Source organism: Hibiscus syriacus, unplaced genomic scaffold, assembly GCF_006381635.1.
Source record: "Hibiscus syriacus cultivar Baekdansim isolate YM2019G1 unplaced genomic scaffold, ASM638163v2 tig00110505_pilon, whole genome shotgun sequence".
In the NCBI taxonomy this organism is placed as follows: Eukaryota; Viridiplantae; Streptophyta; class Magnoliopsida; order Malvales; family Malvaceae; genus Hibiscus; species Hibiscus syriacus.
Genome location: NW_024062765.1, coordinates 18,663 through 86,091, shown reverse-complemented (window position 1 = coordinate 86,091; position 67,429 = coordinate 18,663). Strand labels below are relative to the sequence as shown.

Sequence of the window (67,429 nt, the reverse complement as noted above, 5' to 3'; positions counted from 1 at the left end):
AGCTGTTTTAACATCTAGCTGCTCTAGATGTAAGTCCAATGTAGCACACATTGCCAAAACTACTCGAACTGTTGTTAGTCGAACCACAGGAGAAAATATTTCATTAAAATCAATACCTTCTTTTTGAGCATATCCTTTGACCACCAGTCTTGTACGATACCTCTCAACTTGATCGTCACCAATTGGCTTCCTTCCTTGTGGTAGTGGCACAATGTCCCATGTATTATTTTTATGAAGGGCTTCAATTTCCTCTTGCATCGCCATCATCCATAGTGAAGCATCTGAGCTGTTTATTGCCTCCTGGTATGTTGATGACTCACCGTCCTCTGTTAAAAGGCAGTATGCAATATTACCTTCTATAACATAATCTGAGTGCCAATTAGGACGTCTTCTCACACGATCTGATTGACGAGTTGTTGGAGCTTCAGAACTCTCTGGTTCTTGTTCATCATGTACTGGTTCTGCTTCAGAAGAATCTCCTTGTTCAAACTGCTTTTCCACATATATCTGTGTAGTCTCTGACTTTTCAGAGCTACCATCTTCTTCTTTTCTTTGTAGCTTATCTTCTACAAAGATAACATCCATGCTAATGATCACTTTGTGAGCAGTGGGATCCCACAAGAGTTACCCCTTTACACTATCAGCATACCCCAAGAATTTGCATTTCCTGGATTTTTGATCAAACTTTGAGATTTCTTGGGAGTTGTACATCACATACACAATACTTCCAAATACATGGAGGTTTGAATAATCAACTGGTTTACCAGTCCCCATCTCCATTGGTGTCTTCAGCTCTATTGCAGTTGATGGAGCTCGATTCACCAAAAAACAGGCGATATTAACTGCTTCTGCCCAGAATGATTTTTCTAGGCCTGCATCCCTCAACATTGCTCTTGTTCTTTCTAACAAGGTTCTGTTCATCCGCTCTGCCACTCCATTTTGTTGAGGAGTGTTTGCCACTGTGAACTGTCTTTTGATGCATTCTTTCCTGCAAAAGTCATCAGATTCTTCGCTTGTGTATTCTCCTCCATTATCTGTTTTGAAACACTTGATCTTATTTCCAGAATCAAGTTCCACCCGCGTTTGAAGATTTTAAAAGTTGAAAATACATCTGACTTCTTCTTAATAGGATACACCCAACATCTCCTAGAGTAGTCATCAATAAATGAGACAAAGTATTTTGCTCCACCTAGGGATGTAACTGGTGCTTGCCATACGTCATAATGAACCAATTCTAGAACATTTTTGCCTCTAGAATTTGACGTGTTGAATTTCAACCGGTGCTACTTACTTGTTATGCAATGCTCACACAAAGTAAGTGATACATTTGTTAAGCCTCGAAGTAGCTTTTGCTCCACAAGAACTTTCATTCCTTGTTCTGACATGTGTCCAAGTTTCTGATGCCATAGCATTGCAGAATCTGAACTACATAAGGTAATAGAGGCTTCTGCTTCTAGCAAAGTCTCTCCCTTCAGCATGTACAAGTTTGTGCTATCTTTTCGCCTTTCAGCACCACAAACGCTCCACGGAACACCTTCATAATTCCTTTCCGTGTTTTAATCTTGCTTGCATTATTATCCAATAATCCGTAGGATAATAAATTTTTCTTCAGGCCTTTCACGTGTCGCACATCTCGAACAACTTTAATTGTTCCATCATACATCTTCAATTTGATGGTTCCTACACCAACGATCTCTAAGGCATGATCATTGCAACTATACACAGATCCTCCTGAGACAGGTTCATAATGATGGAACCATTCTCTTCTTGAGGTCATGTGATATGTTGCTCCCGAATCAATGAGCCATATATCTGCATATCTTTTTCTACCTTCCACGGTGGTTGACGCTTCACAGTATAGAGCATCTCCATAATCTGAAGTGTTTGTGATATTGCCTTGTGGATTGTAGTTTTTATTTAGACTCCAACAATCCTTCTTCAAGTGACCCTTCTTTCCACAGTTAGCACTTTAAATTCTTCTTGCTTCTCGACTTCGATTTACCATGTTTGTGACTGCTGCTTTGGCCACGTTCTGTTGATCTCCCTCTCATCGTTGTCAACGCTTCTGCTTGTTGCAGATTTACTTGTTTGTCTTACTTGTTCTTGCGCCGATTTTCTTCTTGTAGAATAGCAGCTACAACGTCATCGAAGACTAGACTGGTGACATTACTGTTTGTTAAGTTGATGATGAGTTGATCATACAAATCTGATAGACTTTGAAGTAGAAGTCATCACGTTCTTGTTCTCCTATTTTACAGCTTAAGGATGTAACTGAGAAAATAAAGTGTTAATTGTATTTAAGTGCTCCGTCACTGAAGTAGATTCTGGCATCCGGAGAGTGTACAATTTCCTCTTAAGGAAAATTTTATTGTGCAACGATGTGGCCTCATACAATTTGGTGAGATGATCTCATATCTCCTTAACTGTCTTCTTCTCCTCGATGCTTGAGAATACTTCATATGCTAATGTCAGATGAAAGTTTGCCAGATGAAAGTTTGCCATAACATTCCCGTCCATTTCGATCAATTTGTTGTCATATGTGAAATCTATCGGCCTTTCACTGATAGCTGCTAGACAATTGTCTTTCCTCAGGATGACCTTCATCTTGAATTTCCACAATGAGAAATTTCTCCCATTGAATTTTTCAATATCAAATTTCGTTGCCATAGCTTCTATTACGGATAGCTCCCACTATTCACTATCGTGAATAGTTCTCTGGAACCTTCAAAGAATGGGTAATAACTTCCTACTTTCTTATGTTGGAGGATCCACCTTTTGGTGGCAACCACAAAGACAATAAGCAGACATTACACACTCAAATCTGGCTTGGATACCAATTGTTGCGGAAGACGGCTATCGGATAGAGCAAAATCACAACTAATAATTTGAGAAAATAAAAATGAAGATAAAAGAGACACAAAATTTACATGGAAAACCCCTAAATAATATAGGGTAAAAATCAGGGGCAACGGTAGAAGAATTTCACTATGAGAAAATAGGAATTACAACTTCTCTCGATCTACTAAGGAGAAAACAATGATAATTCTCTCTTGATAAAAAGGAGAAAACAACTCTCAAGAAACTCTCTAAATTCTCTCTTGTATTGGAAGAAAGCTAGAATGCTTTAGGATGATTTTGAAGCTAAATGAACTAGTGTATTTATAGTTGAAGCTTAAGGACTAATTTGTAAATACCCTAAATTACAAGAACTAGAATTGACATTTACCCATTACATATTTTCAATAAAATCTGCACCGAATTTAACTTAACAAATGCGGTGCCCCTTTTTCTGACTTTTCAACACGTATAATCATGATGGTTCTCATTCATTAAACATTTCACTTGTTCTTATGGATACATTTTCCGGTTTGAGTTTTCGAAATCTGATCCAACAAAAAGAATGAAAGAGAGAATATGATTCTTTTGATAGTGACGGGGCGACAATAATAGTGGCAATAGGCGGCAGCTAGATTTTATGTTTGAGATAAAATGAAATTTGTTTGGGAATTGCATGAGTCGGGTCGATTCAAGGGTAGATTCTGACATCAAATTTTAGGACATGTTCGGGTGGGTGGAATGATACAATCACCTGGGATGGGTCGAGGTCGGTCCTTTCTCAAGTTGGGGTTGGAGTAATAAAAAATTGACTCATCTCATCCCGTGTTCATCTATATTCCATCATTTTTAAATCGCAAAAGAGAATCTCGTAAAAGATTGTTACTTAAGTGCAATATTTGATTTTATTAAAGAAGTCTTCAGACCATGATAATAAAGTCTAGTTTACAAGAACAAAAACTTATATAGTATAGAAATACAATTTTCTAAATTTTTGTTTTTAAAATATTTTAATTCTTTTCTAATTTTTTTTAAAATATGTTTTTTAAATTTTTTTATTAATTTCAATAAACTTTTATAAATATTCTTTTTTTTGTTAGAAATCAAACTTGATTTCTAAATATTAAAAAGTTATTAAGGTGATCCACACAAATATTATAAAATTGCAGCAATGATGAAGTTACAATATGCTTAATTATTAAGCAAAGTTCGGCAGAATGTTGTAGCATAGTTGAAAAGTCAAAATAAGGAAGAATTTTGGCAAGGCAAACAAAGTTTGCTTTGATATAAACATGTTCACGTGAAGGATTGAAAAGGCAACAATTATAATACTTAATTATTAAGGAATTATATGGCGGTAGAATGAAAGCAATCTTGAAGCTTCATGAGGTGGTTAAATTGCCTATAAAAAGGCCTTGATAGTTTTAGTTTATGTATGAGAAGGAATATGAGAAAAAACTTAGAAAAGCTAGAATGAGAAATAGCTTAGCAAAGCTATTAGAGAGTGAAAAAGCTTAGAAAAGCTATGAGAGAAAAGGTAAAGCTTAGCAAAGCTTAGAATAGCGAGGTTGTGTTTGTGAATAAGTCGCAGCTAGTATTGTAGTGTTGTAATATTGTAATATTGAGGTAGTGTCGTTGTAATATATTTTGCCTCGTATCAATAACAGTGCGAGTTATATAAATCACTGAATGCCCATCTACGCTTTCAACAAGTGGCATCAGAGCTTGGTTCGAGTTCAACGTGGTGGAGAAAATGACCAACATGATTCAACCTCAAATCCCGAGATTGACAAAGACGAATTATGGAAATTGAAGCATTCAAATGAAGGCGTTACTAGGCTCCCAAGATTGTTGGGATATCATCGAGGATGGTTACACCGAGCCTGAAAATGCAGCAGGAGAAGCAGACCTGGCAAATGAAGAAAAGAAAGTATTGAAGGAATCCCGGAAAAAAGATAAAAGAACGTTGTTCTTTATTTTTCAAGGAGTAGACGAATCTACCTTTGAAAAAATTTCTGATGCGAAGACCGCAAAACAAGCGTGAGAGATTTTGCAAAAATCTCTCCAAGTGCAGAAAAAGCAAAGAATAATACATAGCCGCTGCAACGTGCACTTGCCAGGAAATGAAGAATCGATTGGAGAAGACAAGTAGAGAAAAGCTCGAATGAAAAAATAAATTTTGAGGGGAGTGTTAGAAATCAAACTTTATTTCTAAATATTGAAAAGTTATTAAGGTGATCCCACACAAATATTATAAAATTGCAGCAATGATGAAGTTACAATATGCTTAATTATTAAGCAAAGTTCAAGGCGGCAGAATGTTGTAGCATAGTTGAAAAGTCAAAATATGAATGAGTTGGCAAGCTTGACAATTAAGGAAGAATTTTGGCAAGGCAAGCAAAGTTTGCTTTGATATAAACATGTCTACGTGAAGGATTGAAAAGGCAGCATCTATAATACTTAATTATTAAGGAATTATAAGGCGGTAGAATGGAAGCAATCTTGAAGCTTCATGAGGCGGTTAAATTGCCTATAAAAAGTCCTTGATAGTTTTAGTTTATATATGAGAAGGAATATGAGAAAAGGCTTAGAAAAGCCAGAATGAGAAATAGCTTAGCAAAGCTATTAGAGAATGAAAAAGCTTAGCAAAGCAAGGACGAGAAATAACTTAAAAAACCTATGAGAGAAGGTGAAGCTTAGAATAGTGAGGTTGCGTTTGTAAATAAGCCGCAACTAGTATTGTAGTGTTGTAATAATGTAATATTGAGGTAGTGTCGTTGTAACATATTTTGTCTCGTATCAATAATAGTTCGAGTTATATAAATCATCGAGTGTCCATCTACGCTTTCAATTTTAGGAGTATAAAGAATCATATCAATATGTATGTTTTTTTTAAAAAAATTCCGACCATTATGAATGTTTTGTCTTACCTATTATTTGTTGCTGGCTTGGTGCGACTGGCATGCTGGGATTTATATATTTCTAAAATCCAATTAAAAAAGCTCATTTTTTGTTTTATGAATAATTAAATCGAAAAAAATATTTTTTAAATTGGTCTCTAAATTTTTAAATGTTCAAATTTCATCTCTAAACTATGATTATCATTCTAACTTAGTCCTTAAACTTTTAAATATTTTATTTTCATCCCCAAATTATATCCTTTGTTCTAAATTGGTCCCCAAACTTTTTCAACAATTCAATTTCATCCTAAACTATATGAATATACTAATCACATCCCTGTTAATTAAATTGTTAGGCCAAGCTATACTATTATATGTTTGGGGGGAAAATTAGGTTAAACTACGGTTAAAATTAATTACATATTTGGATGAATTTGGAGATGAAATTAAAAGATTTAGAAGTTTGGGGACCAATTTAGAATGAGTCATAGTTTAAGGATGAAATTGGAATGTTCAAAAGTTTAAGGAATAATTTAAAATGAGTACAATAGTTTGGGGATGAAATTAGAGTATTTAAAAGTTTAAGGTCCAATTTGAAATGAGGGTCATAATTTAGGGAAATATGATACAATTAACTCTTTTATTTTAATCATTGAATTGATGATTATGACTCGGTCTTGATCTGGGCATTCTGTTAACATCCAAAAGTCAATAAGGTTACTTTCTATTAACAACTCGTGGCAGAAGATTTCAGATTTCTGCTTACACTTGAGGATTATTCAGGTTACCTGAATATAAACAGACACACACGTGCATAACTTCCCCTAAACAAATTAACTTCAATGGTGTTCTTCACTCTCTTCCTTCTACCAATCCTTCTCCTCCTCTATTTCATTGTTCGACCCCGCCCCGTCAACATACCTTTTAAAGATCGTCATGTTTTCATAACAGGCAGCTCAATGGGCATCGGTCTAGCCATAGCCAAACAAGCTGCATCGGAGGGAGCACGTATTTCCCTTTTGGCTCGCTCCTCGACCAGCTCGAAAAAGTCAAGCAATCAATTCATCAAGCGTATAAGTCGAGGTCTGAACCTTTTCCGCCGATGTCCGTGACTACGGTTCTGTGGAGCGTGCAATAAACGAGGCCGGGCCCATCGATGTTCTAGTAGTTAACCGTGGGGTGTATTATATTGAGGAGCTTGAGAAACAAGGCATAGATGTGGTGAAGATGATGATAGACGTGAATCTGATGGGCAGTTTCAATGTCATCAAAGCTGCTTTGCTGTTGATGAAGGATAGGAAAGACAAGGGGCCTGCCTCCATTGCTCTTATGTCTTCACAGGCTGGTCAGGTTTAATATTAATGAAATTTGATATTAGCGTTAAATGATTCCTTTTTAGCCATCTGACAAATATATATTACTATATTAGTAGCTATCTTAAGACATAAGTGATATATTTAATGACAAGTAATAAATATAGGCTGGTATATATGTTTTTGCGGCTTATTCAGCCACCAATTTGGGCTTCGAGGATTAGCAGAACTCAGAAGCATTGTAGCATGAAGTTCTCGCGAATAATATCCATGTCTCTGTAATATTTCCCCCCTGTACTGAAACTCCAGGTATTGAACGAGGTATGAATTTCTCTGTTTTAGTATAAATAAAGAAGTAAACAATGAAAAGGAAAGCTTACGTTATTATTGATTGTTTATATTGTAATGTTTGAAGAAAGGAAGACACAGCCGGAATAACCAAAACCATATTGGGCTCAGCGGGCGCTGCTGGAATGAAAGCTGAAGAAGTCGCAAAGATAACAATACAAGGCATTAAATCCGAAATTTTTAGCATCCCCTGCAAGCTTGATGGGCGAGCAGTTGCTATAGCTACTGCCGATTTATCCCCTGACATCTTTCTTCATGGCATCCATTGAAGTGGTTTTTGCTGGTCTATTTCGCTTTGTAGCTCTGCTTTTAGGATGGAACAATATAGGATTATAGAAAGAGAAAATAATCCCAGTGACCAAAACTCAGATAATATACGATTTTGACCAATTTTTTTTTGGATTTGCGAAAATGACTAACAAAATCGCAATGCGATCTCTAATTCGCATTGCGATCTCCACTATCGCAAATTCGCGTTGCATTTCGCGTTGCGATTTTCTACAGTTTTCGTTATGATTTTCCAAATTCGTTGCAAAATTCGTTGTGATAGTTAAAAAAAAGATTTTGTTTCTTAAGAATTTTCTCTAAAAAGATAGTATCCGCGCGGACGTGTCGAAGACACGTATTACCACGACCACGACCACGACCCGACCCGAGACGAGACGATACGAGACGGACGGTGGCGGCGGCGCGCGAGAGTCCCCCTTGTTCTCTATCACTCAACAAGGAAGTGGGAAAGCCAAACCTTAAATACCATTCCAAATAGTATTTCCAATACTATGTGGATTTGAGCATTACCAACACTTGTTCCCAATACTATGTGGGATTGAACCTTAAATAGTGATATTATTTTTGAATGTTTTGCTTAAAATTGCAATAATCGCGATTGATTGTAGATTGACTTTTAATTATGACATATTTAATCGTATAATACTAATACAATTGGTTGCTGATTCAGTTGTTTTAAGGTGCATGATTGTTAATTGTTTCATGAATAATCACATTGTATTGGAAACAAGTGATAGAGAACAAGGGAGACTCTCGCGCGCCGCCGCCGCCGTCCGTCTCGTCTCGTCTCGGGTCGGGTCGGGTCGTGGTCGTGGTAATACGTTTCTTCGACACGTCCGCGCGGATACTATTTTTTTAGAGAAAATTCTTAAGAAACAAAATCTTTTTTTTAACTATCACAACGAATTTGGAAAATCGCAACGACAACTGTAGACTATCGCAACAACAACTGTAGACTATCGCAACGAATTTGGAAAATCGCAACGAATTTGGAAAATCGCAACGACAACTGTAGACTATCGCAACGCGAAATGCAACACGAATTTGCGATAGTGGAGATCGCAATGCGAATTAGAGATCGCATTGCGATTTTGTTGGTCATTTTCGTAAATCCAAAAAAAATTGGTCAAAATCGTATATTATCTAAGATTTTTGGTCACTGAAATTATTTTCTCTTATAGAAAAGACAGATTTCACGGAAGAAGCTGTAAGTATATATGTCTATCTGTATGTACGTATTAAATTTATGCAAAGCATTGTGATCAAGTAAGCTTTAATGATGTGATGATAAAAGAGTTCATGTTGTTTCTCAACTTCAATATGATTTCAGGAGTCTTGAAGTGTGCGGTGACCGATTTGTGTCAACTGTGAAGAGTGATAGATTTTTTTTTTCAAAACAGAAAGAGATAATTTTATTAAAAACAAAAATATTCAAATTACAATAAAAGTTTATAACCACAAATGTAAATTAAAATCTAAAATAAGAACATTTTTCTATAATCATTTGCACCAATAACAAGTCACTTAAGATGACATAAAAATCATATAAGGAAAATGTTAAAACTTAATTAAATAAACTTGAATAAAAGATAAACATGAATATATCTGATTGCATCGGTAAACAAATCGAAAAAGGATATCAAACTATTGAAATACTACCGACAAACCACTAATCAGAATTAAAAAACGTGAGAAAACTATCCACAAACACAAATTGTGTATTCAAATCCAATCCGAGAGTTCAAAGCAGAGAATATCAGCATGATAATAAATTAGCGTCATCTTGATCAATCATAGCGATGACAAATTTAACCCTGAGAAAAATGATAAATGAAAATAACGACAAAATGATCGAAAACGTGTCATAAAGGTAAAAAAATGTCTCACAAATACAAAGTTATTAAAAATTAAAAAAAAAGATATGATATAATAAAATAAATATCGACAGTGTGACCAATACTAATATTAATATCATCGTTTGTTATAAACATGATGAAGAAAAAAGATTAACAGTGATATAAGAAAAAAGAAAAAAAGAGTAATAGATATCTTTATTTTATGTTGCTAAAAGTCAACTAATAAGTTGGCCAAACTTTCAGTGCCAACTTGCTGTCAAATTGTTCAATGAATTTTTCGGTGTAATGGTCAAAAGTTGCAACCAAATTGTTCAAAAATTAGTAAAATCTCAAATTTAGTCATTGTACTTTAAGGTATTTGCAAGATTAATCCTTAAGCTTCAACTATAAATATCCTAACCCATTTAGCTTCAAATACATCCCAAATCATTCTAGCTTTCTCCCAATATTAGAGAATTTAGAGAGTTTTCTTAAGAGTTGTTTTCTCATTTTTATCAAGAGAGAATTGTTATTGTTTTCTCCTTGTTAGATCGAGAGAAGTTGTAATTCATATTTTCTTATAGTGAAATTCTTTTACAGTTGTCTGTGGTTTTTACCCTATATTGTTTAGGGGTTTTCCACGTAAAATTTATGTCTTCTTTATTTTTATTTTCTCATATTATCAGTTGCGATTTTGCTCTATCCGATAGTTGTATTCCGCAACAATTGGTATCAAATCCAGATTTGAGTGTGTAATATCTGCTTATTGTCTTTGTGGTTGCCACAAAAAGGTGGATCCTCCAACATAAGAAAGTAAGAAGGTATTATCCATTCTTTGAAGGTTCTAGAGAACTATTCACAATAGTGAAAGAGTGAGAGTTATCCGTAATAGAAGCTATATCAACAAAATTTGATATTGAAAAGTTCATTGAGAGAAATTTCTCATTGTGGAAATTAAAGATAAAGGTCATCCTGAGGAACGATGATTGTCTAGCAGCTATTAGTAAAAGGCCGGTAGATTTCATAGATGACAACAAATGGATCGAAATGGACGGGAATGTTATGACAAACTTTCATCTAGCATTAGCAGATAAAGTATTGTCAAGCATCGAGGATACTAAGACATCTAAGGAGATATGTGATCATCTCACCAAATTGTACGAGGCCACATCGTTGCACAATAAAATTTTCCTTAAGAGGAAATTGTATACTCTCCAGATGCCAGAATCTACTTCAGTGACGGAGCACTTAAATACGCTGAACACTTTATTTTCTCAGCTTACATCCTTAAGATGTATAATAGGAGAACAAGAACGTGCTGAACTTCTACTTCAAAGTCTACCTGATTCGTATGATCAACTCATTATCAACTTGACAAACAATAATGTCACTAATCTAGTCTTCGATGATGTTGTAGCTGCAGTTCTACAAGAAGAAAATCAACACAAGAATAAGGAAGACATACAAGTAAATCTGTAACAAGAAGAATCGTTGACAACGATGAGAGGGAGATCAACAGAACGTGGCCAAAGCAACAGTCACAAACATGGTAGATCGAAGTCGAGAAGCAAGAAGAATTTAAAGTGTTGTGGAAAGAAGGGTCACTTGAAGAAGGATTGTTGGAGTCTAAATAAAAACTCCAATCCACAAGTAGTACCGCAAACACTTCAGATGATGGAGATGCTCTATGCTGTGAAGCGTTCAACCACCATGGAAGGTAGAAAAAGATTTGCAGATATATGGCTCATTGATTCGGGAGCAACATATCACATGACCTCAAGAAGAGAATGGTTACATCATTATGAACCTGTCTCAGGAGGATCTGTGTATAGTTGCAATGATCATGCCTTAGAGATCGTTAGCGTGGGAACCATCAAATTGAAGATGTATGATGGAACAATTAAAATTGTTCGAGATGTGCGACACGTGAAAGGCTGAAGAAAAATTTATTGTCCTACGGATTGTTGGATAATAATGCAACAAAGATTGAAACAAGGAAAGAAATCATGAAGATGTTCCGTGGAGCGCTTGTGGTGATGAAAGACGAAAAGATAACAGCAAACTTGTACGTGCTGAAAGGAGAGACTTTGCTAGAAGCAGAAGCCTCTGTTGCCTTATGTAGTTCAGATTCTGCAATGCTATGGCATCAGAAACTTGGACCCATGTCAGAACAAGGAATTAAAGTCATTGTGGAGAAAAAAGCTACTTCCAGGCTTAACAAATGTATCACTTACTTTGTGTGAGCATTGTATAATAAGTAAGCAACACCGGTTGAAATTCAACACATCAAGTTCTAGAGGCAAAAGTGTTCTAGAATTGGTTCACTCTGACGTATGGAAAGCACCAGTTACATCCCTAGGCGGAGCAAAATACTTTGTCTCATTTATTAATGACTACTCTAGGAGATGTTGGAGGTACCCTATTAAGAAGAAGTCAGACGTGTTTTCCACTTTCAAAAACTTCAAAGCGCGAGTGGAACTTGATTATGGAAATAAGATCAAGTGTTTCAAAACAGATAATGGAGGAGAATACACAAGTGAAGAATTTGATGACTTTTGCAGGAAAGAAGGCATTCTAAAGATAGTTCACAGTGGCGAACACTCCTCAACAAAATGGAGTGACAGAGCGGATTAACAGAACCATGTTAGAAAGAACAAGAGCAATGTTGAGGGATGCAGACCTAGAAAAATCATTTTGGGCAGAACCAATTTCTACCCCTCTTCCTATTAACTTAAAATTATCCTCCAGTATGAGTCATAGCAATGAAGAAGAGATGATGGAGATGTCTAGAGTGCCGCATGCATCGGTAGGGAAGATTAATATTCGCTATGATATGCACAATACCAGACATTACATAAGCAGTGGGAGTGGTTAGTCAGTACATGGTGAATCCAGGCAAAGAGCATTGGAATACAATAATGAGGATCCTGAGATACATTAAAGGGACCTCAAATGTTGCATTATGTTACGGAGGATCAAACTTACTTATCAATGGGTATGTCGATTCTGACTATACAGGGGATTTGGATAAAAGCAATTCTACTACATGATATATGTTCAAAGTTGCTAGTGGAGCTGTAAGCTGGGTTTCAAAATTACAGTCAGTTGTGGCTACATCCACAACAAAGGCAGAATATGTAGCAGCTACACAAGCTAGTAAAGAAGCAATTTGGTTGAATATGCTATTGGAGGAGCTTGGACACAATCAAGAGTATGTCTCTCTATTTTGTGATAGTCACAGCGCCTTGCATCTAGCAAGGAATCCAACATTTCATTCAAGAACAAAGCACATACGAGTTCAATACTATTTCATTCGTGAAAATGTGGAAGAAGGGACATTAGATATGCAGAAGATCCATACCAAAGACAACATAACAAATTTCATGACGAAGGCAATCAATGCTGATAAATTTACCTGGTGTCGATCCTCTTGTGGCCTGTCAGAAACATAAGCAACATGAAGGTACAAGGTAGAAAGAATGGTTTGAAGATATGATTATTCCAATCAAATCTTCAAGTGGGAGATTGTTAAAAGTCAAGCAACAAGTTGGTCAAACTTTCGGTGCCAACTTGTGCCAAATTGTTGAATGAATTTTTCGGTGCAATGGTCAAAAGTTGCAACTAAATGATTGAAAAAATGGTAAAATCTCAAATTTAGTCATTGTACTTTAGGATATTTACAAGATTAGTCCTTAAACTTCAACTAAATACCTAACCCATTTAGCTTCAAATCCATCCCAAATCATTCTAGCTTTCTCCCAATATTAGAGAATTTAAAGAGTTTTCTTGAGAGTTGTTTTCTCCTTTTTATCAAGAGATAATTGTTATTGTTTTCTCCTTGTTAGATCAAGAGAATTGTAATTCCTATTTTCTCATAGTGAATTTCTCCTACCGTTGCCTGTGATTTTTACACTATATATTTAGGGTTTTCCACGTAAAATTTGTGTATTCTTTATTTCATTTTTATTTTCTCAAATTATCAGTTGCGATTTTGCTCTATTCGATATTCGTATTTCACAACATATGTATTATCATTGTTACTATTTTTTACATTATCAATCTGTTACGACTTTCATTATTATGTTACGTAATCCCATAGCAGGGATTTAAGAAAAAATGATCCCACAAGGCCAAAATCTCTCAATTTCTCCTGTCAATTTCTTCAAAATACGACCCTATTTTGGATGAGCTAAGTGTTGTTGGTTGCCTCACATCCATTGCTGAATTTAATGTGGTAACATATTACTGTTACTGTGTAAGAGTTGAAGGGAAAAATGCCAAGATAATGCAGAATGGGAAAAAATCCCATTCTAACGTGGTTCCAACTTTATTTTCTCATCTACGGCATTTTCTACAGTACACGCCTAAAGATCCAGATATCTCGCCGTCTTTAGTTGAAATAGGGGTGTTGCTGCATGTTAGTAATTTTTATTTGTTTAAGGTGTTTTAATGGCAGAGATGGAGAAAAGAATAGAGGCGCCAAAGAGCATGCAAAACGATAGAGCCAGAGGTGTTTTTACAGTGAGGGAATAGAAAGAGGCTAAGAAAGACCCTCAAAAGGTATCTCATAAATCCAGTGTTGTAATTCGCAGAAGACTCACTTCTACCAATTACAATCATGGTCTCACCAGGTATGAATATAAATCATGATTTTTCTTGGCTCCTTATGATGGTTTGAAAAAAAAACATGAAATTTTATTTGTTTTCAGGCATTTTCACTCTTTTCTTTTCTGGATTTTGTTTACCCTTTTCTTGATTTTTGAGAAGTTGGTGGGTTGAATTTTGTTTTTTCTCTACCTAAATCAGCTGGAGATGGTTACGTTTTTCCCCCAGAAGCCATCTGCCAGCAATTATGGATTTTCCAAGAAAATGACTAAATGATTTTGTGACTGTTGTTTTTTTTCTCTCAGCAGCCAAATACGGTGTTAAGAAATTTCCCATGTAAAACTTCTATAATGAAAACAAGCAAGGAGACTCAACTTTTATGAAGGAGAAAGCAACGAAAAGAAACCCAAGAAGACGCCTAGAATTCCCGGCCACCTCCACATGCAGCAGCAACCCTATTTCAACTAAAGACATCGAGTAATCTCCATGGATTATGCATGTAAAATTTTAGCCTGAAGACGCCGAGATATCCCGGGATCTTTAAGTTTGTACTGTAGAAAATTCCCTAGATGGAGAAATAATGTTGGAACCACGTTAGAATGGGAATTTGTTTTCCATTCTGCATTATCCTGGCATTTTTGCCAGAGTTGAAGTTCATCTATTATTGTAAATAAGATAAATAAATTTAAAGTTATTTAAATTCAATTCAATAAATTCGATCAATATTAAATTCAAGTAATTTAATTTAAGTTCAAAATTAACTTAAGTTTTTATGACGAACTATTTGATACTTAACATAAAAAATTAACGAACTATTCAAAAATAATATATTAATTTTCTTAAATTAAATTCTTAATAATCTTAATTTTTTTTAATAATCATTTAATAATTCTAAAAAAGTGTATTTTTTTAATAAGAATGGACATGATAATTGAGATTATCAATACCCAAAATTCAAATATAAAAAACAACGGTCACAGTAATTTTTTATATTTTCAATGGACTGATTTTTCTAAAAAGAAATTAAATAAAAACATTAGACGGCTAAGATTTGAAGGAATGAAGGTGACAAATCGCCATTATTTTGTGGAAGCTATAATATTTGATTTCGAGTTTGATGATTTTAGACTAATGAGATTTCAAATCGAACAGAATTTAAATTTACTTTTTTAAGATTAAATCAAACTCAACAACGTTCAAATTCAATATATCTCATTTACAATTTTAGGTTCAGGGTCAAATCACTACAAGCCCTAATTTACAGCAAGTGCCGAGTTCATTTTTTGAGCTCCAGGGTCAACTCGGCCATGAGGGTTAGCATCTAAGATAAAACAAAGTCATTATTGATCCAAAGCAAGTGAAAAATGCAGTACGAGAGCAAACAGAAGAGGTGTTGGCTTGACAAAATAAGATTAAAGCGGACAAACCAAAGAGAAACCTTGGTTAAGCAAACATTGTTTATACGAAAACTAGGACACCCGGGAAAATTACTCTCCAAAGCAGAACGAGCAATAAAAATTGTCACAAAAGGGACATGCGTTGCCGTTGAAAGATAGAATCAAATTGGCGAGAAGAGAAGCACACAGAAACTTATATATGCATACAGGAAACTAGCAAAACCTTAATTATTTCTCTCCTAAACAAACTTCAATGGTGCTCTTCGGTCTCCTCCTCCTACCAATCCTTCTCCTCCTCCTCTTCATTGTTCGACCCCGCCCGGTTAACATACCTATTAAAAAGCGCCATGTTTTCATAACAGGCTGCTCAATGGGCATCGGTCTAGCCATAGCCAAACAAGCTGCATCGGAGGGAGCAGGCATTTCCCTTCTGGTTCGCTCCCTGGACCAGCTCGAAAAGGCCAAGCAATCGATCCATCAAGTGTACGAAGTTGAAGTCTCGATCTTTTCTGCCGATGTCCGTGACTATGATTCTGTCGAGTGTGCGATAAACAAGGCCGGCCCCATCGATATTCTAGTAGTTAACCATGGGGTGTATTATTTGGAGGAGCTTGAGAAACAAGGCGTAGATGTGGTGAAGATAATGGTAGACGTGAACTTGATGGGAAGTTTCAACGTCATTAAAGCTGCTTTGCCGTTGATGAAGGATAGAAAAGACAGGGGACCTGCCTCCATTGCTCTTATGTCTTCAATGGCCTGCCAGGTTTTAAAATTTTAGCTTAATTGATGTCTTTCAGCTTTTAATGATAATCTTCTAATTAATATATAATGTAGCTATTTTGACATATATATTAATGAATATAGGTGGGTACATATGGTTTTGCGGCTTATTCAGCCACCAAATTTGGGCTTTGAGGATTAGCAGAAGCATTGCAACAGGAAGTTTTGGCAAACAACATTCATCTCTCTATAATTTTCCATCCCCTGTTGAAACTCCAGGTTACGAACAAGGTTTGAATAACAAGTGTCTGTCTCTAGGAACTAAAGCTTAATTCTCCATCTCAGTTTATGGGAATTGAATTCAATCATTTGAAAAAGAAATATCAGTTTCATGCGTAGTTTGCAATCTGTTCAACACTGCCATCCAAGTGATTATTGAACGGCTAGGAAAGTGGAATTTATAACACTAGTTTCTCCCGTACAACTTTCTCTCTTTTGCTTCTTATCACATTCCTGATTTCAGAGATTGGGTGTTTAAGATCAAAAGCACCAGATAAACAGTGGTTACTAAGCTTCTGAGCTTGAGAATCCTTCTCCATATCAAGTTACAGTTAACGTTCTCATTCATTAAACATTTCACTTGTTTATGCATTAAACATTTCACTTGTTCTTATCACATAAACATGCATATCAATACACTACGGCCGGTGAACATGAAATAAATGATAATCCTATACAATTTCAAGGCTTCTGTGGCCCGATGCAATGCCTTCAACCACTTGGACATCCGAGTCGAATTAGACTTAGGGTGCGTTTGGTTCACGGAATGTAATATTACCAGTGGGAATAAAATATTATCAGATAATAGGATTACTGAGAATGTTATATTACTGTGTTTGGTGGTTTGGACAGGAATGTAAGATTACCATGTTTGGTTGAAAGAATAAAAGATTACTGGAATGCATATTTTACCAAATTGTCCTTGTTCTATATTTTTAACAAGTAAAATTCTAAATATTTAAATAAAAATTATTTATATAAAAATTCTATCTGTTGATAATATATTATTTGAGTATTTAAATATATCATGTATTATTTTAATTTTAATTAATGTTAAATTTTACATAATTTATGGTAAAAATATATTAATGTTTACATTGTGGAACTAGCTTCAGTTCATATATGACACATTCACTGGAAGGTTCTTGTAATTTTCAATCGACAAGGTTTACATTTTTCTATATACAATAATTTAGTCATTTGATTCATACTTAACCGGATTAGTATCCGCAACAAATGTTAAAACATAGAGAATTTAATAATAATTCATAGATTAAAACATAAACATCCGGTAAACAATCTATAGTAACAATCCTGAAGCTCTAGTTAAAGAGAATGTCACAAAACAACTATTAGAATAGATGGCAATTGCCATCTAATTGACCATCATCCATGGTCCATACACATGGCCTTCTTCTCAAGTTGAATGCAAGAGAAGAAGACTATTTCGGGCTTTCCGTCTACTTTTTTGCATAAGTAATCAACATCTGGTTTTGCTACATCTTGAAACCTCGTAGTGCCTGCATCGCAACTGTTGATTGCATCTCGTTTTCATGCTCCACAAAGGCAATACCTGGTTTTGTTTCCACCATTCTGACATCTTTTAAACCAGGGTATTGATTGAAGAGCATTTGCAACATCATTGTGGTTGCATCATGAGGAAGATTCTTTTTTTTATGGAAATTGAGCAAGACAAACTAAAGATAGATTCAACAACGATGACCAGGGTCTCAAACAAAACATGACAGATTTTAGAAATAAAAGCAGATTTTAGAAAACTATCATTGCAGTCACAATTATTGCTCAAATGCAACCTCACTTCTTCTTGGCGGCAAATTTGGTGACCTTGGCACCGGTTGAGTCCTTCTTTTCGACGCTCTTGATGACGCCAACAACAACGGTCTGGTGCATGTCCCTCACAACGAAACGTCCAAGAGGTGGGTACTCCGAGAATGTCTCCACAACCAGAGGCTTGGTCGGAACCATCTTCATCATCCCTGCATCACGGTTCTTCAAGAACTTGGGCTCCTTCTCAAGCTCCTTCCCAGATCGCCTGTCAATCTTGGTCAACAATTCAGCAAATTTCACGGTAATGTGGGAGGTGTGATAGTCGAGAACTGGGGCATATCCATTTTCAATCTGAACAGGGTGGTTCATGATAATGACTTGTGAGGTGAAGTTGGCTGCCTCTTTGGCAGGATCATCCTTTGAGTTCGAAGCAACATAACCACGCTTGAGATCCTTAACAACAACATTCTTAACATTGAACCCAACGTTGTCACCAGATAGAGCCTCCGGGAGGGATTCATGGTGCATCTCAACAGACTTAACTTCAGTGGTTAGACCAGTGGGGCCAAAGGTCACGACCATTCCAGGTTTAAGGACACCAGTTTCAACACGACCAACAGGGACAGTTCCAATACCACCAATCTTGTAGACGTCCTGAAGTGGATTCTGAATAACATAATGTTATTTGGTGGCGCGGGAGCTTCTGGAACAATTGGTCTAGCACCCAGGTAGGGTAATTGTAATAGCTGCAGTATTTTGGAGGAAAAGAAGGAGAGAGTAATGAGAAATATCTACTCTCTTAACATTCTCCTTTTTCTTGATATGTAACTGATACTAATTTCAAAGTAAAAAATATAACTAGACCCTCAAACAAATAACCATGTTTTTCATTCGATTGCAACTCAAAAGTATCTAATTTTCAACTGTTAGTGTTGTGCACCATCACAAGTCTCATAGAGTATAATGATATAGAATGGTCAAGTTCACTTAGCATCCGAGATTTCATCAGAGCAAACAAATAGGCCAGAAGTTTTCAACACAACAAAGCAAAGAAAATTCCCATGTAGTTGAATAAAGATGCTCTTGCAGCAACCTAATTCTCAGAAGTTATAAATTTGGACAAAGACTGGAATATATAACCTTCTAAATAATCCATACTAACAGAATAATAAAAGTTAATTTCAACCAGGGTTCATATAGAGAGAGAAACATGGTCGATCCATAATAAGACACTATATTCATATCACTTACAGGAGGTGTTGCACCGTAAGCACCCACATAACCTGGATTCAAACATGCACAACAATTAGCAACACAAGTTGAGAGAAAGAAGATAAAGTGCAATATAAATGCAAAGTAGACAAGCCAACTGTTGGATATACAACCTGAAGAACACTGAATCCACCCTCTGCAAAATTTTGTTGGTAGAGCCCAATATTTGCTCCATTTACTATGGCTTCATAATTGGCATTTTTTTCCAACCAATCATGTATTAATGATTTATAAAATAATAAGTTTTCGCCAAAATTATCGAATTTCTATACAAGTTTTCGCCAAAATTTATGAAATAACAATGACATACCCAATTACCCATTGATAATCCAAATTAAAAAGAACAAAAGAATTATATGAAATACTATGAGAATTCAATTAATGTGCAATCGAAGTTTCCAGCTTTTTAAAGTGTAAGCTTAGGGAATCCAAAGTAAATTGATAAGAAAACGGAATTGAAGGTTTACATACTTGACGAGGGAGATAAGGCGTTTCTCGGCGGCGATGATTTGATCGGTAGATGTTGGAATTAAACGGAGAACAGACGGCCATGAGGATTTTCGTTTGACTACGGCGGTTTATGCAGAGGATTGAAATTCGGGTTGGTTAGTTTCTTCCACCATTTTTATAGAAATCAAACTGGAAGAACTATGGAGAGAGCGGTTCGTACAATGTATGGGTTGTTTCTTTGCTTTGAGGATGGGAAAACACAAGCATTTTTCTTCGTTTTTATATGCAAAAGATTTGATTTTGAGTCTACGTTTGAATATTATAAGAGATTAGGAAAAAGAAAAAGAAGGTGGTAATGAATCAGAATGCGTTTACTGAAGCCATAGAATTATATAACACGAACGAAAACAGAAAACAGAACAAATCTAGATTTCATATAAAACGATGAATTTCACTGCTGCTGAGAAAATAAAACAAAGAGAGTGAGAAGAAATCTTACCAGGAGAATGGGAAAATGAAATTTTTCGCAGAGGCAAACTCGGAGAAGAAGATATGCAGAGACAAACGGGGAAACGAAGGGTATTTTAACCCTTAACACGAGAATGAAAAAATACCTAAGATACATGTAGGAATAACATTCCCAGGAATAAACACCCCAACATATATTGTTGGTATTGAAAGATTACCCGAATCTTACCCAACCAAACATGGGCATCTTTAATCAGGAAAAAAAATGACGGCTGAGAATGATAGAATCCTTGATCCAAACACACTCTTAGAATGTTACATTTCACCTCCAAAGAACCTCTTATTTCCTCTATTTTCCCCTTTTTTTTGCTAGATTTTCTTCAAATTTTCATAAATTAAATTTCGTGTCATTGTGTTCATGCACTTCCCTTCTATAGAGAACCTCATTTTTTCTATATTTTTTCAAATTTTCATATCTTTTTCTGGGGGACATTTCATGTCCTTGTGTTCACGCATTTTCCTTTTACAGATCATAGTTCGAGAATAAATATCAAGGTAAAACTATATTTTCTTCAAAAAAATATCTAAATAACATTCAATTATTCATATCAAAATTAAATTATTTTTAAAATATCAGTTAAGACCTAAACAATTCTCGAAAGTATATAAATAGATTCCATTTGATTATATTTATTTTAATATTAAAACAGAATTATAAAAGATAAATTTTAAAGGATATGAAGGTAGTTCATAGTATCATATGGAGTAACTTATAATACGATGGTTCATTATGGGTTAATATATTATTATGAATGAAGATAACGATTTATAGTTTATTCCTTTAGAATAGACTTAGGGTCATTAGATGCAATTAAATTTAAGATGTTTTCCTACTAAATTCAAAGAGAATATCGTGGGGTGTTATCTTAATGAAATAGATGCCTATATATATTTGTTGGGGAAACCGGGTTATTTTTCACACGAACGTAGTTTCAAAATTGACCTAAAATGTCAAGATCAAAACTACCAAAGGTTGCACAGTGGATAAACCTGTCAAACTATTGAATATTGAAACACAATGAAAAAACCGAATAAAAAAATAAAGGAGAGAACACACTAAATTTACGAGGTTCGACAAGAATATCGTCTACTCCTCGGACACCACACCGGATGATAACTTCACTATAAAAAAATATTACAATAAATAGAATTCTTTAGAATTCCCAAAGTGAGAGAATGAAGAAAACAAATGGAAGAGAGAATTTGTTTTTGGGATGATTTCTAATGGAAATACTTAGGCCTATTTATAGTTGAGTTTTAAGGACTAAACTTATAAATAACCTAATATTTTAGGGATCAAATATGAAATTCTCATGTTCAAAGCTTGGTCACCTACAAAAAAATTTTCCAATGTGTACAAGTTAGCCACCAAATATGAAATTCCCATGTTCAAAGTTTGGCCACCAACCAAGATGAAATTTCCAACTTGCCAACTTAATTTCAAGAAAAATCTAACAAATCTCCACCTTGGCTTGAAATTACCAAGCCTACTCAACTTCTTCAACTCCCCAAATTTGTAGTGCCTCTAATTGCGCTCACAAGCGCCACACACCCGAAGGTGTTCATACTTTCAGGATGTTAATCAAGGTCAAACAATGATTGAACTTGATTACTGTTACCACCTTGGTCATCATATCTGTAGGATTTTCTGATGTCGCAATTTTCTGAAGTAGAATCTTTCCTTCTTCAAAGATCTCCCACACAAAGTGATACCTCACGTCGATATGCTTAGTCCTTGAATGATAGACTTGATTTTTCATCAAGTGAATAGTGCTCTGACTGTCACAATAGAGACTAATGTGACTTTGAACAACTCCCAAGTCTTCCATCAACCCGTTAAGCCAAATTGCTTCCTTTACAGCCTCTGAAACTACCATGTATTCTGCCTCTGTTGTAGACAAGGCCACTGTAGATTGCAATGTAGACTTCCAACTTACTGGGGCTTTAGCAAGAGTAAACAAATACCCAATAGTTGATTGACGCTTATCCAAATCACCAGCATAATCAGAATCGGCATATCCAACCACACACTGACCAAGTGCTTCATCCTGTTCAAAAACTACACCAACATCCACGGTTTGTTGGAGATACCGTAGAATCCATTTCATAGCTTACCAATGTACTTGTCCAGGATCATGCATGTACCTTCTCACAACTCCAACTGCTTGTGAAATATCAGGACGCATACACACCATTGCATACATCAAGCTCCCAACTGCATTAGCATATGGAACTTTTTCCATATACTCTCGTTCTTCGTTAGTTTTAGGAGATAATTGAGAACTAAGTTTCAAATGAGAAGACAGTGGGATACTTACATGTTTGGTATTTTCATTCATGCCAAAACATTGTAATACCTTTCTCAGATACTACTTTTGTGTTAAATAAAGCTTCTCTATCTGACTACTTATCTCCATACCAAGAATCTTCTTGGCCTCACCTAGATCTTTCATCTCAAACTCTTGATTCAATTGAGCCTTTAATTTGTCTATCTCCTTTTGACTCTTCGAAGCGATCAACATATCGTCAACGTACAAGAGAAGATAAATGAAAGATCCATCTTTGAGCTTTTGCAAATACAAACAATGATCATATTTGCTTTTAGTGTACTTTTGCCTCCTCATAAAGCTATCAAATCGCTTGCAGCACTTCCTCAGAGATTGCTTCAATCCATATAGCAATTTGTTCAGCTTACAAACCCATTTCTCACAACCACCATCTTCGTATCATTCTGGCTGAGTCATATTGATCTCCTCTTCTAAATCACCATGCAAGAAAGCCGTCTTTACATCACGTTGAGCTAGCTCCAAATTCAACTGTGCTACCAAGGCCAACAATATTCTAATGGAGTAATGCTTCACAACAGGGGAAAATACTTCATTGTAGTCGATTATCTCCTTTTGAACGTAGCCTTTAGCTACCAACTGTGCCTTATAGCGAACATCTTTCTTGCTATAATATCTATCTTTCTTTGCAAATACCCACTTGCATCCAATTGCTCTTTTACCTTTCGGTAATTGTGTCAGTTTTCAAGTGTCGTTCTTTTGAAGAGATTTCATTTCTTCATCCATAGCACTTTTCCACTTATCACTTTCCAAGCTTTGCATTTCTTCTTGGTAAGTGATAGGGATATCATCATCAACAACTAGAAGAGCATAGGCCACCATATCAAAAAATCGAGCATGTCTACGAATTTCTCTCCTTGTCCTTGTAACTGCAAGTGGTTATGGTGTCTCCAATAGTTCTTGGGCTTGAACCTCTTCATCGTCTGATTCTTCTATTGGATTTGAAGAATCAGCTGCATCAACTTCTAGGATCATCGTCTACTGAAACTCCACATGTTTTGGAGTATGCTCCACCTGCTGCAGAGTACTATTTGTCTGGACAACTTCATTTTGTTACCTTCTTTACTAGGGCAGATTCATCAAATGTAACATATCTGCTACAAATTATCTTCTTGGTGTCTAAACACTAAAGGCGGAATCCCTTCACTCCATGGGTGATTCCCATAAAGAGAGCTTTCTTTGCTCTCAGATCAAGCTTGGATTCCTTCACATGATAATAAGCAGTGGATCCAAATACATGTAAGGAATCATAATCAATAGCAGGTTTTCCAGACCATACCTCCAATGGTGTTTTTCCTCCTATCGCTGATGATGGCAGATGATTGATGAGATAGCCAGCATATGTCACAGCCTCAGCCCAAAATACCTTGCCTAACCCAGTATTAGATAACATACATCGAACTTTCTCCAATAGTGTTCGATTCATACGCTCTGCCACCCCATTCTGTGTGGTTTATTTCTAACAGTAAAGTGTCGAACAATACCATACTCATGGAAAACGTCAAAGAATGGGTCACTTTTATATTCCCCTCCATTGTCCGTCCTAAGACGTTTGATATTTCTACCAGTCTGGTTCTCGATCATATTTTTCTATTTCAGGAAAATTCGAAGCACTTCATCTTTAGACTTCATCGGATACACCCAAACTCTTTTGGAAAAGTCATCTACAAAAGTTACAAAATAATGGTTTCCTCCCAAAGACGATGTCTTTCCCATACATCTGAGTGAATATAATCCACAATACTTTTTGTATTATGTATAGTGGTGCCAAACTTCACTCTCTTCTGTTTTCCCAGAACACAATGCTCGTAAAAGTTCAATTTGCAAGCCTTTGCACCTTTCAATAATGATTTCTTTGCTAGAATTTGCAAGGATTTCTCTCCAGCATGTCCCAACCGCATATGCCACAACTGGGTTGCATCCAAATCATCACATCCGGAGCTGCTGCAACTTCTCCAATAATTGTACTACCTTGGTAGTAGTACAAATTATTTTTCATGATGCCCTTCATCATCACAAGTACGCCATATATGACTTTTAAAACTCTATCTCTCATAGTGACTACTGAGCCTTTGGATTCTAAGACTCCCAACGAGATGAGATTTTTCTTCAAATTGGGCACGTATCGGACATCCGTCAGAACTCTGGTTGATCCATATTGATTCTTCAATCAAATTGAACCTATCCCAACAGTTTTACAGGTATTGTCATTGCCCATATAAATAACTCCTGCATTTAGTTATACTAAATCGGAGAACCACTCCCGATTAGGGGACATATGATAGGTGCAACCCGAATCTAATATCCATTCATCTGAATGGAATGTTGTTGATGAAGCAACCAATGATATGTCAGAGTCATTTGCATCATGCTCTACAACACATGCATCTGGAGAAGCTTTTCCTTTCTTCTTCAGCTTCGGACAATGTTTCTTTCAATGGCCTTTCTCATGACAGAAGGCACATTCATCTTTTCCCAGTCTGGACTTCGACTTTGATCTCCCTCTCCACTTTTGCTTTTGACTTTTCGAGCGACCTCTTGCCACCATGGCCTCCGTTGCTTCGTACTTGCTCTCCTTCTTGGTTTTCTTCCTGAGCTCATAACTATACAAAGCAGCAGTTACATCTTTAAGGGTAACATTATCCTTACCATGAAGTAACGTTGTCTCAAGGTGCTCAAATTCATCTGGAAAAGATGACAACAACATCAAGGCAAAATCTTCATCTTTGAAGGTTTCATCCATGCCCAATAAGTCTGTCACTAGCTCATTGAACGCAATGATGTGTTCATTCATACTGGTGCCTGGTTGATAATCAAATGAACAATCTTTTCTTCATGTGGAGACGATTCTAAGAGCTTTTCTTTAGGAATTTTTCCTCCAATGCTTTCCACATCTTACTTGCAGAAATCTCGTTCTTGTAGCTATACTTCTGCTCCCTAGAAAGACATGATCGAATCGTGATGCACGTCAAACGATTGATTATTCCCCATTCTTTCTCATCAATTTATTCGGGCTTTTCTTCCTCAATGGTGATGTCTAGACCTTGTTGGAATAAAGAGTCTAACACCTCGCCTTGCCACATTCCAAAATGACCAGATCCATCGAACAACTCCACCGAGAAATTTGCATTTGACATCATCCTCCTCACCGGTCCGGAAGAAGAGCTTGATGTCTGTATTTTGGCATTTTAATTCCAATGAACAATATTCAATAGCATGAATTGTATCTTTTCAGCAACATAACCACCTGGATAACCTCAACCGAAGCTCTGATGCCAATTGTTGGGGAAATCGAGTTATTTCCCACACGAATGTAGTTTCAAAATTGACCTAAAATGTCAAGAGCAAAACTACCAAACGTTGCACAACGGATAAACCCGTCAAACTATTGAATATTGAAACACAATGGAAAAACCGAATAAAAAAATAAAGGAGAGAACACACCAAATTTACGAGGCTCGACGAGAATATCGTCTACTCCTCGGGCACCACACCGGATGATAACTTCACTATCAACAAAATATTACAATAAATGGAATTCTTTAGAATTCCCAAAGTGAGAGAATGAAGAAAACAAATGGAAGAGAGAACTTGTTTTTGGGATGATTTCTAATGGAAATACTTAGGCCTATTTATAGTTGAGTTTTAAGGACTAAACTTATAAATAACCTAATATTTTAGGGATCAAATATGGAATTCTCATGTTCAAAGTTTGGACACCTACCAAAGAATTTTCCAATGTGTACAAGTTAGCCACCAAATATGAAATTCTCATGTTCAAAGTTTGGCCACCAACCAAGATAAAATTTCCAATAAGTTGGCCACCAACCAAGACGAAATTTCCAACTTGCCAACTTAATTTCAAGCCAAATCTAACAATATTCTCTTTTTCTCATGTTATGTGTGATGAAGTCGGATAAGAAAAATTGATCTCCTCTCATTGATGTTATCATCAGGACTCATTTTATTAGTTTAATAAATATTTAATGATAAAAATTGTTACTTCTTTTAAATTGCTTAGTCTATTAATCATTACATTATGCGGAGGGGCCGTACAAATCCATGAAGGTGCATGGCAAATAGGTTACTCAAAATCAATCGGCGTATGCTCGATTCTTGAAGGCGAGTTATGGGAGCTCCATGAAGGTCTCGTCCATGCATGGAACTTTGGCAAAAGTCAAGTAATAGCAGAAATGGACAAATTAGAGGTTGTTAGGTGAGTTAAACTACACAGTCCCTCGATTATTTTGTCAATTAAAAATTTGGGGGCAATTTGTCCAACTCAAAACTTAATGGATCATAAGTATTAACTTCTACGCAAAACAAAACATGACATGTCATTGGTGACACACGCCAACTTTCAATTAGTTACTTTTTTTCTGTCTCTCTTTTCACCAACCCTACAAACACAATGGAATATAGATCAAGGTGTTAGAAATGAATTTCTCCTCCAAAGTTTGAATATCATATTATTAACGATTTTAAATATTAAATCAATTATTTTTTACTTTACATGTCATGTTAAACACTTAATTACTCCCATAAAAGATTAACATGCTCAAAACATCAAAAATTCGATTAAATTCAACCACAAAAAGGAGAAATTCGACAACGCCAGCCTATGGATTTCCTTGGCGAGCAAGTCAAAGTTAAAGGCTATCGATTATCAACCCCACTATTGAAGTTTCGCCCATCTCCAACCCACGATGGCCTATAAATTTGCTACTTCCCATACTTGGTCAAAACGTTCATTCCATTCCTATTCCCAATCGTGTGCTTTCAAACACAAAGCCAACCAAAATATCCCATCTTCAACCTAATCAAGTTCTCTTTTTAATCAGTCTATCCATGGCAACGACGGGTCTTGGAGTCAGCCTAGCAGAAGCTTACGTCATGCGTTCTCTAGATAAGCAGAAGATGAAGAAAATGGAAGAGCAGGAGGTAACTAAGAGTGATGATAATGTGTTCGATGAAATGAAAACTCCAGCAGCCACCGGTTGTTTCTCCTTCTGGACGTCTAAGAAAACCCATTCCGCTAAGGTTTCTTCTTTTAATTCTGCAAAAAAACCTCCCTAGGAACCAATAATGGAATCGCAAAAGTTGCTTGAGGAACACGTTGGGTTTTCTTTTAGTGACGTTTGGTTCATTATTATTATTTTGGTTCTTTGATCATTTAGGTTACTTTAAGTAGATGATTTTGGAATTTCTGTGGCGAATAACTGAAGATTATGTACCCTTCTGATTCATATTTGCACCAAAATTGGACACAATAAAAGCTATATTACTCGATTTTTTTGTTCATGTATATAAATTAAGCAGAAATAACATTTATTTATTTATTTTTATGACTTTATACAAAATATAATATAGAGTAAACTACTCAAATGACCACTTAATTATGGGTTGGTGTCAACATGACTACCATGCTTTCAATTTTGTCAATGTGACCACATAACTATATAAGTGGTTTCAATCATGCCACATAAAATTGGTATAGTTACACATTTGATCCTTAATACTTATACATTCAATCAATTTGATCATAATTTTAATTTCATAAATTAATCCTTCAATCCTGATATAACATGTGTCACTAGGGAGTGAGCATTCAATCGAGTCGAGTCAAATCGATTAAATTTTTTTTCGAGTTATTCGAGTTGACAAGTCGTATTTTGTAACTCGAACTTAACTTGAAACTTTTTCAAGTCGAGTCCAGTTTAAGAAATTCAAGTCGAGTTATTCGAGTTTCTATACAAATTTTATTATAATTATTTATAGTATTATGGTAAGGATATATTTCAATTTTTTGATTTTCTCTCTCTCTCTCTTTCTCTCTATGTATGTATGTATGCGTGCGTGCGTATGTGCGTGTGTTTATTCTTTTTACATTATAATGTTATTACAATCTAAAATTATAAAATACATTTACAATATTATATTTTTAAGAAAATCTTTTGAGGGTAAAGTATTGATGAGAGTATAAAAGAATCAATAAATTGATGAGGAGAAAGAATTTGCAAACAATTGCAGTAAAAAAATCAAATAGATTAAAATGTAAAGTTAATGGACTAAATTGAAAGAGGGTATATTTTTAGTGAAAAATAGGAAATAAAGTTACATAGGTATTACATAGTGGTATAGGAGCATGTAGTTCAAATTTGGTAAAAAGAAATAGACTTAAAATGAAGGATGAATTGAAGAAATAAGAAAATCATGAAAAATTGAGGGACTAAATTAAAAAATGTTATCAAAAAGAGGAATTGAAAGCACATAGTTATTCTACAATGGTTTAGGAGCATGTTGTTCAAATTTGATAAAAAAATGGACTTAAAATGAAGGAGGGATTGAAGAAATATGGAAATCAGGGACTAAATCGCAAAATTGTAAAAATAATCAATCAAATTTTTGGTTTTTTGAGTAACTTGAAATTTCCAAATTTTAATTTGACTTTAACTCGAAAACCGATTCAATAATTTGAGGTGACTCGAATACCTCGAAATTGAAAAAAAAATCAAATTTTCGAGTCGAATCGAATTTTGCTCACCCCTATATGTCAATCGATAATTTGAGGTGACTTGAATAACTCAAAAATAAAAAACTAATTTTTTATTCGAACCGAGTTTTATTTATCCCTACATGTCATAGTGTCAGACTGAAAATAAATCTGAAATGAAACATGTTTATATAGGCTTCAACCTAAGTCCCTAGGATAGAAATGGAGCACCCAAGCCACTGGACCACCCAAGCCACTGGACTAAATGCTTTAATTGTTTACTAATTACGACAAATTCTATTTATCTTATAATATTATTAATAAGAAAAGAGCAAAGAAAAAACATTGAAATGAGGTTTCAAACCTAGGCTAATTATAAAATATAAGAAAACTATAACTAGTTAAACAAATATAAAAATTAGTTGACCCTTATTCCCATATGTAATGGGGTAAGAGGGAGGTATGATAGTAGGGTGCCCCCAACACTAGGTTGAGAGCAGCTTGGAGACTTCCGAATTATGAATTGCCCACCGTGGGACTCGATCCTACGATCCCAAAATTATAAATCTTGTGCTCTACCAACTATAATATTTTATATATAATATATATTTTTTAAACCGTATTTAATAACACTTAAATATATGGATCCGCCACCTATGAATGTTAATGACAGTTTAGTGTTAATGTAGAAGGAGAATAACAAATTATAATAGTCTGAGAGTATGATGATTACTTTTGGAAAGTAAAATAGAATTCTCGAGAAGCAGGAGGCCCCCTTAAGGAGGAACCTTTCTTTTGTTGAGGGAGAAGAATAGTACCGTTTTATTTCTAAAGTAACAAGTTTGAGAATAAAGCGTTGGTTGATAATGATAGATAGTATGTTTGGTAATGAAGAGAACATTTAGTGAATATCACTAATATCTATTTATTATGGATATAACATATTGGTTTCTGGCTTTTCTGAAAATGGTTAAGTCGTGGGGAATTGGCCACATCATTGGACCGAACAGAGTTAGGTTTTTGACCAGAGTCATGTTTTTGAAGATTGCTAAAATTTTTTAAAAATGCATAAGCAACCATATGTTACGTAAATAAGTACAACATTTCAACCTTTTTCCCCCTAAATCTCTGTTTCATTCTTTTGCACCATACCTCTCTCTCTCTCTGCCTTACCTGGGTTTGCCTTGTGTTTTCTTTTCTCATGCCTAACTTGCCCTTCTTAATTATTTCTGCTGCCACCAGAATTGGAATCCTAAAACATTGCAATGTTGAAGAATTGGCATGTTGAATGATGAAGTTAGTAGTTGATGAGTATGGTTAGTTGTAGGAAGCTGTTATATTAGTTGTATGCAGTTACACGGTTACATAAGATTGTTGTAAACTCTTGTTTAAATAGAGTAGTATAGTTCAATAAAGAATAACACATTCTAATTCAATACTTTGCTACTTTGCTGTGTTTCCAAATGCTTTATTTCCACATGGTATCAATCGCCATAAGCTCCTGGAGCCATGAGTTTCTTGCTGCGCAACTCAAGGTGTGCTGATTCAGCTTAGAAGGCAGTTACTTAGTCGTTTGGTATGGTGTTCTTGGTTGATTACCAGATTCTTTAATCGTCTTCTTGTTCTTTTTCTTCTGGAGACTGTGATTCAATGTTTACTAACAAGAAAATCAATGTGGTGCTCGATGAAACAAACTTCTTGTTGTGGAAACAAACTTCTTGTTGTTGAAACAACAAGTCTTGCTCACTGTTCGCAGCCATAGGCTTGAGCGACTCCTCACTGGTGTAATGCAGTCTCCGCCAGAAATGACAATTGATGAAGATGGCAACTTGGCTCTAAATGAAGCATATGATGACTTTATAGCTCAAGATAGTGCATTAGCATCTTGGTTGCTGTCTACTATTAGTCCGCACCTCTTATCTGACGCCAGACAGAATAGTGATTATCCTGTAGGCTAGCTCCGACAGACGATTCACAAGAGAAAATTCGCCCAAAAACCAGAGAAAAAAAAGTCTCTAGGGTTTAATAAAATATTATAAAATCAAAAACAATCCAAAAAGCAGTCCACAAGCCGGACTGTTATAGCAAAAAAATCGTCTTTATTCGAATTTTGCCAAAAATAGCAAAATCCCGAAAATCACTCTAAATTGAAATTCGAAATAAAATAAGCAATCTCCCAAAAATCCGGCCTAAATCGGATTTAAATTGACTTCCTAATTAACAATCGAAATATTACCATAAATAGTAAAAAATAACTAAATCTAGTGATTCGGAGGGGAAAACGGCAGAATTTGAGGTTGAAAAAAAGGCCACATGGAGCGTCGAAAAGAGCTTTCCGGATTGGGGTCTTATGCGCGATTCTGACACCTGTAGCCAAAGTTATGGCCAAAAGACTGAAACATACTCAAAACGACCCCAATGAGGAACATGTCACAATCAATTCCCGCCTTTGCGCTGATCTGCCAACTCATGGTATCTCAGCGCCATCAACGTGCAATCTGACAGCTCAGCATCATCTGTCTCGGATCCCCCTGCATCATTATCTCAGTTTGTGGGAGCTAAGACAGCTTCATCCATATGGGCCACGGTGTTGCAATATTTTACAACGAGGTCTTCAACCTCAGTAATGAGTCTACACTGCAAATTACAGTCTCTCAAGAAAGGAGAAGACAGTATGAGAGTTTACATTGCTAAAGTCAAAGAGATTTGTGATGCTTTAGCCTCGTGTGGGAGCCCGGTTCCACTTGTGGGACACATTGCTAGCATTTTGAAAGGGCTACCCCGTGAATATCAACCATTTATGGCTGTTATCACTTCAAGTGGTGACATGCTTCCTTTGGATAAGGTTTGCACTATGTTAATAGATGCAGAAACTCAAATTGTTGGTTTCGATGCTCAAGAAGAAACGGTGATGGTTGTGGCTCATGTTGCCCGTGGAGCTGGACCAAGTGATCATTCCAAACGATTCTACTCGAACTATGACAAAAACCATATGACCACTGCTCGATCAGGTGGCAGGTCAGGCGGTCGTGCGGGTCGAGGGAAAGGCAGACCACTGGTTCAATGCCAACTTTGTGGTAAAATTGGACATCTAGTTGACAGATGCTGGCATCGTTATGATGAGTCATATCAAATAGTCAGTAATGCTCAATCGAGGTATGCTGAAGAATCTGCCCAAGCTCACACTGCTGCATATAACAAGTGTGCATGCATGTGTTCTTCGAAGGGGTCTCGGTTACATGCTTCAACTATTACTGATAACTCTATAGATGAGCAAGATCAGTGGGTCGTTGACTCCGGCGCCACCCATCATGTTACCCCGGATGCGGATGTTGTAAACTGCAAAACTGGATGTACTGGTCCAGGTAAGTTAGTCGTCAGTGATGGTGTTTCATTACCTGTTGGATTAGTTGGCAACACAGTAGTGAAATCTGCTTCTAGAATACTTCTGGTTAATGACTTGCTTCATGTACCTGGCATAACACAAAACTTGTTGTCTGTGTCCAAGTTTGCTAGGGATAACAACGTGATGTTTGAATTTTATGCACACGGTTGCAGTGTTCGTGATGCAATTAGTGGAGAGGTGATTCTTCAAGAAAGAATGCAAGACGGGCTCTATATGTTTCCTAATACAACTATCTCAAGTTCTTGTAAAAATGCTTGTGTAAATGTTGTTTCAGCTATTGATACTTACAATCTTTGGCATAGAAGGTTAGGACAAAAATCGTTTGAAACAATTGTTATTGTTTGCAAAGCTATGAATGTACAAGTAAGCAAAAATATGAATAAAGTCTGCGAAGCTTGTTGCATTGGTAAAAGCCATAAGCTGCCATTCTGTTACTCTAAAACTGTCTATACTAAACCCTTCCAACTAGTATACACTGACATATGGGGACCAGCTCATGTAGTCTCGAATGATTTTCGCTATTACTTATCTTTTGTTGATGCTTATTCAAGGCACACTTGGATCTATTTTTTGAAAGATAGGTCACAGGCTTTTCACACATTTAAGGCATTTCAACATATGGTGACAACTAAATTTGGACTGGCTGTGAAGGTTGTTCAAAGCGATTGGGGTGGAGAGTATCGCAATCTCTCAGTTGTGCTGTTAAGAGAAGGAATTGCTCATCGTGTTGCCTGCCTGCATACATCTGAACAGAATGGTGTGGTCAAAAAGAAGCATCGACACATCATTGAACTTGCCCTGGTTTTGTTAGCACAAGCTACCATGCCTTTGCGTTACTGGTACTATGCAGCTGTTACAGCGGTATTCCTCATCAACCGACTTCCTACTAGAGTTTTAGAAGGATTGTCGCCCTATGAGAAGTTCTTTGAACAGAAGCCAAATTATGATTTCATGCGAGTTTTTGGCTGTAAATGTTTTCCTCACCTAAGATTGTTTCAACAACACAAGCTTGAGTTCCGTTCCCAGCCTTGTATATTCCTTGGTTATAGCCCTCGGCACAAAGGCTACATGTGTTTAGCAACTAGTGGCAGGATATATATTTCCAGACATGTTATCTTTGATGAGTTTACATTTCCATTTGTAGGGACTGGAGGATTGGGTGACGTTAATCAAGTCAATAAACTAAGGTCTGCATAACTTAAAGTTATTGCTGACATGAAACAATTTCGAGATAATACTGCTGGTCTAGGCTCAAGAACAACAATCAATGATATGAATCTAGCCGAATTAGCTGCAGCAGTTTCACAGGAAGTGGCCAGTACAAATGGTGATAATGTTGGTGAAAACTCTGGTCATACTGGCCAAAATATGATTGACCTGGGTGAGTCTTCACTTGAAGCTACTGCTCATGAAGATATACATGAAGAAGATGGCACGACTGAAGCTGATACGAGTCAACTTGTGCCAGTAACTGCTCCAGTTGATAATACTACCTCCTCAAGAGATGACAATGTTTCTAGTGTGATCGTCCTTCGATAATGATGAGGAGTAAGTGCGGGATATTTAAGCCTAAAATATTTGTGGCCAGTTATGCAGACATGGAACCCCTTAATGTTCATGAAGCATTACAATCACCTCACTGGAGAGCAGCTGTGCATTCTGAATTTGAAGCGTTAACGAAGAATGACACGTGGTCTTTAGTTAAATTACCTGAAGGTCGCTCAGTTGTGGGGTGCAAGTGGTTGTTCAAAGTAAAAAAGAACCCTGATGGCTCTGTTAGTAGGTATAAAGCCAGGTTAGTAGCCAAAGGTTTCTCTCAAATACCAGGACACGATTTTGGAGAAACGTTCAGTCCAGTTGTTCGATTTGCGACGTTGAATGTGGTGCTTTCAATAGTTGTTACCAATGGCTGGCAATTACGCCAGGTTGATGTGAACAACGCATTTCTGCACGGTGATCTGCATGAAGAGGTTTTCATGCAGCAGCCACCAGGCTTCGAGTAAGTTGCAGCTGACGGCAGTCCCTTGGTGTGTAGATTAGAGAAGGCCTTGTATGGTTTACGCCAAGCCCTTCGGAATTGGCAAGACAAACTGAAAAATTCCCTACTTAAGTTCGGTTTCAAAGAATCTTCAGTAGACACCTCTCTGTTTATTCGCTGGGAAGGGGGATACTGCGTTTACTTACTTGTATACGTTGACAATATAGTGCTGACTGGGAGTTCAGTTGTTCAGATTGAAGAAGTGGTGAAATTTCTTGGCAGGGAATTTGCACTAAAAGACCTTGGTGAATTACATTACTTTTTGGGTATAGAAATTAAACGTTGTGGTAGCTCGTTAATTCTCAGCCAAAGGAAGTTTATCCTTGAATTGCTGATGAAGACCAAGATGAGCACTGCTAATCCTGCTGCCACACCAATGCTTGCATCTGCCAAGTTGAGTCATGATGCGGGGGTATTGCTTCAAGATGCATATGAATATCGAAGCGTTGTAGGTGCCTTATTGTATGTGTGTCACACCCGCCCGGACATAACCTTCAACGTCAATAAGGCAACACAATATATGCAGGCTCCAAGGCAAGAGCATCTTGTTGCTGTTAAAAGAATCTTGAGGTACTTGGTGGGAATAATTAACCATGGCCTGGTCATTGCACCTGCAGTAGCAGGATTCAATGTAGTGGCCTTCGCTGACGCTGACTGGGCTGCAAGTGCTGATGATTGCAAGTCTGTCTCAGGTTATTGTGTGTTTGTTGGTGACAACCTAGTGATGTGGAACTCTAAGAAACAAAAATCAGTTTCCAGGTCGACTATGGAAGCTGAGTACAGAAGTGTAGCAGATGTTACTGCTGAAACAATGTGAGTGAATACTCTTCTAAATGATTTGGGCGTTACAAGGAAGAAAACTCCTATAGTTTGGTGTGATAACAGCAGTGTTGTAGCCATGAAAGCAAATCCAATTTATCATGCGAAGAGTAAACATGTTGAACTCGATGTTCACTTTGTTCGTGAGAAGGTAGCGTTGAAGCAAGTGTTGGTGAATTATGTGCCAGGAAGTCATCAAGTTGCAGATGGTTTCACAAAGCCACTAGCAGCTGCTCGGTTTGAGGTGCTTAAGGCCAAGGTGAATGTGCAGCCTTTCCTTTGGGAAGAAGAAGAAGAAGTAGGGAGAATGTTGAATGATGAAGTTAGTAGTTTTGAATGATGAAGTTAGTAGTTGATGAGTATGGTTAGTTGTAGGAAGCTGTTATATTAGTTGTATGCAGTTACACGGTTACATAAGGTTGTTGTAAACTCTTGTTTAAATAGAGTAGTATAGTTCAATAAAGAATAACACATTCTGATTCAATACTTTGCTACTTTGCTGTGTTTCCAAATGCTGTATTTCCACATGGCAATTTCAACATAAAATAACAGGAAGTTTCTTTGAAGGAAGTGGCAACAGCAATCCCATTAGGCAGCTACAAGATTGTGCATAAACAGCTGCTTTTCTTTGGAGAATCATCTTGTTTCTCTGCGGATAAGATTTCACGAGTTAAGAACACGGATGTATACATTTTTGGCATATTAAAATTCACCTAAACACTTAAATGATACAAGTACTGCGTGGATATATGACTTGCTAGGTCCATAGTTTAAATGAGAGAAAAGAAGCATCGAAAACTAGTATGGATCTTATGAAATTCATGCACAAAATCAAATGAGAGAAATGATAGTTCTGGAGGCGATTCTTTTTGTTGGGAGAATGTTAATGCAAGTGTTCATTTTCGTCTTCAAACATAAACTCCAATGTCTTTTTAGAAGTTCTGTTTGTGCAAAGCTTCACTAACCGAAAATACAACAGCAGGTGTGTAACAAACCAAATACATAAGGGTCATTGGTTACCGTTGCTTTTGTTTGACAGAGGAAGGCGAAGAACAACATGCATCGTGATTACGCCGCTCGGAAATTCACCAAGCAGAAGTCTGCAGTCAGCAACTGTACTGTTGTTTTCAAGTATTTTTCCACCATTGATTAGCTTCACATCTTGTATTGTGTTTGGGCAATTTTCTTTGTCTACAAAACAGAGAAGAGTTTTCCATATGAAAACAGAATACGGTTATGTACCCCAATCACAATTTTGAAGGCCACTCGGGACAAGGAAAAGGGTTGCAGAGATACCTTCTGGTTAGGGTTTTCTAAGCTATATGTTATAACAATAAAACAACACAATAATTCAGATATAAATCATAGTAAGGGAGCATTTTAACAGGTAAAATGTTTCTGATGAGATTTAACAATTTGCCTTTGAGTTCCTATGGCATGGATCCAAGAATATAACACACTTTTCAGTTCACTAGACTATTTTGCAAGCATAAGGAACAATACAAGACTTTGTTTGAGACAGATCATTTTGATTTTCGAAATAATGAATAACAAAAGGACACTTTACATGATAAAAGTACAAAATCCATTGCATACAATTGATAAACAGGTGAAAAATGAAAAGAAAAGTTGAGCAATTAACCTTGGGGCCACTGAGCAAGTATTTTCTCTTTGAGAGATGCCACAGTGGTAGCTGGACTGTACTTGCTTGGACCAATGTCAGTTCCATCAGCAAGCCTGAATTTGAGCTCCACCAATTCTTCTCCAGCCATAGGTGAAATCGCTTGCCTCAAACTCTCACGCTAATCTCAACTAAACCCAGTTATTGTTTTTCTTTATCTTCAATCAGATTAACTGTTAAAAACCTCTTTTTTTTCCTGTGCAGAAGAAGTTAAAAACTTTGCTTCTTGTAGAGGGAAACAAACATTTGAGAAGAAACTACCAAAAAACCAGATGATTTTTTCTGCAGAAAAACAGTATGTTTTTTTCTGCAGAAAAACAGTATGTTTTTAGTGGTTTGATATCTACCTAAGAACTGGGACTGGTTAAAATTCAGAAATGTAGAATGAACAGATGAGAGGATGAAGATCAGAAGCTTTGCAACTTGATGTTGAAAGAAAGAATGGTGAGACCACACAAATGAACTTTTTAAAGTGAGTTTTATTTTTTTACCCAAATCTAACAAAAATCTAATGATATTATGTAGGATGTTAAACTTTCATTTTATCACCCTTAAGATAACCCCACTAAGTTATACTCCATCAAATGAAAATAAATGCAATTTATTAATTCATGTGGTGAATACAAAAATCATCTGTGTGAATGGAATGACATGTTTTACTCAGATTCTTCTTCTTTTCCTTTTCCTTTTTTGACTTAGATATTGGATTTTATGTGAAGTTCAACTTTTGGAATGTATAAAAATGTATAAAACAAGAAATTTCACTGTTCAATCAAAATAATGGAGATGTTATTATTGGTAGTATTTATTATGATATTTGATCAACTGTCTGTTGGTGACAGCAACGTTAGAAAAATTATGAATAATTTATGAGCAAGCCTGCCTTATCTGACTGGGTTTACCAGGACCACCACCAGTGGTGGACTAAAGAAACCCGCAGGTTGGCACCAAGATTCATGTTGATTCACTGCCAGATATTAAAGCCTGCAACATAAGAATTTCATGTAAAGTTTGCAGCTATTGATGGTAAAGATGAAATCAGTGAAGACAACTGTGCACATATGATTTCTGCCTGGAAAACAGAATCATACTTCAAAAACTAATAATACAGGAACGAAGAATCATTATCACAGAGATATAATTATGAAAAATGGAGAATCTGTCAACCATTTCATGTTTAATTCTATACCTTTTACTTTATTTTAATGTGTGGTGACAAAACTTGTGCAGATGCTTGGTGTTGACAGATGCTTTGGGTTTGGAACGGCAGCCACAATTCCACCTCACCACCTATGTTAATCGGATTTAGGTGTCACGTTTCATATTCAAATTTAAATAAGTGTCCAAATCTGAGACCAATTCAGCTTTTTTATGCCAATGACAGGTAAACTGGAAACAGTCAAAATTGAAGATTCCTGGCAAGATAGCAATCCTGCCCACCCCATGAACAAGGGACAGATGATGAAACTTGGCAGTCAAATTTGAAGATGTTGATGATGGAAGAAACTAAAATGTCAAATCCTTTATCTACCATTTAGGTTTTTTCTCCATCCCATCTTCCGTTTGCAAATTATTACAGGTGTTAAAAAGAGAAATATCATATAATAAGTTTGTTAGTGCTGCTATGACACAATAGCAAGGTGAAACATGCGACATATCTGCTATATATGTTTTAAAACTTTTTCCCTTTGATTAATGAAGTACAAAGGATAACAAAAATTAAGGTTAAAAGAAAGACATCAAAATCACGTTGGGGGGTTCAACAATTGATACATGATTGGAGAGTAGGGAACAATTGTGTGGAAGAAAACATATGCTTTTGTGATAAGTGTTAGAGGATTTAGCATCTTTAATTACTTTGCATAATTGGAATTAGGTTCTACGACATTACAAGCTTCTACTTTCTCAACCCATTTCTTCTTCTTCTTTTTTTTTTTTTTTTTGGGATTTCCATTTTTTTAATTACAAAGAATTCATCACTTTCTGTAAGATAAGGATAAGAGCAAAAGTGCCATGAACCCACTGCTCCCCACTTTTCCATTTCGGACGTCTAACTTTGGTTCGATATTTTTGACAACATATTAGAGGAAAAATTAACGAGTAAAACTTGAGTGTCAGTCTTACCTCAAAAATATATATGTAAATATTTAAGCTAAAACTTATATAGTGTGTTTTATTAAATAAATTCATAAGATTTTTGTTCTTTTACACCTCCCTCTCTTCCAGGATGTGGATTCTATACCCATTAGAATAAAAAATCTATTATTAAAGATTAGGGTAAACTATATATTTAATCACTCAACTATTACTTAGTTCCGTTTTAGTCACCCAACTATTTTTTTTCTTCTCAAAATCATACATAATATTACGTTTTGGTCAGCCGCCATTAAAAATAAAGAAAGTTGTTAGTATCTTTTCATTTGTTAGTATCTTTTAGATTTTCGGTTTCCGAGCATACTCTAGGCTGCTCCTAAAATTTTATCTTTTTGAAGGAAACGTAAATTGTCTTGACATTGTTGAGCAGGTATTTACAGTATTCTGTTTAACTGTTTTACGTGGAGAAGATGAATTTGGTGTTATCGGACGTGAGTCTATTCTCTGGCTTTTGGATGTCCTTGCATTATTTTATTGCTTTGCAATCTTCTAGCCACGTTGTGTGCATATTTTAATGACACTGGATGAACAAATGTGTTGCAGAAAACTTCATGACAGGCCATCACATTGTTTTTGATCGTGAAAATATGAAGTTGGGTTGGTCACGTTCCAACTGTAAGTAACAGAGTATATGTTTCCACCTTTTCTATTTGCTATATCATGCGTCTTGTTTATTTCTTTTGGGTTTATTTGTCTATATTTTATAACTGATTAGTTACAAGGCGTAAGAATGGAAATTGATAGGATGCTAAAGCCCTTGTTAATACAGTAGCTGCCTCTCATCATGCAATTCATTATTTTCTTCATCTAATGGTTGATGAATGAGTTCTTGATCAATCTTTGCGAATCCTGTTAAGCCTAATTATACAGAAGCTCTGTTAAGCCTAGCTTTGTGAATCCTATACTTAGTATTTATAGCTTGCTTGCTTACGTTACTTTTGTTTCCTGAAACGTCCGGTATTGATCATATTTTCTGTTGAGAAGCAGCGCTAGAGTTTCCCTATGCTTCAATTTTGCCTCTTTAAATCTTTCATTATGCAAAAGAAAATGTTCTTTCTTACCGAAGTGAATTCGAAATTGCACCGGCAGGTCAAGACGTGAGTGACAAATCAGGCATACATCTCGCACCACCTCCCAGTAGTGGATCTCAGATTCCATTGCCGACAAATGAGCAACAGCACAACAATAATACAGAAGCAGTTGTTCCAGCAGTCGCAGAAAGGGCTTCCACAAAGGCTTCTTGGGCTTCGCCACTGCAAATTCCCACCCTGCTCTGCATATTCAGTCCATTCCTACTGCTGCTGCTAAGGTTTTTACTTTAACCGTAACTCCATAATCATTTCTCATGTAAATCCTATCAATTCTTGTCAGCTTTACCAAATAAGGAACATCGTACCAATTTTTTTCTTTTAATTTTACGGATTGGGATTCATTGTAAAAGCTTTTTTTTTCCTCCTGGTAAATCTAAGTTGGGCATATTTTAGTTATAATAAGTGAAAAATAAATTCAAGTTTTTGTCAATCAGATTAACAACACCTAAAGCATGAGCGGAGAGTTATTTTCAAGATCTTGTAAAATATTCAATCAAGATTACCACAGGAGCATTTGATGTGATTTAAAATTGAATTTTATAATTTGTAACGTCAAATCTGATCTTTGTCGAAAGTAGAGGTGGACTCTATTGACGTTAACATAAAACATACCCCCAACAGGCAATAGCTGATAAATAATCCAAAGTGCCTTAAGCTAGGTTGAAAATTATGAAGGGAAAGATATTGATGAATCTGAAATGTTGTCAAATAGTAATTGATTCCCTTTCACCAAATATTGGTGGGGGGTCGATATTCAATAGCTGTGCCACGAAAATAAGGAGGCCAGATGTTAGGTTTTCATTCTTTATTCAATTTTTTAAATGATTAAATGGTTAATAAAATTAAATTCCATGAATTCATCCATCACTTGTTTTGGTTAAGAGTGAAAGAGAAATAATCAAACGAAAGGAAACATTGAATCTTGAATGTCAGCTTAAATACTTGATCGAGTAATACCATAATATGCTTTCATTTAAAATCAAACTCAAATTTTAAAAATAAAATGAATGTCAGATTCAAATTTCCAGTCAAACTTTTTAGGGTAAAGTGCACAAATGATCCTCCGAGTATAAGATACTATTTTATTGAGTCCCCTAACTATTAAAAATTAAAAAATAGTCCCCTGACTATAGAGAGCTGCTTTGTTGAGTCCCTCGGCTATTAAAAGTTACAAAATGATCACCCGACTATTCATTATGTTCCAAACTCATCATTTTCCATTAAAAAAAATAACAATCATCTGAACTGGAGATATTATAATCGTTTGAGATTATGAGAACATATTTTAATCATATCTCAGTAAGTATGTTAACACCCAACTCAGACCGTCGTTAATATTCTAACAAAAAAGGATGAGTTTGAAACATTATGAATAGTCGGTGACCATTTTTGTAACTTTTTATAGTCGAAGGACTCAATAAAGCAATTTCTTATAGTTAGAGGACCATTTTGTAACTTTACATAGTCCAGAGACTCAACAAAATAATATCCTATAGTCAAGGTACAGTTTGTGTAATTTACCCTATTTATGAAAAAGGTGAAAAGAAAATTTGTTTAGGCGTCATGGGCGCTGGGTGACCATGCTAATATGCTGCACTAATCTATAATTATGTAAAAGTTATCTCACAAATTTGGATTTTGCTGCTTCTTCACAAATAAGGCTGGATTTTAAAAGATAAAAAAAATATATAAAGATGATCGTCTAATTAATTAGATTGCAGAATAGGATGGACTCGTCAGATGTTAGAAAAGCCATTGCTACAAATATGATTAAAGTAATAATAAAACAAGATTTGTGTTTGAATATATTCATGTGCATTGAGGAAGGGGACCCTACATTCACAATTAGATTTGGATACATAAAATACAAGGTGGTAATTTAAAAATACAAAACCCTTTAAAGTTTGCGATTCTTATATTAATTCAAAGTTTTTCGATGTTTAATAATTATATTAACGAAATTAAAAGAGTTTAATGATTAAAAAAATATTATTATCTTTTAAAATTTTGGGTTGAAATAGTTATATATATAGATTATACTTAAATTATCTATAATTATAAAAAATATTATTATTTTTTGAAATTTTCAATTTAAATAATTACGTTTAAAAATATACATAAATTATTAACAATTAAAAAGATTCTAAACAAATAATAATATTATCTTTAATTATTAAAAAAATAATTATATCAACAATTTAATGTTCGTTTTGCTACAAACTCACCGCCAAAATCATAGAGTAATAATTTGTGAGAGATGGATGGCAACCAACAGGTTTATCCAGAGCAACCCCACTTTGAGTCTTCCATATCCACGTGTGTCTCTGGTCTTCCTAGTGCGTGGCAACTTCTGATGTCATTCAAAGCACAACATGTCTTATTACGAGTCCTTCATTATTGAGCACATTGATTGGGGGGGGGGGGGGGGGAAACAACAACATGAAAACCAAGTTTTCCATATTCAATGCATGGGTTTGTATTTTAATTCGCTAAAGACGTATAGTAAATCCAATAATATTTTTAACAAAATTGAAACTATTTATTTTTAACTTCAAAAATAATTATGAAATATTTCGTTTTCTATATTTTTATTAATTTTCCCCCAAGGGTAGTTAAAACTGCTTTACTTTGTATCTGTTCATATAAAAAAAGAGCAAGAGTAGTTAAAGAAGTTTCTGGGAGAAACCATTTCATGATATCTTAGTAGTGAAATTAAATTAAAGTCATCTCAAACAAACTATTTTAATTCTAAATTTGTTTTAAATTTAATTTCCTTTTTAAGAACGCGTTTACTTTCGTCACTATAAAACCCATAGAAGCTAAGCTAGTGACGACCTGTTACCTTCTTCCTCCCTCTCCAGTCTTTACTATTTCAGACCAAACAAACAAAAGTGTGGAGTACTCATTCTCTTCAACCAAGCTCCATTAAGTCTATCTCTTCTCTTGTTTAGATCAACAAACTCTTCATTCTGAAGCTGTATCCGAGTTAAGTCAAAATGGGAGTTGAAGGCACCTTGGATTACATCTCTGATTTGCTCAGCAACATGAAGAAGAAAAAGAAGAAGCAAACTCAAACCGTAGATCTCAAAATAAGGATGGATTGTGAAGGTTGTGCCCGTAAGGTCAAGAAGGTGCTCTCTGGAGTGAAGGGTAATTATAATACTCCATAATTCAGTTGAATCATTTTGATTCTAGTATGGTGACATTTTCATTTCTTTTATTGGTTAAACACAATTTTTTGTTTTTGGTTTTGCGGGGGCCAAGTCTGTAGACGTGGACTTGAAGCAGCAAAAGGCGACGGTGACGGGTTACGTGGACCCAAAGAAAGTGCTGGCGGCGGCGCAGACGACCAAGAAAAAGGTGGAGTTGTGGCCTTATGTGCCGTACACGATGGTGGCGAACCCTTACGTGGCTCAAGCTTATGACAAGAAGGCACCACCCAATCACGTGAGGAAAGTTGCTGACCCTTCCAAAATCACTGAGACCACCGTGGACGACCGCTACTCCATCATGTTCAGTGACGAAAACCCTAATGCTTGCTCCGTCATGTAATAATAAATGAAAACTATCAACATATAAGTGGATTAATGTAAAGTTTTCATTTGCAGTATATATTAATCTCGATAAACCTTTGCATTAAGTTTCTTCGTGACAACATTTTTTAAAAAAAAACTTTATTTTCTTGAAGAATAATTTATGCTATGATTTGACCAAATGGGGAGCTATGCTACAACTTTTTATTAGATATCTATAACATCTTTTCCAGTCTTCTAAAATAAAAAAGAGTATTCATTGAAAACAATCTTTTAACCATAAACTGTTAAATACTAATTCAATTGATGTAGTTATTATTACAATAAAAATATTTAATTAAAATTTTAAAAATATATTGATGATCAATAATATTTGAATGAATACAACAATGACCCAAAGAAGGCAACATGAAGAGCATGACAAATAAGGGACAATCAAAATACAAGAGACCGGGTAACAAACAGAAGGTCATCACATCATATGGAGAGAATCAATCAACACAATCGTGAACGACACATGGACTATGATTTTACTTCTTTTAATTTATTGGTTTGTATATGTTGTGTACTTTGTTAACCTTTATTTCATTTTTTTCTAATATTAAGGAAATGTAATTTTGATTGTATCCAATCCCCCCCCCTCTAACATTGACTATGGTTGTTTGTTTTGGTTGAATAATAAATTTGTCTGAATCAGGAAATAATAACAACATAATAAAGCTTGTTTTTGTAGGAAATACATAAATTTTGTTAGTACAGCTACAAGTTTTAAAGTGCAAGAAACTTTTATGTCATGCTTTGTGTTTAGATTTTAAAGTCCATTCCATCAATTCAAAATTATGTCATTTCCTTTTGTTCAATTTGTATTTGTCACTTTGTACACCTACACAGAGTTATTATTTGTCATAACCAATGTTTACATTTGATAGTTTTGAATATAATATAAAATATAAGGCAATAAACATGACACTTGGAGGGATTGATACACACATTAGTTAATAATTTAGTTAAAATGATTGCTAAAACACACACATCAAATGAAATACGTACACGAGTTATAAGATTTACAATTACACTTATATTATGTCACGGGTGCGATCAAATCCCCTTTTAAATGTTAATCCCACAACTCTAATGTAATGAAGATAATATTCTTTTCAAGTTAATGAAAACATTTTATTAAAAGTAGAGATGGTTGGTAATACTATTTCAATTCATTGATATTTTTATGTTATATTTTGTTAAAATATATATTTTTAAGGATAGATCGAAAGAGATAGATAGAGACAATAATTTTACTAAATTGTTTTTATTTTGTCCTCCATATACTCCAACAACTCATGTTATCTGAACATCAGTGATGAACAAAAACCAAACAAATGTAGAAGAAACTGTTGAAAATTAAACAAGTGGCCAACCACTTTTCGGTGGGATTTTGGCAGCACTTAATTTCGGTGCAAGTGGTGCAAATGACAACCAATTTTGTTGAATTTTTGTAATGGGTAAATTGAAAATTTAGTCATTGCAATTTAGGGTATTTACAAATTAGTCCTTAAACTTTAACTATAAATACCCTAGCTTATTTAGCTTCAAAACCATCCCAAATCATTCTAGCTTTCTCCCAATACTAGAGAATTTAGAGAGTTTCTTGAGAGTTGTTTTCTCCTTTTTATGAAGAGAGATTTATCATTGTTTCTTCTTGGTAGATCGAGAGAAGTTGTAATTCCTATTTTCTAATAGTGAAATTCTTCTACCGTTGCCCGTGGTTTTTACCCTATATTATTTAGGGGGTTTTCACGTAAAATTTGTGTCTCTTTTATCTTCATTTTTATTTTCTCAAATTATCAGTTGCGATTTTATTATATCCGATAGCCGTCTTCCGCAACAATTGGTTTTAGAGCCAGATTTGAGTGTGTAATATATGTTTATTATCTTTGTTGTTGCCACCAAAAGGTGAATCATCCAACATAAGAAAGTAAAAGATATTACCTATTCTTTGAAGGTTCCAGAGAACTATTCACGATAGTGAAATAGTGGGAGTTATCCGTAATAGAAGCTATGACAACGAAATTTGATATTGAAAAATTCAATGGGAGAAATTTCTCATTGTGGAAATTGAAGATGAAGGCCATCCTGTGGAAAGACGGATGTTTAGCAGCTATCAGTGAAATGCCAGTAGATTTCACACATGACAACAAATGGATTGAAATGGACAGAAATGCTATAGAAAACTTTCATCTAACATTAGCAGATAAAGTATTGTCAAGCATCGAGGAGAAGAAGACAGCTAAGGAGATATGAGATCATCTCACCAAACTGTACGAGGCCACATCGATGCGCAATAAAATTTTCCTTAAGAGGAAATTGTACACTCTCCGGATGCCATAATCTACTTCAGTGACGGAGCACTTAAACACGCTGAACACTTTATTTTCTCAACTTACATCCTTAAGATGCACAACAGGAGAGAAAGAACGTGTTGAACTTCTACTTCAAAGTCTTCATGATTCATATGATCAACTCATCATCAACTTGACAAACAGTAATGTCACCAGTCTAGTCTTCGATGACGTTGCGACTGCTGTTCTCCAAGAATGCAACAAGCAGAAGCGTTGACAACGATGAGAGGGAGATCAACAGAACATGGCCAAAGTAGCAGTCACAAACATGGTAGATCAAAGTCGAGAAGCAAGAAGAATTTAAAGTGCTACAACTGTGGAAAGAAGAGTCACTTGAAGAAAGATTGTTGGAGTCTACATAAAAACTCCAATCTACAAGGCAATACAGCAAACACTTCAGATGATGGAGATGATCTATGTTATGAAGTGTCAACCACCGTGGAAGGTAGAAAGAGATATATAGATATATGGCTTATTGATTCGGGAGCAACATATCACATGACCTCAAGAAGAGAATGGTTCCATCATTATGAACTTATCTCAGGAGGATCTATGTATAGTTGCAATGATCATGCCTTAGAGATCGTTAGCGTGGGAACCATCAAATTGAAGATGTATGATGGAACAATCAAAATTTTTCGAGATGTGCGGCACGTGAAAGGCCTGAAGAAAAATTTATTATCCTACAGATTGTTGGATAATAATGCAAGCAAGATTGAAATACGGAAAGAAATCAAGAATGTGTTCCGTGGAGCGCTTGTGGTGTTGAAAGGCGAAAATATAGCTGCAAACTTGTACATGCTGAAGGGAGAGACTTTGGTAGAAGCAGAAGCCTCAGTTTCCTCATGTAGTTCAGATTCTACAATGCTATGGCATCAGAAACTTGAACACATGTCAGAACAAGGAATGAAAGTCCTTGTGGAACAAAAGCTACTTCCAGGCTTAACAAATGTATCACTTCCTTTGTGTGAGCATTGCATAACAAGTAAGTAACACCGGTTGAAATTTAACACATCAAATTCTAGAGGAAAAAGTGTTCTATAATTGGTTCACTATGACGTATGGAAAGCACCAGTTACATCCCTAGGCAGAGCAAAATATTTTCTCATTTATTGATGATTACTCTAGGAGATGTTGGGTGTACCCTATTAAGAAGAAGTCATATGTGGTTTCAACTTTCAAAAACTTCAAGGCGCGGGTGGAACTTGATTATGGAAATAAGATCAAGTGTTTCAGAATAGATAATGGAGGAGAATACACAAGTGAAGAATTTGATGACTTTTGCTGGAAAGAAGACATCAAAAGACAGTTCACAATGGTGAATACTCCTCAACAAAATGGAGTGGCAGAGCGGATGAACAGAACCTTGTTAGAAAGAACAAGAGCAATGTTGAGGGATGCATGCCTAGAAAAATCATTCTGGGCATAAGCAGTCAATACCGCCTGTTATTTGGTGAATCGAGCTCTATCAACTGCAATAGAGCTGAAGACACCAATAGAGATGTGGACTGGTAAACCAGCTGATTATTCAAACCTCCATATATTTGGAAGTATTGTGTACGTGATGTACAACTCCCAAGAAATTTCAAAGTTGGATCCAAAATCCAGGAAATGCAAATTCTTGGGATATGCTGATGGTGTAAAGTGGTATCGTTTGTGGGATCCCACTGCCCGCAAAGTGATCATCAGCAGGGATGATATCTTTGTAGAAGATAAACTACAAAGAAAAGAAGACGATGATAGCGCTGAAAAGTCAGAGACTACATAAATACATTTGGAAAAGGAGTTTGAACAAGGAGATTCTTCTGAAGCAGAACCAACACATGATGAACAAGAACCAGAGAGTTCTGAAGCTCCAAAAACTCGTCAATCAGATCGTGTGAGAAGACGTCCCAATTGGAACTCAGATTATCTTATAGAAGGTAATATTGCATACTGTCTATTAACAGAGGACGGTGAGCCATCAACATACCAGGAGGCAATAAACAACTCAGATGCTTCACTGTGGATGATGGCAATGCAAGAAGAAATTAAAGCCCTTAATAAAAATAATACATGAGACCTTGTGCCACTACCACAAGGAAGGAAGCCAATTGGTAATAAATGGGTCTTCAAAATCAAGCGAAATGGTGACGATCAAGTGGAGTGGTACGTGCAAGACTGGTGGTCAAAGGATATGCTAAAAAAGAAGGTATTGATTTCAATAAAATCTTTTCTCATGTGGTTCAACTAACAACAGTTCGAATAGTCTTGGCAATGTGTGTTACATTTAACTTACATCTAGAGTAGCTAGATGTTAAAACAGCTTTTCTTCATGGAAATCTTGAAAAAGAAATTTACATGCTCCAGCCTGAAGGTTTTGAAGAAGAAGAAAAGAAGAACTTGGTTTGCAGGTTGAACAAATATCTGTGTGGTCTAAAGCAGGCGCCGAGGTGTTGGTATAAGAGATTTAATTCTTTCATTATGTTCCTTGGATACAACAGAACTAATATAGACCCTTGTGCTTATTTCAAGAGGTCTGGTGATAACGATTTTGTTATATTTTTGTTGTATGTGGATGACATATTGGTTGCAGGACCCAACAAAGATCATATTGAAGAATTGAAGGCACAACTGGCTAGGGAATTTGAAATGAAGGACTTGGGATCAACAAACAAGATTCTAGGGATGCAAATTCACTGAGACAGAAGTAATAAGAAGTTTGGCTTTCACAAAAGAATTACTTAAAAAAGATCTTGTCAGGATTCAATATGCAAGATTGTAAGCCAATTTCTACCCCTTTTCCTATTAACTTCAAATTATCCTCCAGTATGAGTCCTAGCAGTGAAGAAGAGATGATGGAGATGTCTCGAGTGTCGTATGCATTGGCAGTGGGAAGTTTAATGTTCATTATGATATGCACAAGACCAGACATTGCACAAACAGTGGAGTGGTTAGTAGGTACATGGCGAATCGAGGCAAAGAGTATTGGAATACAATAAAGAGGATCCTGAGATACATCAAAGGGACCTCAAATGTTGCATTATGTTACGGAGGATCAAATTTACTAATCAATGGGTATGTCGATTCTGACTATGCAGTAATTTGGATAAAAGCAAATCTACCACAGGATATGTGTTCAAAGTTGCTGGTGGAGCTGTAAGCTGGGTTTCAAAATTGCAGTCAGTTGTGGCTACATCCACAACAGGGGCAGAATATGTAGCAGCTACACAAGCCAGTAAAGAAGCAATCTGGTTGAAGATGCTATTGGAGGAGCTTGGGCACAATCAAGAGTATGTCTCTCTGTTTTCTAACAGTCAAAGCGCCTTGCATCTAGCAAGGAATCCAGCATTTCGTTCAAGGATAAAGAACATACGAGTTCAGTACCATTTCATTCGTGAAAAGGTGGAAGAAGGGATGGTAGATATGCAGAAGATCCATACCAAAGACAATATAGCAGATTTCATAACGAAGGCGATCAATGCTGATAAATTTATTTGGTGACGATCCTCTTGTGGCCTGTTAGAGATGTAAGCAACATGATGGTACAAGGTAGAAAGAATGATATAAAGATATGATTGTTTCAATCAAATCTTCAAGAGAGAGATTGTTGAAAATTAAATAAGTGGCCAACCATTTTTCGGTGGGATTTTGGCAGCACTTAATTTTGGTGCAAGTGGTGCAAATGACAACCAATTTTGTTAAATTTTTGTAACGGGTAAATTGAAAATTTAGTCATTGTAATTTAGGGTATTTATAAATTAGTCCTTAAGCTTTAACTATAAATACCCTAGCTCATTTAGCTTCAAAACCATCCCAAATCATTCTAGTTTTCTCCCAATACTAGAGAATTTAGAGAGTTTCTTGAGAGTTGTTTTCTCTTTTTTATGAAGAGAGATTTATCATTGTTTTCTCCTTGGTAGATCGAGAGAAGTTGTAATTCCTATTTTCTCATAGTGAAATTCTTCTACCGTTGCCTGTGGTTTTTACCCTATATTATTTAGGGGTTTTCCACCTAAAATTTGTGTCTCTTTTATCTTCATTTTTATTTTCTCAAATTATCAGTTGTGATTTTTCTCTATCCGATAGCCGTCTTCTGCAATAGAAACAGTGTAAAAGAAAAATATTAAACTCGTAAAATGTAACATATCAGAAATATTTTATTTATTTTTGACTTAACCCAATGACTGAATACAACATACAATATATTGCCCTCAGTAGGTTATAACAGCCTAACTGTGTAACAGTCAGGTTAAGGGTCTAACCGATTCCGTATACTCTAACATGTTCATCATATTTACAGCGAGGTTATTTAGATGATTAATACGCTTTCCAAAATAAGACTCATCTCTGATAATGATTAGGGGTACTTAATGAGTTGAGCAACTCGTGAGCAGTTCGAGCTCGATTCAGTCTAAACTCGGTCAAAATTCGATTAGGATTGACTGTACTTGAACTTGAGATATGAACGAATTGAATCGAGCAAAGGCCAACTCAATTCAATAAGTTTGAGAGTAGCTCATTAATTTTTTTATAATTTTTTAGTAATTATTTTAAAAAAATATTAATTTACTAATAGATAATGAAAAAGATGATAAATTACAAATCTATTAATTTTCTAATAAAAATATTAAATTATTAATTAATAATTATTATTTTACTATACCCAGAATCAAATTTTAAATTATTATTTTAATATATTTGTGGATTGTTATTTTGAAGTTTAGACTTTCAAATTACTTCATACACTCTTTCGATAATTTTGAATTAAATTTATTAATTTATGTTTATATTAAATTTTACATAGTTTAGTAGATTTTACCTATAGTTAAAAAAACAAGGTAAAATTTTCGGTGAGTTTAACGAACAATGTGCTTAATGAGCAACGAACTTAACAAGTAATGAGCTTAACGAGCAACGAGTCGAGCAACAAGTTTTTTTAACGAGCACAAGTTGAGTAAAATTTTAACGAGCTTAACGAGTAACGAGTCAAGTCGAGCAACAAAATTTTTTAACGAGCACGAGTCAAGCACTACCCAACTCGCAATCAACTCACTGGATAAACACCCCTAATGATGATGACTATTAATATTAAACCCATCACGATTGAGGGCTTTTGGTGCAACCAATAAAAGTATCCAGGAATTTTACCCAAAAACAATATCATAGTTTGAAATTAATAAATAAATCCACATTATTCATAAATAATTTATTGTCATTTCCTTCATTAAAATATTTTTTTTATATTATTTAAAACCCTTTTTATATGAATTAAGTTAGTTTTATTAAAAGAGAAAAATATTTAAAATTATAAAAACGTTTGTAAACTAAACACATATTATAATATTTTCCTACAACTAATGACATAATAAACTAGTCATACAAAGACCATAAAAATAAAAGATTAAACTCATAAAAAACTCGTACAAAAGACAGATATGAACAAATATGACTATATAGATAAACAAGCCACAAAAGGGAATTAAACTACTAAAAGATCTTCGACAATCACATATCAGAATCGAGCATCATAAGAAAACTGTCTGTGAATACAAATCACATATCCAAGTCTAATATGAGGGTCCAAAGTAGGGAAAATCAAAAGGATAACATATCAGTGTCATCTTAATCAGTCGATGTAACGTCAATTTCAACCCTAAAAAAACTAAATGAAAAAATAGCTAAACAACTGGAAATTTACTATCAAGACAAAGGAAAACATGTTATAAAAATAGAACAATTCAAATTTTATTAACCATTTATTTGGTTAAACAATTATCGGACCTTAATTAAATTCTAATCTAAGCCCAAATGCCTCCGAGAAGACTGAGTCACCGAGATTCATCTACAAGAAAGAAGGGCGAAAACGCATTTGAAGATCCACAACTTTCACATATCCACCCCATATTTCTAATTTTTTTATTAATATGAGATAATTATTGTAACACCCCTACCCGTACCCGACCCAGATACGAGTCCGACATGTTACATTAATTTTACAAAACAATATACTTATACAAAAATAGTAGAAAAATTTAAACTTATATTAAGAAACCAAATAATTTACATAAGTTCAATACAAAAAGCTCACAAACTCATCAGAGCATTTAAAACTTAAACTTTTAATTACATGCCAACATGGATTTCTATAATAAAATAATCTACTGTTTAAGTTGCTTCTGATCTAATATCTAAAGAAGTGATGCTATCCCAGCTGCCTATTCTTGTTCGGTTGATTTCCTTGATCCTACGTGTGAAACACTCACACGCTAAGTTATCGACTTAGTGAGGCATAATATATATTGAAATGTAGTATTATGCAATCATATATTCATTCAATGCAACCTACATAGTCATGCATTTCACACATAGAACTTATCACAGTATTTAATATGAATTCATATTACATCTTTCATTAGCCCATGATACAATACTGAGAACTTAAGGTATGTGAGTACATTCAGGCTGTGCACAATTGCTGTCACCACGGCTCGTATAAAATGCACCAAAGTGTCGCGTAGGAATGCACCGAAGTGCCATATAAAATTTCCCGAAAGACCGCATAGAAATCTCCTTAAGAACCATATATATATTCCAAAGGACCAAATATGTGTCGCAAGAATCTCATATATGTTCCCAAGGATTACATATATGTCCCGAAGGACCACGTAGAACCCTCGACTCTTGGCATGCCAATTATACCTATAGCTCTCATTTACATAACATGAACTTTTCACAATTCACATATTATATATCTCATATATATATAAGTTCATAGATTTTTTCACATAGTTCATGTAAACTTCTCATACATAATCACTTAGATCATTGTCTTATAATGCATATCATATGAGTTCATGTCATACATCATATCATGTAATGCAATCAAGACATGTTTAAACCATACCATTCATGATTATGCTTCTACTTATGCGATCATATACTAATTATGTCGGAAATAGACTCGTCACAAGTATAATTTCCATATTACATTATCTATATTCTACAAATGTGTACTCACCTTAGCCTCATTATTCCAAGCAACACCTATATCTCTTTGTCTTTTCCTCGATCGATCTTACTCATCAATTGTTTCAAAACTTGTTTATGCTCAGTAACTACAGAGATATAATTTCGAGACAATTATCATAATCCTAAACATTATGAATAGATTTACAATAACCCAAGCTATCTAAAGGACATAATTCACATTTCCCTTTTAAGTAGTATCAGTACCCAAGGTACAAGACCAATATCTTCCTTATGATGTTATCGATACAGTGCTTGAGTATCGATACCCTTTTCCAATTCTATAATTCTATTTCCCAAAATGGTATCGATACCTTTCTGTTGAGTTAATCAATCGATGAAATTGGCCAAGAAGGGGGGTGAATTGGCAATTAAAAAATCTGGTGGAAGCTTTTGCAGAAAATTAAAAAAAAAGATTTGCACCGCGATTTAGAGTGGTTCGACTTTCTCAACCAAAGTCTACGTCCACTACCTTAGCTGTCCACACTAAGGATTCTCCAAAAAATTCACTAATTTGTTCTTTCTTTTGAGGCCAAAGAGATAACCTTACAACACCCTCAAGAATATACCCCAATTCTTGAGAACACTCCTTCTCAAAGAGAAGATTACAAATTTACAAACTTACATGGAAATCCTCACAAGGTAGATTGTTTGCACAATTCTAGAACAAAGAAAAGAACACTAAAAATGAATACAATTGAGTACAAGTAGTGTTCTTGAAATAAAAATGAATATTGAATGAAAAATAGGCTTGAAATGCTCAAACTTGAGGTTTGATGCTTTCTCTTTGATTCTCTCTTGATTCTAGTTTCTTGTTGTTGATCAATGGCTTCTAAGCTTGTTTAAATACACCTTCAAATGATTCTGAACATTGGGGATGATTAGTGGAGTTAATAGAGCCGTTTAAGTGTGAAAATAATTAATTAAAGCAGTTGGGAGCGTCAGTGCATTGATGCATACCCTAGGTGCATCAGTGTATCAGTGTAAAATTCAAATACTTTGACCGTTGGACTCTCAGTGCATCGGTGCACTAAGAGTGCATCGATGCATGAAATGCATTCGATGTTTTGAAAAAGCCTGAGTGCATCGATGCATGGTCTTGTGCATCGATGCATCAAATGCATTGAGTGCATCGATGCATAAAATGAATTTGATGTTTGAAAAATTAATTGGTACATCGATGCATGGATTGGTGCATCGGTGCATCACTTTGAAAAATTGATTTTAGGCTTGATTTCGGTTCAAAATACTTTGTGAAAATTTGTTAAAAATAGTTTAAGTATAAAACACAAATTTTACACATTTAGTAAGGTTTAAAATTGATATTAAAAGACTTGGAGTAATAATTTGATATTCGATTAATTGAATCGAATATACTTAGAAAATCATTTGTAAAATCTTAAAATTCATTTAAACTTAATTTGTTATATCAAAATATCAAAATGTTTTCAATAATCTCCCCCTTTTTGATATAACAAAACACTTGAGTAATTTTAAGATTTTCTTTGAAAATAAAGTTTGAAAACCAAGTTTGAAGTTACTCTCCCTTACTTTAACACTGCTCCCTTTTTAACACTTTATTTCTCCCCCTTTTTGTTAAATAAAAAAGACCCAAAAATTAATTGAAACAAGTTTTTGAAAAATATAGCCAATTGATTATAAGTAAATAAGATTAAGCTGCTAAGATCACAATCAGAAGAGAGATTAGCCATTAGTTCCACAATCAATATTCATAAAAAATGTGAAATGGCATAATTGGTCATATATGTCTAATGATGCAAAAATTAGAAAATTCAACCAAACCAAATATATATTAAGTTCAAAATCCAATCATCCAAACTATAACAAATTCAAACATTTAACAATTCAAAACAAACAATCCAGAAACATCAAAACAATCCAAGATTGAAATACTAAGAAAGCATGGAGAAAAGGTCTAATCCATCGAAGGATCGGGAGGAGGAGGATAATGAGCTCGAACTTCAAGAGTGAGCGCGTCCATACGTTCGCGCATCTCCCTCTGAAACTCAGTAATCTAAGACTCCATGGAAGCAAACTGCAGATCAAACGACTCCAAGAAAGATCAAAAATATGTTGGTATTTGATCTTCTTGTCGTGCTGGTTCCAGAGGAGGAGGAGGAGCACGAGAAGAGCTAGGAGCAGCTCGTGAAGAACTAGCTCTCGGGGTTTGCTTTTCGGGTCGAAAAACCCAAAGATCGGTTTCCTCATCTTGTTTCCAATCCGCTTTCTTCAAGGAAGTAAGATTGATTTGGTTTTGGAGTGGGATAGGATTGTCGAGAGAGACATCTAGACCAAGTTTGATAAAGAGGTTACTAAGAAGACATCCATAAACTAATGTTTCGACATGTTTTGAATGAACAATGTTTATGACATCAACTAGTTGACTGAAGATAATGTGGGGTAGATTGATTTTGATTTTATTCTTGAGATAGTGCATCCACCACATATCCCTAATACGAAGAGTGGAGTACCTACCTCCGGATGGTCTAAACGACCAAGAGATCATCAGATGAAGAAAACGATCGTGATGAGATCGTAGAGTACTAATACTAGCGTTTGGAACATAGGGATAATCTACAGTTTCATTCTCATTATATATCCCATCATCATCTAACCCAAAATGGAAAGCTATAGTCTCGGGGTCAATATTAATATATTGGCCTAAAAGATAAGATCTAATGGCTATAGTTCCACATTGAGTTTCGTTTTGAATACATACCACATTGGAATAGAAAATGCGGACTAACTGTTGATAGACGATAGGTTTGAGCTGAAACAATTTATCAAACTTCCAAGCTTTAAGAATCGAAAGGTATTCAAAGTTTATATCTATCATAGCTTGAAGAGAAGGAATACGCTCTTCCCGGATTTTATAAGTTTGAAAAGAATTTCTGTACCTAGAGTACAATTCGTCTCTACGACGCTCAGGCATGTTAAAACAATAGGCTATTAGGCTATTAGGAGGTTGGTTTGAACGAGAATGACTCGATGAAGTTCTAGGGCGTTTGGGATTAGACATGGTTTAATAACCGGAATAAGAAATATAACCTGCAAATTGAAACACATGTATGCAATTTAATCAATCCCAAAACTCAATTGATTCCTCAATATCTCAAGGTTCTCTAAACCAATCCTAATGGGCATAGTTTTGAAAAACTATTTAGAAAACAGTGTTTGAAAATTATAATATGTATAGTTTTTCATGAAAACAACATAATTAAATCAAAAACATCAAATTTAAAATTGATTTCTGAATTTTGAATTTTTTTATTTCAAAAATTCACAAATTCATTGAAAATTTATGAGTTTTTGATGAAATTAGTTGTAAAAACTAGTTTGTAATCATCAAACTATTAATCCCCGATATAATGTTCATCCTAGAACTAATTAAAACTAGTCCTAAGATCATAAATTGATAAAATAAAGTTTTTGAAATATTACCTTGAAAATTTCGGATTTGAGAGGAATGTGATGTTGTATTGCACGATTTGATGATAAATGCAGGATTAAGAGTTGAAAAACTAGAAGATTCCGACAAATTTTCGTTGATTTAGAGCAAGAGAAGAGTTTAGAGAAGAAGAGAGGCGTACGGGTAGAGAGAGTTTAGTTTTAGGGTTTGAAGTAAATGAGAAAAATAAGCCTTTTAAACCCAAAACCCGACGGATGCATCGATGCATGACCCCGTGTATCGATGCACATTCAAGGCGTGTATCGGTGCATCAACATGATGAATCGATGCACATTCAAAGGGATGCATCGATGCACTGTTAAGTGTATCGATGCATGAAGCACAAAAATGTCAAAAATCTGTTTCAAACACTTAAAATGCTAAATTAATTAGCTCTAGTGGTATTGGCAACTCATATATTGAAAATTAATCATGTTCAATCAATCAAATTAATCCTTAAGCTTCATTTGAATATAAAATTAATTTTCTTTAAAGAACATAAACTCCCCCTAACTAATAGCAATGAATGCAATCAAAAATTATCATTATATGCATTTTTCATTTTATTTTTAAAAATGCTAAAATCATTTTAAACACTAAGTGAAGATAGGTCAGTTAAACCTAATTCTCTCTTAAGTTTCCAAAATCTTTCTTTGTCTAAAGGTTTTGTAAAGATATCCGCTAATTGGTGCAAAGTATCAACAAATTCTGGAACTACATCTTCCTTAGCGACATGGTCTCTAATGAAGTGATGTCTAATTTCAATATGCTTAGTTCTAGAGTATTGGATGGGATTTTTAGTGAGACAAATAGCACTAGTATTGTCGCACTTGATAGGAATGGTACCTACTTCAATTCCATAATCAAAAAGTTGTTGTTTCGTCCATAAAACTTGTGTACAACAACTACTGGCTGAAATATATTCCGCTTCAGTGGTAGATAATGCGACACAATTTTGTTTCTTTGAAAACCAAGAAATCAGTATATTTTCAAGGAATTGGCAAGTACCGGAGGTGCTTTTCCTATCTAATTTGCATCCTCCATAATCCGCATCAGAGAAGGCATGCAAGCTAAAACTAGAGTCTCTAGGATACCAAAGTCCTAAACTAGGAGTGTCCTTAAGGTATCTAAAGATCCTCTTAACAGCTAGTAAATGTGATTCCTTAGGGCATGATTGAAATCTAACACATAAGCAAACACTAAACATAATGTCCGGTCTACTTGCAGTTAGATAAAGCAAAGAACCAATCATTGACCTATATAATTTAACATCCACATATTTACCTCCTTCATCTATGTCAAGCTTTGTCGATGAGCTCATTGGAGTGTTATGTGGCTTCCCATTTTCTAGTCTAAACTTCTTGAGCATATCTTTAACGTATTTAGCTTGATTGATGAAGATGCCATCTTTTGTTTGCTTGATTTGGAGTCCAAAGAAAAATGAGAGCTCCCCCATCATGCTCATCTCGAATTCACTTTGCATTAGCTTAGAAAATTCTTGACAAAGAACATAATTAGTAGAACCAAATATATATCATCAACATAAATTTGAACTACTAATAAATCTTTACCTTTATGCTTTAAAAAACAATGTAGTGTCAACCTTCCCTTTTGAAAAACCTTTTTCAATTAAAAAATTTGACAATCTTTCATACCAAGCTCTAGGAGCTTGTTTTAAACCATAAAGTGCTTTTGTCAATTTAAGAACATGATTTGGAAATTTTAAATCTTCAAAACTTGGAGGATGTTCTACATACACTTCTTCCTTTATAAAACCATTTAAAAATGCACTTTTAACATCCATTTAATATAATTTAAATTCATGAAAACATGCAAATGCTAATAACATTCTAATTGCTTCCATCCTAGCTACAGGAGCGTATGTTTCATCATAATCTATGCCCTCTTCTTGAGTATAGCCTTGAGCAACAAGTCTAGCCTTGTTTCTCACTATATTACCACTTTCATCAAGCTTATTCCTAAACACCCATCTAGTACCTACAATAGATTTATTACTAGGTCTTTCAACTAATGTCCATACTTTACTTCTCTCAAATTGATTTATCTCTTCTTGCATAACCATAATCCATTGTTCATCTTTTAATGCTTCTTTAATATTCTTAGGCTCTATGCATGAGATAAATGCAACATAATTACAAATATTTCTAAGAGAAGATCGAGTTGTTACCCCTTTTGATGGATCACCTATAATCTCACCATCATTGACATAGTTGTACTCTCTTGGGTAAGATACTTCCTTTTCTTCAATGGTTGGATTCTTGAGAGGATCTTGAGTTTCCTCATCTTTCGTTTCTTCCTTTGATGATGGTTCTCCAACGTCATGTTCACCGTCATTTATATTTATAATACCTACATCATCATTCAAACAAGAATCCTTCCTCGGAAAGGGATTATCATCGAAAACAACATGTATAGACTCTTCTACAACTAAAGTTATTTTATTAAATACTCGATAAGCTTTAGAATTTAAGGAATAACCCAGAAAAATTCCTTCATCACTTTTAGCATCAAATTTGCCAAGATTGTCTTTACCGTTGTTTAAAACAAAACATTTACATCCAAAAGGATAAAAATAGATAATGTTAGCCTTTTTATTTTTCAAAATTTCATATGTAGTTTTCTTTAAGATTGGCCTAATCATTACTCGATTTACAACATAACAAGCGGTATTTGTGGCTTCCGCCCAAAAATATTTTGGCAAATTGTTTTCACAGAGCATGGTTCTAGCCATTTCTTCTAAAGTTTGATTTTTTCTCTCAACAACTCCATTTTCTTGAGGGGTTCTAGGTGCTGAAATATTATGACTAATACCATTAGAATTACAAAAATCAGTAAATCCAATATTTTCAAATTCAGTTCCATGATCACTCCTAACACTAGTTATAGAGTAACCTTTTTCGTTTTGGATTACTTTTGAAAACGTGATGAATTTTTCTAATGTTTCATCTTTAGTAATTAAGAATAGAACCCAAGTATATCTAGAATAGTCATCTACCAAGACAAATGCATATTGTTTTCCACCCAAGTTAGTAGTTCAAGTTGGCCCAAAAAGATCTATATGAATCAATTGTAATACTCTACTAGTTGATACATCATTAATGGATTTAAAAGAAACTCGCTTTTGTTTTCCTTTAGCACAAGCATCACATATTTTATCATTATCAAATTTAAGCTTAGGCAACCCTCGAACTAAATTTCCTTGAATTAGCCGTTGCAAAACACTCATACTAGCATGTCCTAGTCTCCTATGCCATAACCAACTATCATGCTCATCCTTAGCAACTAGGCATAAATTAGTCATATCAATAGAGTCTAAATGCACCATGTATATGTTTCCTACTCTATTACCAACAAGAATAATTCGATTAGATGCAATGTCAATAACTTTACAACCATTAGTTTCAAACATGACATTGAATCCTTTATCATATAATTGACTAATACTCAATATATTATGCTTTAATCCATTCACATATAAAACATTTTTAATTTGTATGGAAAAGGTATTACTTATAGTACCTATACATTCGATGTGACCTTTTGAATTATCACCAAAAGTCACTTCTCCTCCATTTTTGGCGTTAAGTTCTATGAACCGGCTTTTGTCCCCGGTCATGTGTCTTGAGCATCCACTATCAAGGTACCATGAGTTTGAATTTGATTCCCGTGCCTTGTAGCAATGCTCCTTTTCCTACAAACATAGATTAATTTCTAATTTTTGGTACCCAAATTCTTTTGGGTCCATATTCATTAGTTTCCAAAATCCTAGTCCCCTTAGGTATCCATTTGTGTAGGATATCTTTAATGAGTCTTTTAGGAACCCATATACTTCTAACGATTTTTCCATTAGAGGTTCTTCGGGGACCTCTATGATTGTAGTTTTTTTAAAACTTTTTCTAACAAAGTTGGATTTTGAATTTTCTCTATTTTAAAAACGTTTTGTTCCATCTTTATCAAAAGAAGTTTTAAGATCAACAATTTTCTTTTGATGATCATCATTGACATTTGAAAGTAAATTTTGCAAATCCAAATTTTTCTTTTCAAACTCTTCTAGTTTGATTTGCAAATCTTTGATTTTACTTTCAAGATCGTTGTTGGTTTTAGGTATGAGTTTATTTTCATTTTTTTATTTTGAAACATCATTTTTATATTTTAAAAACAATTTCTCATAATCCGAAGCCAACCCATTATATTTCTCTAATAGCTCATCATAAGATAAATCATTAAATTCAGATGAGTTAGGGGTTACCTTAGAATCTTCCCCGAATATCATCAAGCACAAGTTTGCTACTTCTTGTTTCTCTTCATCAGAACCCTCTTCATTGCTCTATGTAGCCACATGAGCCTTGTGCTTAATTTTTGATTGACCCTTTCTTTTCAATTGTGGGCAATCATATTTGACATTCCCAGGCTTTTTGCATTCATAGCAAATGATAGGGTCATTTTTTTTGGTTCATTTTTAGGCCTTCATTTCGTTTGAATTTTCTTCCTCAGTAAGGTCTCATCATTTTTCTGAACCGTTTGGCAAACAATGTCATTTCCTCGTCATCGTCATCTTCATCCAAATCATTCTCATCTTTTATGGATTTGAGAGAAACTCCAATGTCTTTCTTCTTCTCCTTCTTCTTTGGTGTCTCGTCAATCTTATCGAGGTCCACCTCATCTTCAAGCATCATTTCATGAGTGAGGAGGGAACCGATTAGCTCTTCAAGAGTTAAGGACTTTAGGTTCTTAGCCTCGATGATTGTAGTCTTCTTGGATTGCCATGATTTTGGAAGTGAGTACACTAACTTCCTCACAAGCTTTTCGTTTGGTATGATCTCTCCATATGATTTGAGACCATTGACGATTGTTGAGAATCTATATGTCATAGCTTTGATATCTTCATTTGGTTTCATCTTGAAATTTTCATAGCTATGTATTAGAAGACTAATTTTAGATTATTTTACCTCGTCGGTGCCTTTATGAGTGACTTGTAGTTTATCCCATATTTCTTTGGCGGTTGTACAAGATAAAACTCTTCCATATTCATCTGGTCCAAGAGCACAAAATATGATATGGATGACTTTTGGAGTTGAGCTGGAACATTCTTGTCTCTCCTTCACTCCACAATCTTGGATGAGTGAGAGGCTTGATATATATGTCTTCTACAACATTTCATGCTCCCATGTCACTAGCTTGAATGAAATACATCATCCTATTTTTCCAATAGGCATAGTTAGCCCCATTGAAGAAATGAGGCTTGTTGACGGGCATCGAATCTAGACCGGAGTTGATGTTTGAAGTGGAGGCTATTGATGACTTTGATTATCGATGTAACTCTTCCCGAATCGACTCAAGAGGCAATTAAACCTTCAAATAAGTTAGGCTCTGATACCAATTGTTGAGTTAATCGATCGACGAAATTGGCCAAGAGGGGGGTGAATTGGCAATTAAAAAATTTGGTGGAAGCTTTTGCAGAAAATTGAAAAGATTTGCACAACGATTTAGAGTGGTTCGACTTTCTCAACCATATTCTACGTCTACTACCTTAGTTATCCACACTAAGGATTTTCCAACAAATTCACTAATTTGTTATTTCTTTTGAGGCCAAAGAGATAACTTTACAACACCCTCAAGAATATACCCCAATTCTTGAGAACTCTCTTTTCTCAAAGAGAAGATTACAAATTTGAAAACTTACAAGGAAATCGTCACAAGGTAGATTGTTTGCACAATTCTAGAATAAAGAAAATAACACTAAAAAATTAATACAATTGAGTACAAGTAGTGTTCTTGAAAGAAAAATGAATATTGGATGAAAAATAGGCTTGAAATGCTCAAACTTGAGGTTTGATGCTTTCTATTTGATTCTCTCTTGATTCTAGTTGCTTGTTGTTTCTTGTTGTTGATCAATGGCTTCTAAGCTTGTTTAAATACACCTTCAAATGATTCTGAACGTTGGGGATGATTAGTGGAGTCAATATAGTCGTTTAAGTGTGAAAACAATTAATTAAAGCAGTTGAGAGCGTCAGTACATCGATGCATACCCTAGGTGCATGGGTGCATCAGTGTAAAATTCAAATATTTTGACCGTTGGACTCTCAGTGCATCGGTGCACTAAGAGTGCATCGATGAATGAAATGCATTCGATGTTTTGAAAAAGCCTGAGTGCATCGATGCATCAAATGCATTGAGTGCATCGATGCATGGTATGTGCATCGATGCATAAAATGTATTCGATGTTTGAAAAATTAATTGGTGCATCGATGCATGGATTGGTGCATCGGTGCATCACTTTGAAAAATTGATTTTAGGCTTGATTTCAGTTCAAAATACTTTGTGAAAATTTGTTAAAAATAGTTTAAGTATAAAACACAAATTTTACACATTTACTAAGGTTTGAAATTGATCTTAAAAGACTTGGAGTAATAATTTGATATTCGATCAATTGAATCGAATATACTTAGAAAATCATTTGTAAAATCTTAAAATTCATTTAAACTTAATTTGTTATATCGAAATATCAAAATGTTTTCAACACTTTCCTATGGTATCGATACCCTTGGTATCGATACCTCATGAAGAATTTGTCTATAATGGCCTTATGGTATCCATACTGTTCATACAGTATCAATACTTACACAATATTTTTACCTACAATAGTTGTGTAGTATCGGTACTAACTCATCTAGTATCGATACCAACCACCCATAACATACTTCTTTCACCCGAAAATCATCAACACTTCACCTAAATCTTCTATATTGAACTCCCTTCTTGCTACTAATTTCAACTATACTTGTTTAAATCATTTTATATCCATATGGAACATCATTATCTTTCATATCTCCTTCAAATTCTTGAACCCAATAATCTTGCTAAATTTTCAACATGTTCTAAACTCAATTCTTACACTTATCACTCCTTATTCAAACTTATGACAAGTCAAATCCAGCTTCCAAATTCATTTATGTCCTCTTTTTCAAATTTTCACTTAAAAACCTCATACCTTCAATAATCCACAACTTACTATCCTTTGGATTTTAAACTACTTTAAACCTTCCTTTAAGTTTTCATAACCTTTCCAGAATCTAAAGCATATCTAATTTACAAGAATTATTCAACTAAAGGAGTTCTTACCTTACTAAGTAGCTTACGAAGAAGAAGAAGAAGGAGATAAGGATGAAGAATAGAGAAATTTCTGGAGATGAATCCCATAAAAATCCCTTTTCACGTGTTATAAAAATCCCATATCTGAATTTTTAATTCATTTCCTTGCTACAAGACTTTTTTGCCCTTCTAGCTTTCTTTTCTTTGATACCCATCCTACACAATCATTTTCCAGATAAGTCCTTGAACTTTTCAATTTATCTAATTAAGTCACTGAATTCTAAAATTATACAATTTGGTCACTAACCCGATGTTTGGGATGTTACAATTATAATGTAATATTTATTTGGAATAATTTTGATCTTTTGATAATAAATATTTAAACATATTAAAAAACAATGTACTCGAAATCGAAACCTCTAAAAATAATACTTATCTCTTTAACCACTAATATTACTTAGTTCATACTCTTAATATTTTAATTTTTCTATGTCTATCCCTCATCAGATAAATTAACGTTACAGACCATTAACTGTTATATATATATATATATATATATATATATACATAATGTAACGGACGTATGGATGGAGTAGGTTGAGTCTACCATCAACACAGTTATAGTTTTTAGTAATATCATTTTATAGACCTCGATCTTTTTTATATTTTAACTGTAGGTTGAGTCTATCCAATCAAATAAAATCATGTTTGAATATGAAATCTTATTAATTTTAAATACCTCCAAATTTTTTATCCAAATTTTTGGTGATCAATTATTAATAATTATAATTGATATAAAAGATTAAACGTTGTATTATATCAATTTATAAATTGTGAGTTTGGTTTTATTTATTTTTACTTAATTAAGGGTTTGATGTTATGAACAGTTTAATATATGTATATATATCTATTATTTATTTTATAAAAGATAGTATTGAATATATAATGTCTCCGATTTTGATTCGAAGAAAATATATAAAAATCAGAAGTGCTTAAGTTAATTGCATATAATTCCGAGGAAGATTGGGTTTTTCGGCCACGGGGTTCGGGTACGAGTAGATCACCCATTTATATTTGGGCCAGGCTTGAAGATTGTGTGTTTGGACACTTGTATAATAATTTGATTTTATTATTGTTTGGACGTTTTTGTTTGTTTGAAAAACTTTAAACACCTAAAATCAATAAGAAATATTATTTAAGCACTTATTTCACAAATAGACGTTTTTCTTTAAATTGTCAATATTTCCTCAACGCCCTGGTTTTCACAATATAGCTTTAAGAAAATGAAATTAATGCAATCATATCTGGATTTAGAGCTGTCTTTATTATAGTTAATTTGTTTTTACGGCAAGTTTAGGTATTATCTGACGAAGGACATAAACATTTAAATGGAGCAATTACTAATTAGCCATTCTGGAATGCAAGAAGAAAGTGGCAATATATCAAACTTTTCATTTAAACGTATGCGTTAATAACAAATTAATTTTATTTTGAGATATTGAGAGTTTATAATGAATCGTTGTTGTGTACATATAAATTTATACACTAATGATATATTAAATATGAAAATTATATTCGTATATATTATTTCTTTAATGAAATAAATTAATCTAAATCTACTTAATGATTTTAATGGTAGAATATCATGTTTCTCTTAAATAATTTGGGTTTGAATAACATTGTTTATAAAATGTGTGTGTATATTTATCTAAACCTATGATAGAATGATTATAAGTCGTCATCACCTCATATAACTAATCACTTTAATTGATTTATATAATCAACCTTAAGAACATATATTATTCGAATTGTAATTTTTTTTTCCAAATTATAATCGTTGCATATAGTATTATAATGTGTCAACTTACAGGCTCTGTGATTATTGATTAGTTTCCATTAAAAGAATAAATTATAATGTTTAATTTTAAACATCATACATATGAACGTTAGCATTTTAGTTATATTTGATATATAATCCAATATATAGCAATGTTATAGGAGTATATAAATTACCATCGAGTGGTTCGTACCATTTTTAATTGTTAGATTATAGGAGTATATGAGTTTCGTGATCTTTTGTCCGTGGCTTTCATATCATTTTTTTTTTTTACCATCTAGCACACTTTTGCTTTAGGGGTTTATGTGGCGATTTGTGCTTGATTTTGACTTTCTATAATTTTGACATTAGTAGTTCATGCACTTTTAAGTTGCTTGTAATTTGATCATTGAGTTTTTAAAACTTGCATCATATTCACATAGCTTTTAATTCATTTCTATTCCGATCACTATAGTCAGTTTTCTTTTTCTTTTTTTTTCTCAAAAATATTAAATTTGTACATCATAGTCATATATTTCGGTGGTTAAGGGATTTGTTGTTATCCTTTGAAGTCTCGGGCATGGGCAGAACATCATGGTGTAAAGGGAAGCCTTGGCCCCTGCCAATTATTTTTTAAGTCTTAACTAATATTGAAAAAATATATATTTTAAAAAAATAAAGAAAAAATTACCAACCTCCCTCAATTGAAAAAAATTGTATTTATGAAAAATAAAAAATAAAAACTTTAGCCTACTTTAATAAATTCCTAGTTCCGCCCCTGGTCTCAGGTTTGAGCACCACGCATGCCACTGGTATGAGCATTCATTATCAACGAGTTGAAGGTCTTTTAACATATATTACCTTAGATTCATCCCAAATTTATCATACTATAAACAATTGTTGAATATTACATTACCTACAAAAGCCTATGGTTAAGTTCTCATTAGCTACAATCTATATTATCCTCAATTGTCATCAATCAAATAATATAATTTGTCACGATCTTATTAGAGGTATATTAATTTATCAAGGAAAATGACAATGTAATAAAAATGAATGAAAAGTTCACTGACTCCAATATAAAATTTAAAACTTTAGTAATCAAATTCTAAGTTTTCTAAAAGTTTAGAGAGTACCAAATGTAATTTACTCTTAAAATTATTCCGCACACACGTTTTAAAGCACGCCTTAGACCAAACAAGGGTTAACCATGTTTTAACTTTGTGACACATGCATGAAATTTTTCCTTTATAAATAATCTCCGAAGTTTTCATTTGAACACCACATTACCATCTTCATTTTATACTTAAGCTTTCTCCTCCTTTAGTCCTTTAGCCCCATTGCTTGGCTGCCTTCTACTCTTCTTTATCAAAAACCAGATCATCTCCCCACCAGGTAAATAGCTCTTCCCACCTTTCATTTTACACCATTTTATTATGCTTCATTTTCATCCCATTTTTTTTCATTTTTCTTTTCAAAAATAAGTTACAACATAAATCTATATTTATAGAGAATATATTAAAAGTTTTCACTATTTTTGTATTGTATTTTGATTTTTTTGTTTAGAAAATAAATAATTTTTCAATAAAGGTGTTTTGTGTCTGTATCGATGTGATCGATTGAATAACGACAAATTAAAAGTTTTTAACGATGTTTTATGTTGTCGTTTATAAACTAATTCGTTGAAACTCAAATTTGTGCCTAAATTTATTAAAAGTTTTGATT

At 34.6% G+C, this 67,429-nt stretch overlaps 5 protein-coding genes and 1 pseudogene across 5 annotated transcripts; 4 read left to right on the top strand and 2 right to left on the bottom strand.

Annotated features, from left to right (window-relative positions):
* The first annotated feature begins 6,577 nt into the window (after window positions 1-6,577).
* On the top strand, window positions 6,578-7,665 carry LOC120129959 (annotated as a pseudogene).
* Window positions 7,666-15,741: 8,076 nt separating this feature from the next.
* Window positions 15,742-16,528, top strand: LOC120129903 (3-dehydrosphinganine reductase TSC10A-like). Its single transcript, XM_039147296.1, has 2 exons — window positions 15,742-16,284; window positions 16,386-16,528. Exons 1-2 carry the CDS (start codon window positions 15,775-15,777, stop codon window positions 16,434-16,436), a joined length of 561 nt encoding a protein of 186 aa, XP_039003227.1. The 5' UTR covers window positions 15,742-15,774; the 3' UTR covers window positions 16,437-16,528.
* Window positions 16,529-17,546: 1,018 nt separating this feature from the next.
* On the bottom strand, window positions 17,547-18,770 carry LOC120129949 (elongation factor 1-alpha-like; the record flags this gene model as incomplete). The annotated part of the gene is made up of 1 exon (XM_039147331.1): window positions 17,547-18,770. A coding segment is annotated over one exon (654 nt), but the record flags the coding sequence as incomplete, so codon positions are not given.
* Window positions 18,771-35,969: 17,199 nt separating this feature from the next.
* LOC120129891 (membrane-anchored ubiquitin-fold protein 5-like) lies at window positions 35,970-37,599 on the bottom strand. Its single transcript, XM_039147286.1, has 3 exons — window positions 37,083-37,599; window positions 36,461-36,631; window positions 35,970-36,089 (listed from the first exon to the last, which is right to left on the bottom strand). Exons 1-3 carry the CDS (start codon window positions 37,210-37,212, stop codon window positions 36,037-36,039), a joined length of 354 nt encoding a protein of 117 aa, XP_039003217.1. The 5' UTR covers window positions 37,213-37,599; the 3' UTR covers window positions 35,970-36,036.
* Window positions 37,600-37,990: 391 nt separating this feature from the next.
* Window positions 37,991-40,687, top strand: LOC120129958 (aspartic proteinase-like protein 1). The gene is made up of 5 exons (XM_039147342.1): window positions 37,991-38,061; window positions 38,352-38,415; window positions 39,559-39,706; window positions 39,819-39,890; window positions 40,365-40,687. The coding sequence occupies exons 1-5, from the start codon at window positions 37,991-37,993 to the stop codon at window positions 40,595-40,597; spliced, it is 588 nt and encodes a 195-aa protein (XP_039003273.1). The 3' UTR covers window positions 40,598-40,687.
* A 2,675-nt stretch (window positions 40,688-43,362) lies between these two features.
* LOC120129957 (heavy metal-associated isoprenylated plant protein 24-like) lies at window positions 43,363-43,918 on the top strand. The gene is made up of 2 exons (XM_039147341.1): window positions 43,363-43,516; window positions 43,638-43,918. The coding sequence occupies exons 1-2, from the start codon at window positions 43,363-43,365 to the stop codon at window positions 43,916-43,918; spliced, it is 435 nt and encodes a 144-aa protein (XP_039003272.1).
* Window positions 43,919-67,429: the final 23,511 nt, after the last annotated feature.

Bases quoted from the DNA above. Each gene is read 5' to 3' on its own strand.
- LOC120129903 (XM_039147296.1), top strand. From the start codon at position 15,775: ATGGTGCTCTTCGGTCTCCTCCTCCTACCAATCCTTCTCCTCCTCCTC. The intron at 16,285-16,385 runs GTTTTAAAATTT...TAATGAATATAG, and splicing joins TGTCTTCAATGGCCTGCCAG to GTGGGTACATATGGTTTTGC.
- LOC120129891 (XM_039147286.1), bottom strand. From the start codon at position 37,212: ATGGCTGGAGAAGAATTGGTGGAGCTCAAATTCAGGCTTGCTGATGGA. The intron at 36,632-37,082 runs GTTAATTGCTCA...TCTGTTTTGTAG, and splicing joins ACTTGCTCAGTGGCCCCAAG to ACAAAGAAAATTGCCCAAAC. The intron at 36,090-36,460 runs GTAACCAATGAC...TCTTATCCGCAG, and splicing joins TCTGTCAAACAAAAGCAACG to AGAAACAAGATGATTCTCCA.
- LOC120129958 (XM_039147342.1), top strand. From the start codon at position 37,991: ATGAGCAAGCCTGCCTTATCTGACTGGGTTTACCAGGACCACCACCAG. The intron at 38,062-38,351 runs GTTGGCACCAAG...AAACTTGTGCAG, and splicing joins TGGACTAAAGAAACCCGCAG to ATGCTTGGTGTTGACAGATG. The intron at 39,707-39,818 runs GTGAGTCTATTC...AATGTGTTGCAG, and splicing joins TGAATTTGGTGTTATCGGAC to AAAACTTCATGACAGGCCAT.
- LOC120129957 (XM_039147341.1), top strand. From the start codon at position 43,363: ATGGGAGTTGAAGGCACCTTGGATTACATCTCTGATTTGCTCAGCAAC. The intron at 43,517-43,637 runs GTAATTATAATA...CCAAGTCTGTAG, and splicing joins GGTGCTCTCTGGAGTGAAGG to ACGTGGACTTGAAGCAGCAA.